Source organism: Macaca mulatta, chromosome 19 (genome assembly GCF_049350105.2).
Source record: "Macaca mulatta isolate MMU2019108-1 chromosome 19, T2T-MMU8v2.0, whole genome shotgun sequence".
Lineage (NCBI taxonomy): Eukaryota > Metazoa > Chordata > Mammalia > Primates > Cercopithecidae > Macaca > Macaca mulatta.
The window spans coordinates 54,151,064-54,223,152 of record NC_133424.1 but is presented as its reverse complement, the minus strand read 5'-3'; the positions used below and the strand labels follow the sequence as shown (position 1 = coordinate 54,223,152).

At 41.0% G+C, this 72,089-nt stretch overlaps 1 pseudogene; it reads left to right on the top strand.

Moving 5' to 3' along the window:
* Positions 1-37,301: 37,301 nt before the first annotated feature.
* On the top strand, positions 37,302-46,182 carry LOC718899 (pregnancy-specific beta-1-glycoprotein 7-like; annotated as a pseudogene).
* Positions 46,183-72,089: the final 25,907 nt, after the last annotated feature.

Below are 72,089 nucleotides of genomic sequence, written 5' to 3'. Positions count from 1 at the left end.
ATGGAGAATGATTTTGACAAGTTGAGAGAAGAAGGCTTCAGACAATCAAATTTCTCCTAGCTAATGGAAGAAGTGCGAATCCAGCGCCAAGAAACTAAAAACCTTGAAAAAATCTTTGACAAATGACTAACTAGAATAACCAAAGTAGACAAGCCCTTAAATGACCTGATAGAGATGAAAACCATGACACAAGAACTACGTGACAAATGCACAAGTTTCAGTCACCGACTCGATCAACTGGAAGAAAGGGTATCAGTGATTGAAGATCAAATAAATGAAATGAAGCAAGAGAAGTTTAGAGAAAAAAGAGTAAAAAGAAATCAACAAAGCCTCCAAGAAATATGGGACTATGTGAAAAGACAAAATCTATGTATGATTGGTGTATGTGAAAGTGACGGGGAGAATGGAACCAAGATGGAAAACACTCTGCAGGATATTATCCATGAGAACATCCCCAACCTAGCAAGGCAGGCCAACATTCAAATTCAGGAAATACAGAGAATGCCAAAAAGATACTCCTCGAGAAGAGCAACTCCAAGACACATAATTGTCAGATTAACAAAAGTTGAAATATAGGAAAAAATATTAAGGGCAGACAGAGAAAAAGGATGGGTTACTCACAAAGGGAAGCCCATCAGACTAAGAGCGGATCTCTCAGCAGAAACACTACAAGTCAGAAGAGAGTATGGGCCAATATTCAACATTCTTAAAGAAAAGAATTTTCATCCCAGAATTTCATATCCAGCCAAACTAAGCTTCATAAGTGAAGGAGAAATAAAACCCTTTACAGACAAGCAAATGCTGAGAGATTTTGTTACCACCAGGCCTGCCCTACAAGAGCTCCTGAAGGTAGCACTAAACATCGAAAGGAACAACCGGTACCAGCCACTGCAAAAACATGCCGAAATGTAAAGATCATCGATGCTAGAAAGAAACTGCATCAACTAACGAGCAAAATAACTAGCAAGATCATAATGACAGGATCAAGATCACAAATTACAATATGAACCTTAAGGTAAGTGGACTAAATGGTCCAATTAAAAGAAACAGACTGGGAAATTGGATAAAGAGTCAAGACTCATCAGCACGCTATATTCAGGAGACCCATCTCACGTGCAAAGACACACATAGGCTCGAAATAAAGGGATGGAGGAAGATGTACCAAGCAAATGGAAAACAAAAAAGGCAGGGGTTGCAGTCCTAGTCTCTGATAAAACAGACTTTAAACCACCAAAGATCAAAAGAGACAAAGAAGGCCATTACATAATGGTAAAGGGATCAATTAAAGAAGAAGAGCTAGCTATCCTAAATATATATGCACCCAATACAGGAGAACCCAGATTCATAAAGCAAGCCCTTGGAGACTTACAAAGAGACGTAGACTTCCACACAATAATAATGGGAGACTTTAACACTCCACTGTCAACATTAGACAGATCAACGAGACAGAAAGTTAACAAGGATATCCAGGAATGAATTCAGCTCTGCACCAAGCGGACCTAATAGACATCTACAGAACTCTCCACCCCAAATCAACAGAATATACAGTCTTCACAGCACCACATCACTCTCATTCCAAAATTGACCACAGAATTGGAAGTAAAGCACTCCTCAGCAAATACAAAAGAACAGAAATTATAACAAACTGTCTCTCAGACCACAGTGCAATCAAACTAGAACTCAGGATTAAGAAACTCAATGAAAACGCACAACTACATGGAAACTGAACAACCTGCTCCTGAATGACTACTGGGTACATAACGAAATGAAGGCAGAAATAAAGATGTTCCTAGAAACCAATGAGAACAAAGTCACTACATACCAGAATCTCTGGGACACATTTAAAGCAGTGTATAAAGAGAAATGTATAGCACTAAATGCCCACAAGAGAAAGCAGGAAACATAGAAAATTGACACCCTAACATCACATCACAATTAAAAGAACTAGAGATACAAGAGCAAACACATTCAAAAGCTAGCAGAAGGCAATAAATAACAAAGATCAGAGCAGACCTGAAGGAGATAGAGACACAAAAACCCTCCAAAAAAATCTATGAATCCAGGAGCTGGTTTTTTGAATAGATCAACAAAATTGATAGACTGCTAGCAAGACTAATAAAGAAGAAAAGAGAGAAGAATCAAATAGAACCAATAAAAATTGATAAAAGGCATATAAACACCGACCCCACAGAAATACAAACTACCATCAGAGAATACTATAAACACCTCTATGCAAATAAACCAGAAAACCTAGAAGAAATGGATAATTACCTGGACACTTACACTCTCACAAGACTAAACCAGGAAGAAGTTGAATCCCTGAATAGACTAATAACAGGCTCTGAAATTGAGGCAAAAATTCATAGCTTACCAACCAAAAAAAAGTCCAGGACAAGATGGATTCACAGCCGAATTCTACCGGAGGTACAAGGAGGAGCTGGTACCATTCCTTCTGAAACTATTCCAATCAATAGAAAAAGAGGGAATCCTCCCTAACTCATTTTATGAGGTCAACATCATCCTTATACCAAAGCCTGGCAGAGACATAACAAAAACAGAGAATTTTAGACCAATACCACTGATGAACATCGATGGAAAAATCCTCAACAACATACTGGCAAACAAAATCCAGCAGCACATAAAAAAGCTTATTCACCATGATCAAGTGGGCTTCATCCCTGGGATGCAAGCTGGTTCAACATACGCAAATTAATAAATGTAATCCAGCATATAAACAGAACTAAAGACAAACACCACATGATTATCTCAATAGATACAGAAAAAGCCTTTGACAAAATTCAACAGCCCTTCATGCTAAAAACTCTCAATAAATTCGGGATTGATGGAATGTATCTCAAAATAATAGGAGCTATTTATGACAAACCCACAGATAATATCATACTGAATGGGCAAAAACTAGAAGCATTCCCATTGAAAACTGGAACAAGACAGGGATGCCCTCTCTCACCACTCCTATTCAACATAGTGTTGGAAGATCAGGCCAGGGCAATCAGTCAAGAGAAAGAAATAAAGGGTATTCAATTAGGAGAAGAAGAAGTCAAATTGTCCCTGTTTGCAGATGACATCATTGTATATTTAGAAAACTCCATCATCTCAGCACAAAATCTACTTAAGCTGATAAGCAACTTCAGCAGAGTACAAAATTAATATGCCAAAATCACAAGCATTTCTGTACACCAATAACAGACAAACAGAGAGCCAAAACATGAATGAACTCCCATTCAGAATTGCTTCAAAGAGAATAAAATACCTAGGAATCGAACTTACAAGGGATGTGAAGGATCCCTTCAAGGAGAACTACAAACCACTGCTCAATGAAATAAAAGAGGACACAAACAAACGGAAGAAAATTTCATGCTCACGAATAGGAAGAATCAATAATATGAAAATGGCCATACTGCCCAAGGTAATTTATAGATTCAATGCCATCCCTATTAAGCTACCAATGACTTTCTTCACAGAATTGGAAAAAAATACTTTAAAGTTCATAGGGAACCAAAAAAGAGCCCAGGATGCCAAGACTATCTTTAGCCAAAAGAAGAAAACTGGAGGCATCACGCTACCTTACTTCAAACTATACTACAAGGCTACTGTAACCAAAACAGCATGGTACTGGTACCAAAACAGAGATATAGATCAATTGAACAGAACAAAGCCCTCAGAAATAATACCACACATCTATAACCATCTGATCTTTGACAAACCTAACAAAAACAAAAAATGGGGAAAGGATTCCCTATTTAACAAATGGTGCTGGGAAAACTGGCTAGCCATAAGTAGAAAGCTGAAACTGGATCCCTTCCTTAGAGCTTATACAAAAATTAATGCAAGATGGATTAAAGACTTAAATGTTAGACATAAAACCATAAAAACCCTAGAAGAAAACCTAGGCAATACCATTCAGGACATAGGCATGGGCAAGGATTTCATGTCTAAAACACCAAAAGCAAAGGGAACAAAAGCCAAAATGGACAAATGGGATCTAATTAAACTAGAGCTTATGCACAGCTAAAGAAACTTCCATCAGAGTCAACAGGCAACCTACAGAATGGGAGAACATTTTTGCAAACCACTCATCTGACAAAGGTCTAATATCCAGAAAAGAACTCAAACAGATTCACAAGAAAAAAAAACCCCATCAAAAAGTGGGCAAGGATATGAACAGACACTTCTCAAAAGAAGACATTTATACAGCCAACAGACATATGAAAAAATGTTCATCATCACTAGCCATCAGAGAAATGCAAATCAAAACCATAATGAGATACAATCTCACGCCAGTTAGAATGGCGATCATAAAAAAGTCAGGAAACAACAGGTGCTGGAGAGGATGTGGAGAAATAGGAACACTTTCACACTGTTGGTGGGACTGTAAACTAGTTCAACCATTGTGGAAGACAGCGTGGCGATTCCTCAAGAATCTAGAACTAGAAATACCATTTGACCCAGCCATCCCATTACTGGGTATATACCAAAAGGATTCTAAATCATGCTGCTAGAAAGACACATGCACACGTATATTTATTGCGGCACTATTCACAATAGCAAAGACTTGAAATCAACCCAAATGTCTATCATTGACAGACTGGATTAAGAAAATGTGGCAAATATACACCATGGAATACTATGCAGTCATAAAAAAGGATGAGTGCATGTCCTTTGTAGGGACATGGATGCAACTGGAAACCATCATTCTCAGCAAACTATCACAAGAAAAGAAAAACAAAAACAGCATGTTCTCACTCATAGGTGGGAATTGAACAATGAGAACACTTGGACACAGGAAGGGGAACAACACACAAAGGTTGTTATGCGGTGGTGGAAGGGGGGAGGGATAGCATGACGAGACACACTTAATGTAAATGATGAGTTAATGGGTGCAGCACACCAATATGGCACATGTATACAAATGTAACAAATCTTCACATTGTGCACATCTGCCCTAGAACATAAAGTATAAAAAAAATTTTTTTAAAGACAAAGAAAATAAAAAAAAAAAGAAAAGGAAAGAATTGATAGAAGCCCAAAATTACAGTTATTGAGACTAAAGCTAATGCTTTAAGTTTTGTTCATATTCTCACCTAAGTGAGAGTACAGACACTCCAAAATAGAGCCATACATGACAAATGTTATATACTATCACTGAAATTTTAAGGAAGCAGATAGCTCTCGAAACAGATCATATTTTTCTGTAAGAAGTCGATTCCAGTCTACCTGAGTTAGCATAATAACTATGCAACAGGCACATCCTAAGTGCTTTTCATGTAGCTACAGTCATGACAAAAATCCTAAGTGTCACCATCACCATTTTTACAGATTAAGAAAAAAAGAACTGTGGCGGAGAAGTATGTGCCCACTGTCACCTAACTCCATAACTTAACCTCATCCTCCACTTCATCTGGTAAGAGGACATGCTAAGATTTACAAGGTCTCCTGAATGACATCCACCTTCAAAAATAATTTTTGTCCCATTTACTTTCAGGATTTGACAGCCAGCATTTTGTTTTCTGTCTCATCCTTCACTTATGCACCTGTTCCCTAACACTACACTCACAACTGCACAGTCCTGCATAAAAGCTAGCTTTTAGAAACCTCAATCTTTTTGGAAAAAAGAAAGGCCAGATTCCAAGTCTCACAAAAAGTCTTTTTCTATTCTATTGTCAACTGTTTGCATGGCCATTCTCTGGACATAACCAAGTACACTAGAAACAGAAAGTGTAATGAGAAGAAAGTAGGAGGGTGAGTTTCTAGAAAGACACACAGGGAAAAGATTCCAAATCCAGAAAAATTCATAAAATGCATCCAGGGAGTGTGACTTTGAGCAATGACAGCCCCACCTGCCACGTTCCACGGCTCTTGGCCTCTTAATTCCTTCTCAACCTGCCCTTCCTGGTCTTGCTTTCTTAGACCAACACAAACAACCTGGGAGCTGGGGTCAAATCAGAGCACATAGCACTGAGTGGTAGGGTTGGGAAAGGCAAAAAAGGAAAAAGAGTGTTTGATTCATGAAGATATGACTCACCGAGGTACACATCACCTAGGCAGGCAATAGATTACTGAAGGGCTTTGCAGGACTCATGGTTGTTTTCCAGAATGAAAGACTGAGGCAAGAGTCTTGACAAATTGAGTTTTATTGAGCCAGAGCTTGAGGGTGCAACCTGGGAAAATATGAGTTGCAAAAAACCTCTGTGGCTTGTGTTCTCTCTGAAGAGGTTTCTGGAGGCTTAGTATTTATACATTTAATTAAAGGAGGGAAGGCAGGTAGGAGGAGACGGAGTGGGCAGAAAAACAATAGATCTAATCTTGTTTTTCTTCTGTACCTCAGAAAATAAATATTATCAGAATGAAAGTAAAAGTACTTTAGTTTTAGGAGCTAGATTTTGATTGCTCACCTAAAGTTATAATCGACATGTCTTTCTTTTAAAAACAAATATACATCTTGAAAGGTTTTGAAGACAAACAAAAACAACTTGTTCAGGCAGTCATCCGGAGATGCCAGAGATCTTTGGCTTTTCTGTTTACCCCGTTCTTTTTCTCTTCTTTCTTTCTTTTTTTTTTTTTTTTTTTAAGAGACATAATCTTGCTCTGTCACGTAGACTAGAGTGTATTCACTTAAGCCTTGAACTCCTGGGCTGAAGCTGTCCTCCCACCTTAGCCTTCCCAGTGTCTGAGACTACAGGCATGCACTGCTGCACCTGGCTAATTTGATTTATTTTGTTTAGTAAGGACATGGTCTCCCTTTTTTCTTTAGGCTGGTCTTAAACTCCTGGTTTCAAGTGATCCTCCTGCCTTGGACTCTCAAAGGGCTGGGATTGCAGGCCTGTGCCAGCACACCTGGCCCCACAATTCTTCAAAGGCTCTCAGAGAAAGCATTGTAGAAGACCCCTGTGGCTGTATGTTTCATCTGATCCTACCTGACTAGGAAGGCTCATTCTTAAGAAGTCACATCCCACGGAAAAGGGCATGAAGACAAATCAGAAAAGGGCAAAGGGAAATCACAGCAACAAAGGGATAGTATAATCCTGGAACCTTAATAAGTCACACAAATGCTGCTTCAATGAGAGGAATTTGTTTGGCAAACATCGCTCTAACATTTTCAGTTGTATGTTGGTTCACCTGTAATGTCTGCAGCAGTCTACAGACTAGGTTTTCTAGAGTTTCTGAAGCATCTTCCAATTGCCATGGCAATCTGACACAATTCTCTGAATTGCAGTCTGAATCCAGTGTTCACGTGTATGTTTTGTGTTGTCTACTCATCAGCAGGCATAAAGGTTGTTTATATATAAGTTGCTATGATTTCTCCAGAAGTTTACATAAGTTGTCTACTTTCAGCTTGCAACATTTAATCTGCCCATCTGACAAAAGGGTAATATCCAGAATCTACAAGAAACTTAAATTTACAAGAAAAAAACAAACAAACAACCCGACCAAAAAGTGGGCAAAGCACATGAACAGACACTTCTCAAGATAAGACATTTATGTGACCAACAAACATATGAAAAAAAGCTCATTATTACTGCTCATTAGGGACATGCAAATCAAAACCACAATGTGATACCATCTCACGCCAGTTAGAATGTTGGTCAGGAAACAACAGATGCTGGAGGAAGCTCAGGAAACAACAGATGCTGGAGACAATGTGGGGAAATAGGAATGCTTTTACACTGTTGGTGGGAGTGTAAATTAGTTCAACCTCTGCGGAAGGCAGTGTGGCGATTCCTCAAGGATCTAGAATAAGAAATAACATTTGACCCAGTAATCCCATTACTGGGTATATATCCAAAGGATTATAGATCATTCTACTATAAACACACATGCACACATATGTTTATTGTGGCACTATTCACAATAGCAAAGACTTGGAACCAACCCAAATGCCTATCAATGACAGACTATATAAAGATAATGTGGTACATCTACACCATGGAATTCGATGCAGCCATAATAAACGATGAGTTCATGTCCTTTTCAGGGACATGGATGAAGCTGGAAATCACCATTCTCAGCAAATTAACACAGGAATAGAAAACCAAACACTGCATGTTCTCATTCATAAGTGGGAGTTGGACAATGAGAACACATGGACAGAGGGAAGGGAACATCATACACTGGGGCCTGTTGGGGTGTGGGGGGCTAGGGGAGGGATAGCATTAAGAGAAATATCTAATGTAGATGATGGGTTAATGGGTGCAACAAAACAGCATGGCACGTGTATACCTATGTAACAAACCTGCAGGTTCTGCACATGTATCCCAGAACTTAAAAGTGTAATTTTAAAAAAATGATACAAAATTGAAAAGCACAGCTTAAATTTATAATATGCCAAAATGGAAGAAAAATGGAAGAAAATTCTGAAACCATTAGTTTTGAAAATTCTGGCCAGGAAAAAATGTATGATTCAGTCCAAATTGTAGGTAAATAACAAAATTTTTTTTAAAATGAACACATCTAAAATTTAATAACTGTTGTTCTGCTGTTTTCCTCTGAAAAATAATTTTCCCCCTCCTGTTCCCCATTTTATGAAATAGAAATCATTTGGGACAAATGAATTTCCAAAATAAGTTTTAGTCTTACACCTGGATTGTTTATATAAAGTGCAGCAAGAATATAGATTCAAGGCCTCTATGAATACATATGTTTTATATATATGAATATATATATATATTCTACCATGTAGAATGGTGCTAAAATATATTAATGGCCACAAATCTGTACAAGTCTGCAGCAGCCTCAATTCTTTATTTTCAAAAGAAAGAATTCAACTAAGTGTCATAAGACAGAAGAAGAGACTGAGGCAAGTTTTACACCAAGATTGAAAGTTTATTTAACGGTGTTAGAGCAGAAATTAAAGAAAGTAAAGTACACTGAAAACAGGGCCAAACAGGTGATGAGATTTCACGTGTGTGGTTTGACCTTTGAATTAGGGTTTTGAATGTTGGCATAATTCTGGGGTCTACATCTCTTCTCCCCTGATTCTTCCCTTAAAGTGGGCTGTCTGCATATGAAGTGGCCCACTAGCACTTATGAAGGGACCCTGTGTAGTGTGTTTCCTGGAGTACAGTTGGAAAACAGAGACCAAAATAAAAGTTATATATGTAAATAAAATTGGTCTAGTTATAAAATCCTGTTATAAATTTCTATCATTTTTGTGATACCTTGGCATCTATTTTTAATCTTCCCTGAACACACCCAAATTCCTTTTCTCTCTCTCTCTCTTTCTCTCTGCTTTGAGATATTAATTTACTACCTACTTTCTCTAAAACTCAGCCAGGGCTTCCTCAGATAAATGCTAACTTTTTCTATTTACAAAAGCACCATTTAAATCCAACTGTTTTATTTAATAGTGAGTTTTATGGTTTCCATGCAGAAAGTTTTAAAATCAAATATCTAAAGTATTTCTGTCTCCCTCTATCTTTATGTGCACATGTATATGTTCTATGTGGTATCACATATATGTATAAGTCAGCACCTATGTTTATATATTGTTTATACATGGTATCAAATTAATATAAAAATAAATGAGTACTCATCAATTAAGAAAATAATCTCAAATGCTTTTCAACACATGTGATATTAGTAATCTTCAATAATAGAAGAATGCCTCAAATGAGCATGCATACCTATCTGCAGCCTCCTTAAAAAAATTATCAGCCAAGAATTTTATATTCAGCAAAACTAAAGCTCATAAATAAAGGAATGAAACAGTCATTTTCAGACAAACAAATGCTGAGAGAATTTGCCACTACCAAGCCAGCACTACAATAACTGCTAAAAGGAGCTCCAAACATTGAAACAAATCCTGGAAACACATCAACACAGAACCTCTTTAAGCATGAATCTCACAGGACCTAAAAAACAAAAATACAATCAATAAATGAATGAAACCAAGGTATTCAGGCAGCAAATATCAGGATGAATGGAACAGGACCTCAGTTTCAATATTAACATTGAATGTAAGTGGTCTAAAAGCAGCACTTAAAAGATACAGAATTGCAGAATTGATAATAATGCACCAAGCAAGTATCTGCTGCCCTCAAGAGAATCCAATAACCATAAAGGGTTGTATAAACTTAAGGTAAAAGCATAGGAAAAGATACCCCATGCAAATGGCCACAAAAGTGAGCAGGAGTAACTATTCTTTTATCAGAAAAAACTAACTTTAAAGCAACAGCAGTTAAAAAAGACAAAGAGGGACATTATATAACAATAAAAGGACTTGTCCAACAGAAAAATATCACAATCCTAAATACATATGCACCTAACACTGGAGCTCCCAAAATTATATAACTATTACTACTAGACCTAAGAATTGAGATGGACAGTAACACAATAATAGTGAGGGACTTCAGTACTCCACTGACAGCACTAGACAGGTCATCAAGACAGAAAGTCAAGACAGATACAATGGATTTAAACTATGCCCTAGAGCAAATCGACTTAAGAAATATTTACAGAATGTTCAACCCGATAACCCAGAATGTACATTCTATTCATCAGCACATGGAATTTTCTTCAAGATAGACCATATGATAGGCCACAAAACAAGTCTCAATAAATTTAAGAAAATTGAAATACTGTGAAGTACTCTCTCAGACAGCAGTAGAATAAAACTGGAAATCAACTCCAAAAGGAACCTTAAAAACCATGAAAACACACAGAAATTAAATAACTTGCTCCTGAATGATCATTGGGTCAAATAAGAAATCAAGATGGAAATTTAAAAATTCTTTGAAATGAACAATAATGATGCATCCTATCAAAACATCTGGAATTATGCAAAGAGTGTGCTAAAAGTTCATAGCCTTAAATGCCTACATCAAAATGACTGAAAGAGCACCAATAGAAAATCTAAGGTTACATTTCTAGAAATTCAAGAAACAAGAACACACCAAACCCAAACCCAATAGAAGAACGAAATTAACCAAGATCAGAGCAGAATCAAATGAAGTTGAAACAAAATAATACCAAATATAAATTAAATGTAAATCTGGCATTTTGGAAAAATAAATAAAATTGATAGACCATAGGCAAGAACAACCAAGAAAAGAAGAGAGAAGGGCCAAATAATCTCATTTAGAAATGAAATGGGAGCTATTACCACCAACGCCACAGAAATACAAAAGATCATTCACAGGTGCTACAAACACATTTATGTGCATAAACTAGAAAACCTAGAGGGAATGAATAAATTCCTGGAAATATAAAACCCTCCTAGATTAAATTAGAAAGAATTAGAAACCCTGAACATGCCAACAAAAAGCAGCAAGATTGAAAAGATAATTTAAAAATTAACAACAAAACAAAACAAATTCCAGGACTATTCCACATGCTAGAGAAAGATGGAATTCTCCCTAAATCATTCTATGAAGCCAGTATCACCCTAATACCAAACCCAGAAAAGGATATAACAAAGAAAACTACAGATCAATATCCCTGATGCACAGAGATGCAGAAATTCTTAACAAAATACTAGCTAACTGAATCCAACAGCACATCAAAAACATAATCCACCATGATCAAGTACATTTCATAATAGGGAAGCAGGAATCGTTCCACATACACAAGTCAATAAATATAGTACACCGCATAAACAGAATTTAAAACTCACATGATCCTCTCAATAGACACTGAAAAGGTATTTGACAACATCCAGCATCGTTTTATGATTAAAACTCTCAGCAAAATTGGCACACAAACCCACAGCCAACATAATACTGAATGAGAAAAAGTTGAAAGCATTCACTCTCAGCAGGGGAACAACACAAGGAGATGCTCCTCTCACCACTTTCATTCAACAGAGTACTGAAAGTCCTAGCCAAATCAATCAAACAAGGGAAATAAATAAAGGGCATCCAAATTGGTAGAGAGGAAGTAAAACTGTCGCTGCTTGCTGATAATATAATCCTACACCTAGAAGACCCTAAAGACCCCTCCAAGTGACCAAGCAGAGAATCAAATCAAGAATTGAACAACTTTTATGACAGCAGTTATGAAGAAATAATAACTAGGAATATATCTAAACAAGGAGGTGAAAGACCTCAAGAAAAACTACAAAACACTGCTGAAAGAAATCGTAGATGACGCAAAATATGAAAATGCACCCCTTGCTCATGGATGAATAGAATCATTGTTGTGAAAATGGACACACTGACAAAAGCAATCTACAAATTCAATGCAATACCCATTAAAATGCCACCATCATCCTTCACAGAACTAGAGAAAACAATTCAAAAATTTGTGTGGAACCAAACAAGACCCAACATACCCAAAGCAAGACTCAGAAAAAGAACAAATCTGGTGGTGTCACATCACCTGACTTCAAACAATACTCTAAGTCCATAGTCACCAAAACAGCATGGTGCTGGTATAAAAATAGGCACATAGACCAATGGAACAGAATACAGATCCCAGAATTAAACCTAAATACTTACAGCCAACTTATGTTTGACAAAGCAAACAAAAACATAAATTGGGTAAAGGACACCTTATTCAACAAATGGTGCTGAAGTAATTGGCAAGTCGAATGGAGGAGAATAAAACTGGATCTTCATTTCTCACCTTATACAAAAATCAACTCAAGACGAATCAAGGACTTAAATCTAAGACCTGAAACTATAAAAATTCTAGAAGATGACATTGGAAAAATCCTTCTGGACTTTCGCTTACGCGAAAAGTTCATGACCAAGAGCCCAAAAGCAAATGCAACAAAAGCAAAAATAAGTAGGTGAGACTAATTAAACTGAAGAGCTTCTGAACAACGAAGCAACAGTCAGCAGACTAAACATATAACCCAGAGAGTGAAAGAAAATCTTCACAATCTATACATCTGAAAGATAACCAATATCCAGAAACTACAAGGAACTCAAAACAAATTGACAAACAACAATCCCATTAAAAAGTGAGCTAAGTACATGAATAAACAATTCTCCAAACAAGATAAACAAATGGCTAACAAACATATGAAAAAATGCTCAATTTCACTAATGATCAGGGAAATGCAAATCAAAACTACAATGTGATACCATCTTACTCCTGCAAGAATGTTCATAATCAAAAAATGAAAAAATAATAGTTGTTGGCCAGGCACGATGGCTTACACCTGTAATCCCAACACTTTGGGAGGCCGAAGTGGGTGGACCACTTAAGGTCAGGGGTTTGACACCAGCGTGTACAACATGGTGAAACTCTGTCTGTACTACAAATACAAAAAAATTACCTAGGTGAGGTGGCATATGCCTGTAATCCCAGCAAATCCAGAGTCTGAGGCAGAATGGCTGGAACCTGGGAGGCAGAAGTTACAGTGAGCCAAGATTATGCCACTGCACTCCAACTTGGGTGAAAGAGTAAGACTCCATGATCTCAAAAATAAATAAATAAAAATAATGGATGTTGATGTGGAAGCGGTGAAAAGGGAACACATCTACCCTGTTGGTAGGAATGCAAACTATAAATGAGTGGATAAAGAAATTGTGGTATATATATATATATGATTGAATACTACTCAGCCATAAAAGGAAGGAATTAATGGCATTCGCAGCAACCTGGAAGAAACTGGAGACTATTATTCTAAGTGAAGTAACTCAGGAATGAAAACCAAACACTGGATGTTCTCACTCATAAGTGGGAGCTAAGCTATGAGGATGCAAAGGCATAACAATGATACAATAGACTTAGGGAAAAGGGTGGCAAAGGGGTGAGGGACAAAAGACTACAAATTGAGTTCAGTGTATACGGCTGGGGTGATGGGTGCACCAAAATCTCACAAATCACCACTGGAGAACTTATGTAATTAAATACCAAATCCCCAAAAACCTATGGAAATAAAAGATTTAAAAATAAAATAAAATGGTAAAAATTTGAAAACATAGTTGTTATAAATTCTTCTAAAATGTTAAAAAAAAAAAGAAGTCCTGATCATCATATACCAGAAAACTCTATTATGTTGCCTCTTAATGCGTATCTTTGAGCCCACTTGCTCGACTTCTCAGAAGTTATCAGAAAGCTGCTGATCACTTGTTTCAGGTGTTTTCTATCTATTGTGAGACTATATCTCCCTGGCACTACCTGCAACCAGTTATTTCTTTAGAGAGATATTAACAACCACCTGACTTGACCATCACCTGGTGATCACTTGACATTTCTACTGTGGGGAGGTGCAAGGAGCACTCCTGCCTGGCTTACATCTGACCAGCTACCTACTGTCAGATTGTCCTTTTTTTTTTTTTTTTTTTTTTTTTTTTAGACAGAGTCTCGCTCTATCACCCAGGCTGGAGTGCAGTAGCGCGATCTCAGCTCCCTGCAACATCCGCCTCCCAAGTTCACACCATTCTCCTGCTTCAGCCTCCAGAATAGCTGGGACTACAGGTGCCCGCCACCACGCCTGGCTAATTTTTTGTATATTTATTAGAGACGGGGTTTCACCGCGTTAGCCAGGATGGTCTGGATCTCCTGACCTCGTGATCCTCACGCCTCCGCCTCCCAAAGTGCTGGGATTACAGGCATGAGCCACTGCGCCCGGCCTCAGATTTCTTATTGTCAGATTTTAGGTAGGACAAACAGCTGATGTTTCTGGCCTTTGAGTTTTGTTTTTGTTTTTGTTTTTTAACCAAAAGTATTCTCCCAAATGAAACGAATAAGTCTTAACCAAGATTATGGCTTAGCCAAGCATATATGAGACATCTCCAAAGAGGTGAAGGAGCAACTCAAAAACTCAAAAATCACACAAATATCAAAACAAATAAGGTTGGATCCCTCATCCGAAATTAAATCCAGGATGCAGCAGTAAAAGCATAAAATTTTTAACTATTCGATGACAAGGTAAAGTGGCTTTTATTCTTATTTTCTCAGAGGATCTAAGGGAAGCAGTTTGAGTTTACAAAAAAAGTTTAACTTTGTTTTACATCAGATTGTTGCTCTGTAATTTAGTCAAAAGAAATTTTAAGGCTACCCATAAAACTATTAGGTGTCTTTCCTTTACATTCAATCCTCTGATCAACCGTTTGGAATAACAGAGCTCTAAAATATTTTTTAAATTACAAGTCCCAATTTAAAGAATCCATCTTCTGGCCATGGACTATTAGAATTTCCAGTGGTGTATTGATTCTAAGTGACTCAATCCAACAGCCTCTTCAGTGAAAAACCAATCCCAATGATCTTTTCCCCCATCCCAACAAAATAAGTTATGTACTCTCAGGAATAGGCTTAGGAAAGCAAAAGACTCGTGTTGCCACAGCCCTATCCAGGCAACAAGACTTGGGATGCCAAAAGTCCATGATGGATGGGATTTCTAATGACAAGCCCTCCTGGGAGCTTAACACATTTAGAAAACAAAAGAAAAAATAAAAAACCTCAGGCACTCAGCCATGTTAAGGCTGGTCAACTAATGTGACTCAAAAATGATTCCTCCCCCTGATGGTGGAGACCAAGAGTGAGTGCTCTGACTTGGTCACAAATCAAGCCCTCAAGGATATACGACAAGGTGAGATAACATTTTATCCAGTACCTCTCTTTATGAACAACACTGAAGGAAAGAGGTAAAGGAAAAGACTATTTCAGGGAGGAAATGGATTAAGCAATCAAAATATTCATACCCCAACATCACTTAAAAGTACACCAGAATTACTACACCAAGACTAGTCCAACACATATCTTCTCCCATTAATCAAAATTTGGTGGAGGAAAGTGATTTTTACCATCCAATTGGAAAGAATGCACAGAGAGAAGCCAGGAAACTTGAGACTAATACATTTTTACCCTTTAGCTGGCTGATTATTGTTCTGCATTTCTGCATGTCCAAAACGATGTTATGGCAGTAAAACAGATTTTAATGGTAATACAGCTCATGGGAGAAAGAAAGGAAGTTCAGTTAGCAAAGTTGGTCTTGTGTCAGTGAAACCTTGCAGGTAGCAGCCCTTAGAGAAAATCAATGCTAAATTTTTTTATCTTTAAGGTGTGAGGTTCAGTCCATTTCTCCCAGATCCAGATAAGGGAAGACATGCCTGCATTAATAATGATTCTCTATGATGTTGATGTTTTTCCACAAAAGGCAACTGTGCAGGGCCACTTCTATTTGCTGGCCTTCTGAGAGACACATCAAAATTTGTCAAAGAAATATATCGTGGGTTAAAAATATTTTTATTTTCTTCAACTAACAGGTGTTTCTAGAGGTGGAATTGGATGTTCTGCAGTTACAGAACTTTAGCCAATTTCAAGGCCTGCATCAACATAATTTAGAGCTCCTGTTAGATTTGGATTTGACCAAGTGAAAGGGTTTTGGACATTAGACAGGGTGAAGAGTTGGTCAAATCCAAAAGAAGAATGATAAAAACCAAAACCACAAATACTGATTGTACTATTTACATACTGTTAAACACTGTAAGCATAAGGAGAGGTTAGAATGAAGTAGTAAAAAGCCTTATCCTGCAGCTAGCAAATTCTAAAACAAAACCCCAAACCAGCTCCTCAGTTGAGCAGGGAGCTAGCTGTAATCTGATCTCCATTGTCACAGGAGCAGGAAACTCATGTTCCTTTTAGGAAGTGAGCAAGGCTCCATGAGGAGAGGAGTTCCATGAAAAAACAAAACTCAGATCTCAAACAAAAAAAATCTAAGACAGCAGGGACCTCAAGAGAAAGTAGGATCCAATTCCCTGAAAGTCACACAATTGGTCAGAACTAAAGCTCTATAGTTGGTACTGAGCATGAACAATAGAAGAAGCACTGCAGGTCAAAGGTTCTAAACTCCATTAACAGGACCCCTTCATGGTTGGCAAAATGTAAACTAAATTGAGTGCCCAATTCAAGTTTCTGAATCAATTGAGGTTTATTGGACCAGAGCTTGAGGGCATACCCTGGAAAAAAACAAATTGTAGAAACACTCTGTGGCTTCTTATATCTTTGAGGAGGTTTTCAGGAGGCCTGGCATTTTGCATGTTCTTAAAGCAGGGAAGACAGGTTGGAAGAGACAAGGAGGGGGAAGAATATTTGTTCTCATCTTGTCTTTATTCTGTACATAGAAAGAAAAAGCATCATCAGTGTAAAATCTAAGAGACTTCAGTTTTAGGAGCTAAACTTAGATTGCACACCTAAAGTTACAATTGCAGGGACTTTGTTTTATGAGACAATATACATCTTAAGATGAAGATGAAAATGAAGAGGAAAAAACCTGCTATGCGCTGGGAACCTTTATGTTTGCACTTCATTTAATGTTCACAATGACCCTTTAATCAGTTACTATTATCCCTCTATCCCAAAACATCAATGAACTTGTCCCTTATCTCAGAGCCCATTAAAGGTGGAATCAGGACGCAGACTCACATATTTCTGAATCTAAAACTCATGCTTCCAGCAAAAGAAACAATCAACAGAGTGAATAGACAAGCTAAAAAATGAGAGAAAATATTTAGAAACTATGTATTTCACAAAGGTCTGATATCCAGCATCTATACGAAACTTAAATAAATTTACAAGAAAAAAAAACAAAAAGTGGGCAAAGGATATGGAGAGACACTTTTTAAAATAAGTTATACATGTGGCCAAGAGCACATAAAAAAGCTCAGCATCACTGATCATTAGAGAAATACAAATCAAAACCACAACAAGACACCATCTCACACCAATCAGAATGGCTAGTATCAAAAAATAAAAGAGCTCATGCTGGCAAAGCTGCAGAGAAAAGGGAATGCTTACGCACTGTTGGTGGCAGTGTCAATTCGTTCAACCATTGTGGAAAGCAGTGTGACAATTCCTCAAAGGGCTAAAAACAGAACTACCATTTGACCCAGCAATCTCATTACTGCTTATATACCCAGAGGAATATAAACCATTCTACCATAAAGACACATGCACACAAATTTTCATTGCAGCACTATTTGCTATAGAAAAGACATGGAATCAACCTAAATGCCAATCAATGGAACCTGGATTTTTTTAATGTGGTACATATACACCATGGAATACTATGCATCCATAAAAAAAAGAATGAGATTTTGTCTACTGCAGGAACATAAATGAAGCTAGAGGATAACATCCTTAGCAAACTAATGCAGGAACCAGAAAATGAAATATTGCATGAATAAGTGGGCAATAAATAATGAGAACACATGGACACGATGGGAGCAACACACACCAGGGCCTACTTGTGGAGGGTGGAAGGCAAAACAACAGAAGAAAAAAATAATTATTCAGTGTTAGGCTTAGTACCTAATTGATGATATAATCTGTACATCAAACCCCCGTGACATGGGTTTACCTATATAACAGACCTACGTGTGTACCCCTGAAACTAAAATAAGCATTTTTTAAAGCCACGATGAATTTCAAACATCAACAGTTTAATCTCTAATCCTTCTCCAATCAAGATTTTAAGATTTGTTTTGAAAAGAAAACTTTTAATGAGCAGAATGAATTAGTTTCTTTTTTCTAAAAGAGTAATAAACTAAAACTTGTATTTCATTCTACACAATTGTACCTACCAGAATCCAAAGAAAGGAAAGTTGGCTGCCTCTAACAGAAATAACCATACAGACATCAATGAAGAGACAGGGTCTGAAATGGGCCTTAGGACAAAAAACAATTAAGGAGCTTGATTGTCTGAGTCTGACCGGCAGACCCTGACCCAGTGACAGAAAAACAAATATACTCAGACACAAATATCCAGTGAAAGAGCAGACTGGGTTGCCAAGCCACTCACCAACACCAAGAAAGTTCAGGAAAATAGTTAGCAGCAGTGACCCCAATCAGCCAGCTAAGTTTGCATTTATTTAGTACAGATTAAATGACAAAGGTCTTGAGTAAACACCACCAGAGGGTAATTGATATTACCGACCTCCCAAGTAGAGAGCTATCCTGCATCTGCAGATAATCAAAGGTTGTTCTTAAGATCACCTGAGTAAACTCTTATACAATCCTATGTAGCTACACCTTTGAAGAGAATTCACCTGCTTTCAGCCAAATCTTTTACTAAAGCTATGCAAACTCCCCACCTTCCAAGGTTTGTGACTATTTGCTATAACTATCTTTATAATTTTTCCTCTAAAATCTTTCCCACCACCCTGACTGAACTCCCACATCTCCCCTTTTTCTGTTTCTTGTATCAGGCTTTGTTGATTGAAGAGCACAGGTGTGTGCAGCAATAGGTTTGTCAGTTGAGATGGTCATTGCTCTTATTCCGGCTATGCATCCTAGAATTAGCAAATCACATGAGAAAAACATAATTAGCAACATTCTTTTCTAATCAAGGGGTGACCTCTAGTGTTACTTGACACCTCAGTTCACGTATGCCATTACTGAGAAACCCCCCTGGGGGTATGCTAATCCTTTCTACCAAGCAATCCCATCCTTTGAGGCTGGGAAGGGAGTATCTGCCCAGGTGACAGGGCGAAAGAAAGGCAGATCTAAGATATGAGCCCAATAGAGTGTAGCAGGTACAGGTTGCAGACAAAGCGAGAGTATAAAAACGATCAATACCCTACATGAGTTGCAATGTACAACAGAGAGCATAGCCAGGAACAAATTATCTGGAGTAAATGGTATCTGTATCCAGAACAGGATTCATTTAGCCTCCTGAGTTGTCTTCTTCAGCATTCCCCAAGTAATGTCCGGGGCTTGTGTCTTCTCTCTTTGTCTTACTTTTTGTTTCTGTTTCTTATCTGTCTCTTCTAGTCTTTCTCTTAATCATTCTTTCCCTTTTAGAGGCAAAACTGCTTCGAATTGTTTTTTACTTAAAGGAATCCTGATGATACAAGGATCATAACCTAGCAACTGATTGCATCGTCTGTGTCCCAAATACATGACTTTACTTATTAACTGGATATAGGGAGATAGTGTTTTAGTCCTGGTATGTGAGCAAAAATCCATTTCTAGAAAGCACAGTCCCAGGGGCATCAGTCCTCTTAACTTTGTAGGGGAGTGTTTATTGGGAAAAACAGACAACTGAACAGAATAGAGCAGAGCCATGCGATCTAGTTGCCTGTGAGAGATGGCTTGTTCTATTTCATCAATCTCCCTTTTTGCTGCAGGTGTTAAATATCTGGGAGAATCTAGGGCTGTATTGCCCTTTAAGATAGAAAACAGGTTTTGCAACTGATAAGTCGTTATGCCCAAGACAGGGCAAAGTTAGTTTACATCGCCCAGAAATTTCTGATAATCATTTGAGGTATGTAAGTTGCTAGTATTTAATTTAACCTTTCGAGGTCTTACTGAAGGGGAAGTTAGTATATATACCCCAGATATTTCCAATGAGAGGACATTTGTACTTTTTCAGGTGCTATGATTAAATCTCTTAACTGTTTTTTGATTGTTTGTTTGTTTTGTTTTTGTTTTTGAGATGGAGTCTTGCTCTCTCACCAGGCTGGAGTGCAGTGGTGTGATCTCGGCTCACTGCAACCTCCTCCTCCTGAGTTCAAGTGATTCCCCTGCCTCAGCCTCCTGAGTAGCTGGTACTACAGGTACATGCCACCATGCCTGGCTAATTTTTGTATTTTAGTAGACACAGGGTTTCACCATGTTGGCCAGGATGGTCTCCATCTCCTGACCTCATGATCCACCCGCCTCCGCCTCCCAAAGTGTTAGAATTACAGGTGTGAGGCACCGCGCCTGGCCAACTGTGTATTCTTTATGATAGAGGCATATAAACTTAAAAGTGCTGGCTCTCTTGGGGCTGCCAGTAACATATCACCCATAAAATGAATAATCTTGCAATTAGAAAATTCTTTTCTACTGCGGAGCAAAGCCTGATCTACCTGCTACTAATACATGGTAGGACTATTCAGTATTCCCTGAGGGAGCACTTTCCAATGAAATCAGCAAGTTGGCCTTTCATTATTCATGGCTGATAATGTAAACACAAATTTTTCTGTGTTCTGTTCTGTGAAAGGAATAGTATAAAAACAGTCTTTTAAGTCAATCACAATTATAGGCCAATCTTGAGGAATCGCCACGGGGAAGGGGTCCCATAGGCTGTAGATTAGCATTAATAGCATGGAAGTCATGGAAAAGTTTCCATTTGACAGTTTTGGGAATGAAGAAATGGGTAAATTCCAAGGGCTGTTAGCTGGTTCTATATGGCCAGCTTTAATTGTTCCTCAACGCATTCATGGGCTTTTTGTAATTTCTCTCCCTTCAGAGGTCACTGTTCTACCCAATTAAGATTTTGGGAGAGCCACATCAGGGGTAGTGGAGGAAAAATAGTGGCCATAATTATAATTTAATTTAAATTTAAATTTAACTTAAATTTTAACAGAGAATTATAATTTGGGATGTTCCTTGTATACAAGGAACACATGAAATTTTACAGTGGGCCGCCCCTGTAGCCTGAGGGCAATGACTCAAGTCCTGGGCAGCAGCCCCCTGGGCTTGCATAGGCGGCATTTTTTGTCTGCACTCTTCCCACCGCTGGGCTGAGGCTGCGTGCCTGGATGAACCCTGTCAGCTTGGCCACTGCCGGCTTTTTTCCCGCTGAGCCTTTCCTAACGCCCACCGCCCGCTTGGCTGCACAGCTTCGGCTTCTAATACCTTTTCTTATCTCTTTATAAACATATACCTGATTGCCTTACTGATTTTGCATCACTGGGCAGGCTAAAAGCTCCCCTTCTAATGCCGCTTGCTTAAGACAGGGTCCCATAGCTGTAGTGTATGCCTTGTCTTTTCTCTTGTTTATTGGAGGAGGGGGCTTAGGCAAAAACTCCCTTTCCTCTTTGTTATTTTGACCCGGTGATAGTGGGGCTGGGGGACTCAGGGGTGGTAAAGTAAGTGACGGTTCTTTCTCCTTTCCCTTTTTAGTATCTTCTGTGTATAATGGGACCAGAGTCACCCTCACTAAAGCCCATAGCATTAAAGATTATACTGGGACCCGTTGCTCTTGCGCATAAGGTCAGGAGATAGAGATCATCCTGGCTAATAAGGTGAAACCACGTCTCTACTAAAAATACAAAAAAATCAGCGAAGCGTGGAGGCAGGCGCCCGTAGTCCCCGCTACTCAGGAGGCTGAGGCAGGAGAATGGCGTGAACTCAGGAGACGGAGCTTGCAGTGAGCCGAGATCGGCTGCACTCCAGCCTGGGTGACAGAGCGAGACTGTCTCAAAAAAAGAAAGAAAGAAAGAAAACAACAACAACAACAACAAAAAGATTTATTCCCACTTTTTCCCAAAGCTCTATGTCTAGCTTACCTTCTTCCAGGAACTGTGGGTTAAGTGATACAATTTGCATTAGGTCCCTTAATTGAGCCTGCAAAACCGAGGATCCAGTGGCTTTAAGGGGCTGTTTGAATACTTTTAAATACTGTTTCTGTTGTGCTGATAACTGTTGTCCTGTGATAAAACCCTACCCTGAACAATTCCCTGGAATTTGAAGATCCCAAGCGGGTACCGATGACCTACTGACTTACTGACTTATCCACTTACTGGCTTACCAACCACACAGTCTTCACCTTAGTTTTTGAGGGTTCTGTCGCAATTATTTGCAGCTATACCTCAGACCTGGGCACCAACATGCCAGGTCCTCACATGGGGCACCAACTCTCTGGGTCCGACCGGCAGACCCTGATGCAGCAATGGATCAACAAATACACTCAGACACAAATATCCAGTGAAACAGCAGGCTAGGTGGCCCTGTCACTCACTGATACCAAGAAGGGTCCTGTAAAGAGTTAACAGCAGAGGTCCTGATCAGCCAGTGAAGTTCCCATTATTTAGTACGGATTAAAAGACAAAGGCCTTGAGTAAACACCACTAGAAGGTAATTGACATTGCGGACCTCCCTGAGAGTAGTTTCCCCAGCATAAAATTAAATGTTGGATTTAGGATGGCCTGAGTAAACAAGCTATTTAGATAATCTCCTCTACATTGCTGTATATCTATGCCTTAAGCTTTTACGATAATTCAGCTGCCTTCAGCCAAACCTTTTACTGAAGCTATGCAACTCCCCAGACTTTCAAGAAGGTTTGTGACTATTTCCTATAACTATCTTTATAATTTTTCTTCTAAAATATTTCCCACCACCTTGACTGAAGTCCCACAGTTGAGAAGACAGGGAAGGGCATCATATAAGAAAAAATTAGAACAAGTTTGGCCATAAGAAAGTAAAATGTTGGTCAGGTCTTTCAACACAGATGAAAAAAAAGGGAGATTAGGGCCATGCTATGAGGACACTGAATGGCAGACTACGTAATGGAAACTTCATCCTACAGATAAGAGAGGTCACTGGAAAGCTTCGAGAAGGTCACAAACATGACAAACAGCATTTCCAGGAAGATTACTCTGACCAGTATCAAGCAAGATAAGTTGGGAAATGACCTTCAACTTTGGCAACTTAATAGAAATATCTAAAAGATCTCTATTTCTTTTCCTTGCTCTTTATGTTTAATTTTGAAATAATGTCAGACTCTCAAAAATGTTCCAAAATTAGGCAAAGTCCTCAATTCCCCAAATATTAACATTATATATATGTACCTAATAATCAAAATCTATAAATGATTGTTAACACTGTAAAATGAATGCCTGTAGAGACCTTACCCAAACCCCCTCTATCTTCTGACTAATGTCCTTTATCTGGACCAGGATCCCATCTAGTATTACATATTGCTCTTCATTGTACTGTTCTCTCAGTCTCCTTTAATCTGGGAAAGTTAGGATTTACCTTTAAGACCTTCACATTTTTGAAGAGTATACGTCATTTATTTTGTAGAATGACCTTCAGTTTGGACTTTTCTATTATTTTCTCATGATTAAACTCAGGTTATACACTTTGTACAAGAATACCACAGGGATGATACTGCACCTTCTCCATGCATTATATTAGAATGCCCTAAGATTTCATTAACTCTGATTACTGGGGATGTCAATTTTGATCACTGGGCTAAAGTTCCTCCACTGCAAAATAACCCTTTTCCTTGAAAGCATTTTTAAACAACCAATCCCTGGACCACATCACACATCAGCCAAATCAGATAAGCTTGAGAGATGGTACAGGCATTGTTAGGCTTTAAATGCCCTGCAAGTGACTCTAATCAGTATCTGGAATTGGAAACCTATGGCTTAGACAGTGAAGATTAGAATCCTGAAAATCAGCTAGGAGACCATTCCTAAGGCTTCTCTTTAAAAAAAAAAAAAAAAAATCTAATTCTAAACAAAAGCAAATACATCTAGATTTTGGCATGGACATATGGCAGAGAAATAGAAGAAAAATAGAAATCATCTGACGGGGAAAGAGATGAGTGAGTAGACGGCAGTCCAATTAAAAAAAAAAAAAAAAAGGCAGGTGTGATGACACTTGCTTGTAATTCCACCATTTAGGGAGTGAAAGTGGGCAGATCACTTGCGCCCAAAAGTTTCAGACCAGCCTGGGATTTCACCAGCCTGGGTGAAACTCCATCTCTACAGAAACAAACACAAAAAATTAACTAGGCATGATGGCACGTGCCTGTGATTCCAGCTACTCAGGAGACTGAGGCAGGATCTCACAAGGTTGAGGCTGCAGTCAATTATGATTTCGCCACTGCACTTCAGCCTGGGTATGAGAGTGAGAGACTCTGTTTTTAAATTAAACCCAAAAAACCAGTAAAAATAATGTTCTAAGGTCAGATCTAGTACAAAAACTGCATCTAATTCTGTGATGTTTACATGCTATAATTAAAATAGAACATGGAGGTGTTTCCATATGAATAGCTGAAAGTTTCTATACTTTTTAATGCAGCTGCATCATATTCTATTGTGTAGCTATAAGGTAACCTGTTTAATTGGCATTATGCTGGTAAAAGTCTAGGTTTTTCCCATTATTTTGCTGTTAAACAAACAATACAGTGAATAACCCTAATTAGGTGTCATTTTTCCTGACTGGGACTGTGATAAATTTTACCCAGTAAAGTGTGGGAGGCAAAAATATATATTTTTTAAATTTTGACATGCATTAAGAAATTTTACTCTACAAGATTTCTACAAATTTTTATGTTCCCAGAAATGTAGGGGAGGGTAATATCACCCCAGTTGCTCTCACACAAAGGTCCTGAGTGACAAGACCTTTAGGGACACAAGCAAATGGTCATATCCCTGGTGCCCACACAGGGCAGGTGCATCTGGATCCTGGGAAGCTCCAGGGAAGCCCTCTACAGGACACCCTGCTAAGGATCAGAAAGGGGCCAAGGAAGTCAAGAGATTACAGCAGGTCTTAAACTAAGGGCAAGTTCAAGTGGGGGGCATTAAGGTTCAAGGAGCAAGCTGAGGTGAGTAAGTGGTAGAGAATGATGGAAGGAGAAGATAAAAAGCCATTGTGGCTATCTATGAATGGTAGCATAGGGATTTTTGTATAGTTTCAAAATTTTATACTGTTGGATCATTTTTAAAATAGGAATAAATCCCAAACTGGACCAAATAACTGGACACTGCTGGAGTCTCACTTTTAGCCAGGAGAGCTGACAACATCCTGATCCCCCTGGCCTGGATACTATTTGACTCAGGGGCCTAAACGCTCTCTAATTATGGAGAAAGAAGATGTTTTGAACATCCTCATCATTCACCCACTCACCTCACACACCTGTCATCCTCTCAAACCTCTTGCCCACTCCTGGATTTCATTCTTAATTTACTGAGCACTATTTCTGTCCCTCATCCATTCCAAAATGTGGTGGGTCCAGGTGGTGGCTTCTGTCCATGATTTTGTAAAAAAATAAAAATAAAATAAAAAAGACTTTCAAAATTAATTTCCCTGACACCTTCTTAAACTGACCTCCACCTGCAGCCCCATGATCATTATCAGAAGCATTTGGACACTTTTTCTGGTAGTCAGATGCTTTCCATCTCTCATTAGGAAATGTGACTCTCTCCACCCTGTATAAAGATTTCCCAGTAGAAACGAACACAGAGATACTGCCTGTGTGTTCCCAAAGGAAATGGTTTCTATAAGAATATGTGAAAGTTGCAATTATAGAAAAGACCACTTAAAACATACATTGTGTAGATGATTCTCACCATTCCTTTAAGAGATACATTGTAAAACATGAAATTAATAATTATTCTAGACCCCAGAGCAAGATGGCCAAATAGGAGCAGCTCCAGCCTCCAGCTCCCAGCGTGAATGACACAGAGGACGGGTGATTTCTGCATTTTCAACTGAGGTACCGGGTTCATCTCACTGGGGAGTGCTGGGCAATCAGTGCTAGTCAGCCGGTGCAGCCTGACCAGGGAGAGCTGAAGAAGGGAAGCACAGGAGGGAAGGGAATCCCTTTTCCTAGCCAAGGGAAATTGAGACACACAACACCTGGAAAATCGGGTAACTCCCACCCTAATACTGAGCTTTACCAAGGGTCTCAGCAAATGGCACACCAGATTATATCCCACACCTGGACGGGAGGGTCCCACACCCACAAAGCCTCCCTCATTGCTAGAAAGCAGTCTGAGATCTAACTGCAAGGCAGCAGCTAGGCTGGGGGAGGGGCGCCCACATTTCTGAGGCTTAAGTAGGTAAACAAAGCCTCTGGGAAGCTGGAACTGGGTGGAGCCCACCGCAGTTCAAGGGGGCCTGCCTGTCTCTGTAGACTCCATCTCTGGGGACAGGGCATAGTAAACAAAACACAGCAGAAAGCTCGGTAGAAGTAAATGACCCTGTCTGACAGCTTTGAAGAGAGCCGTGGATCTCCCAGCACAGAGGTTGAGATCTGAGAATGGACAGACTGCCTACCCAAGTGGGTTCCTGACCCCTGAGCAGCCTAACTGGGAAACATCCCCCACTAGGTGCAGACCGACACCTCACACCTCACACAGTGGGGTACAGCCCTGAGATGAAGCTTGCAGAGCAAGAATTAGACAGCAAGACTCGCTGTTCAGCAATATTCTATCTTCTGCAGCCTCCGCTGCTGATACCCAGGCAAACAGGGTCTGGAGTGGAACTCAAGCAATCTCCAACAGACCTACAGCTGAGGGTCCTGACTGTTAGAAGAAAAAGTAACAAACATAAAGGACACCACACCAAAACCCCATCAGTTCATCACCGTCGTCAAAGACCTAAGGCAGATAAAACCACAAAGATGGGAAAAGAACAGTGCAGAAAAGCTGGAAATTCAAAAAATCAGAGTGTATCTCCCCCTCCAAAGGAACGCAGCTCATTGCCAGAAACGGATCAAAGCTGGATGGAGAATGACTTTGACGAGTTGAGAAGAAGGCTTCAGTCTATCAAACTTCTCAGAGCTAAAGGAGGAACTACGTAACTAGCACAAAGAAACTAAAAACCTTGAAAAAAGAATGGAAGAATGGATAACTAGAATAATCAATGCAGAGAAGACCATAAATGAACTGACAGAGATAAAAACCATGACACGAGAAATACATGACAAATGCACGAGCTTCAGTAACCAACTCGATCAACTGGAAGAAAGAGTATCAATGATTGAAGATCAAATGAATGAAACGAAGCAAGAAGAGAAGTCTAGAGAAAAAAGAGGAAAAAGAAATAAACAAAACCTCCAAGAAATGTGGGATTTTGTGAAAAGACCAAATCTACGTCTGATTGATATGCCTAAAAGTGAGGCGGAAAATGGAACCAAGTTGGAAAACACTCTGCAGGATATCATCCAAAGGAACTTCACCAACCTAGTAAGGCAGGCCAACATTCAAATTCAGGAAATACAGAGAACACCACAAAGATACTCCTCGAGAAGAGCAACTCTAAGAAACATAATTGTCAGATTCACCAAAGTTGAAATGAAGGAAAAAATATTAAGGGCTGCCAGAGAGAAAGGTCGGGTTACCCACAAAGAGAAGACCATCAGATTAACAGCGGATCCCTCAGCAGACACTCTCCAAGCCAGAAGAGAGTGGGGGCCAATATTCAACACTCTTAAAGAAAAGAATTTTCAACCCAGAATTTCATATCCAGCCAAACTAAGTTTCATAAGTGAAGGAGAAATAAAATCCTTTACAGACAAGCTAATGCTTAGAGATTTTGTCACCACCAGGCCTGCCCTACAAGAGACCCTGAAGGAAGCACTAAGCATGGAAAGGAACAACCAGTACCAGCCATTGTAAAAACATGCCAAAATGTAAAGACCATCGATGCTATGAAAAAAACTGCATCAACTAACAAGCAAAATAATCAGCTAATATCACCATGACAGGATGAAGTTCACACATAACAATATTAACCTTAAATGTAAATGGAATAAATGGACCAATTAAAAGACACAGACTGGCAAATTGGATAAAGAGTCAAGACCCATCAGTTTGCTGTATTCAGGAGACCCATCTCACGTCCAGAAACACACATAGGCTCAAAATAAATGGATGGAGGAAGATCTACCAAGACAATGGAGAACAAAAGAAAGCAGGGGATGCAATCCTACTCTCTGATAAAACAGACTTTAAAACATCAAAGATCAAAAGAGACAAAGAAGGCCATTACATAATGGTAAAGGGATCAATTAAACAAGAAGAGCTAACTATCCTAAATATATATGCACCCAATACAGGAGAACCCAGATTCATAAAACAAGTCCTTAGAGACTTACAAAGAGACTTAGACTCCCATACAATAATAATGGGAGACTTCAACAACCCACTGTCAAAATTAGACAGATCAGCGAAACAGAAAGTTAACAAGGATATCCAGGAATTGAACTCAACTCTGCACCAAGCGGACCTAATAGACATCTACAGAACTCTCCATGCCAAATCAACAGAATGTACATTATTCTCAGCACCACATCACACTTATTCCAAAATTGACCACATAGTTGGAAGTAAAGCACTCCTCAGCAAATGTAAAAGAAGAGAAATTATAACAAACTGTCTCTCAGACCACAGTGCAATCAAACTAGAACTCAGGACTAAGAAACTCAATCAAAACCGCTCAACTACATGGAAACTGAACAACCTGCTCCTGAATGACTACTGGGTACATAACGAAATGAAGGCAGAAATAAAGATGTTCTTTGAAACCAATGAGAACAAAGATACAACATACCAGAATCTCTGGGACACATTTAAAGCAGTGTGTAGGACACATTTAAAGCAGTGTATAGCACTAAATGCCCACAAGAGAAAGCAGGAAAGATCTAAAATTGACACTCTAACATCACAATTAAAACAACTAGAGAAGCAAGAGCAAACACATTCCAAAGCTAGCAGAAGGCAAGAAACAACTAAGATCAGAGCAGAACTGAAGGATAGAGAGACACAAAAAAACCCTTCAAAAAATCAATGAATCCAGGACCTGGTTTTTTGAAAAGATCAACAAAATTGATAGACCACTAACAAGACTAATAAAGAAGAGAGAAGAATCAAATAGATGCAATAAAAAATGATAAAGGGGATATCACCACCAAACCCACAGAAATACAAACTACAATCAGGGAATACTATAAACACCTCTATGCAAAGAAACTAGAAAACATAGAAGAAATGGATAATATCCTGGACACTTACACTTTCCCAAGACTAAACGAGGAAGAAGCTGAATCCCTGAATAGGCCAATAGCAGGCTCTGAAATTGAGGCAATAATTAATAGTCTACCAACCAAAAAAACTCCAGGACCAGATAGATTCACAGCCGAATGCTACCAGAGGTACAAAGAGGAGCTGGTACCATTCCTTCTGAAACTAATCCAATCAATAGAAAAAGAGGAAATCCTCCCTAACTCATCTTATGAAGCCAACGTCATCCTAATACCAAAACATGGCAGAGACACAACAAAAAAAAAGAGAATTTTAGACCAATATCCCTGATGAACATTGATGCAAAAATCCTCAATAAATTACTGGTAAACCAAATCCAGCAGCACATCAAAAAGCTTATCCACCATGATCAAGTGGGCTTCATCCCTGGGCTGCAAGGCTGTTTCAACAGACACAAATCAGTAAACGTAATCCAGCATATAAAGAGAACCAAAGACAAAAACCACATGATTATCTCAATAGATGCAGAAAAGGCCTTTGACAAAATTCAACAGCCCTTCATGCTAAAAACTCGCAATGAACTCGGTATTGATGGAACGTATCTCAAAATAATAAGAGCTATTTATGACAAACCCACAGCCAATATCATACTGAATGGGCAAAAACTGGAAGCATTCCCTTTGAAAACTAGCACAAGACAGGGATGTCGTCTCTCACAACTCCTATTCGACATAGTATTGGAAGTTCTCGCTAGGGCAATCAGGGAACACAAAGAAATAAAGGGTATTCAGTTAGGAAAACAAGAAGTCAAAATGTCCCTGTTTGCAGTTGACATGATTGTATCTTTAGAAAACCCCATTGTCTCAGCCCAAAATCTCCTTAAGCTGATAAGCAACTTCAGCAAAGTATCAAGATACAAAATTAATGTGCAAAAGTCACAGGCATTTTTATACATCAGTAGCACACAAACAGAGAGTCAAATCATGAATGAACGTCCATTCACAATTGCTTCAAAGAGAATAAAATACCTAGGAATCAAACTTACAAGGGATGTAAAGGACCTCTTCAAGGAGAACTACAAACCACTACTCAGTGAAATAAAAGAGGACACAAACAAATGGAAGAACATACCATGCTCATGGATAGGAAGAATCAATATCGTGAAAATGGCCATTCTGCCCAAGGTAATTTATAGATTCAATGCCATCCCCATCAAGCAACCAATGACTTTCTTCACAGAATTGGGGAAAAAAACTGCTTAAAAGTTAATATGGAACCAAAAAAGAACCTGCATTGCCAAGACAATCCTAAGTCAAAAGAACAAAGCTGGAGGCATCACATGACCTGACTTCAAACTATACTACAAGGCTACAGTAACCAAAACAGCATGGTTCAGGTACCAAACAGAGATATAGACCAATGGAACAGAACAGAGCCCTCAGAAATAATACCACACATCTACACCATCTGATCTTTGACAAACCTGACAAAACAAGAAATGGTGAAAGGATTCCCTATTTAATAAATGGTGCTGGGAAAATTGGCTAGCCATAATTAGAAAGCTGAAACTGGATCCTTTCCTTACTCCTTATATGAAAATTAATTCAAGATGGATTAGAGACTTAAATGTTAGACCTAATACCATAAAAACCCTAGAAGAAAACCTAGGTAATACCATTCAGGACATAGGCATGGGCAAGGACTTCATGCCTAAAACACCAAAAGCAACAGTAACAAAAGCCAAAATAGACAAACGGGATCTAACTACATTAAAGAGCTTCTGCACAGCAAAAGAAACTACCATCAGAGTGAACAGCCAACCAACAGAATGGGAGAAGATTTTTGCAATCTATTCATCTGACAAAGGGCTAATATCCAGAACTTACAAAGAACTCAGACAAATTTATAAGAAAAAAAACAAACAACCCCATCGAAAAGTAGGCAAAAGATATAAACAGACATTTCTCAAAAGAAGACATTCATACAGCCAACAGACACATGAAAAAATGCTCGTCCTCACTGGCCATCACAGAAATGCAAATCAAAACCACAGTAAGATACCATCACACACCAGTTAGAATGGCAATCATTAAAAAGTCAGAAAACAACAGGTGCTGGAGAGGATGTGGAGAAATAGGAACACTTTTACACTGTTGGTGGGATTGTAAACTAGTTCAACCATTGTGGGAAACAGTATGGCTATTCCTCAAGGATCTAGAACTAGAAATACCATATGACCCAGTCATCGCATTACTGGGTATATAACCAAAGGATTATAAATCATGCTGCTATAAAGACACATGCACACGTATGTTTATTGCAGCACTATTCACAAGAGCAAAGACTTGGAATCAACCCAAATGTCCATCAGTGACAGAATGGATTAAGAAAATATGGCACAAATACACCATGGAATACTATGCAGCCATAAAAAAGGATGAGTTCATGTCTTTTGTAGAGCAGCTGGAAACCATAATTCTCAGCAAACTTTCACAAGAACAGAAAACCAAACACCACATGTTCTCACTCATAGGTAGGAACTGAACAATGAGATCACTTGGACATGGGAAGGGGAACATCACACACCCGGGCGTATTATGGGGAGTGGGGAGGGGGAAGGGATGTCATTGGCAGTTATGACTGATATAAATGATGAGTTGTTGGGTACTGATGAGTTGATGGGTGCAGCACAGCAACATGACACATGTATACATATGTAAACAACCTGCACGTTGTGCACATGTACCCTAGAACTTAAAGTATAATAAAAACTAAAAATAAAATAATTATTCTAGAAGAATAAAGCATGCACACTGTTTTTTTAAATTAATTTTAACAAGATGGTTTCTCCCATGTGCCAAGGCTAGGCCTCTAAGCAAAATTCTCCATCTTCAGTGGCAATGCCTGAGAGGATGACATGGACTTGGGCCTGATATGCAGCCATTCCTGTCTACCCTGTTCCTGCTGCAGGACAGTACCAGCCCAGGGCCCAAATCTCCTGCTGAAGAGCTGAGAAAGAAAATGGAATATCCAAAGCCTCTTACCATTTTCCAGTTCACAGCAATGGTTACCAGTGCAGTCCATTTGCCTCTGAGGACACCCACCTGCTGTTCTTTGGCTTCTAAGATTCAGACCTCCCTGGCTTCTCTGGGTCCCAGCTGCTTTCACTCTGCTGAGCCCTGCTCTTTCCCATGGGAGTCACTCCCCTGCCAGGCATGTCCTCCAGCTCCAGCTGATAGGTCAGCCAACCCAGAACCAAGAGAATGAACAAAGATTTCAATATCTAGTATGTCCAGCAGAGATGCAACCTGTACAAAAAAAAAAAGAAGTAGAGATGCACACAGCTCCCCTGACAATATTGTGTACCAAAGCAATGTCTTCTGTGCCCCTCATGAAGGAGCTCACTGTCCCTCACCACATAGGCAAGTGCTTTCAGGGTCTCTCAATTCCTCAACGGGAGGCAACACACATTTTAACAGAGTACCTCAGCAACGGAAGTGGTGATAATTTACCTACTTTGAGAAAGTTCCTGAAAACATCCCTACGCTGCAAAATTTCCCTCCGAAGAAGACAGAAAAGACTTTCCAATTGGAAAACAATGGCCTCCTTGCTTTTCAAAAAAGTACCCTTTAAATAGCCAAAACAATTTTGCCAAAATAAATTGCACAACTTGAACTTTCTTATTTGAAATCTCACAAGACATTACAACTACTAAAACAGAAGCTGCTGGAATAAGAACAAAAATAGGGACCAAAGGGATAGAATTGAGAGTCCAGAAATAAACCCTCACCCTTATAGTTCATTGCTCTTGCATAAGGGTGTCAAGATAACTTAATGGAGGAACAATCATCCTCTCCAATAACGGTGCAGAAAGAACTAGATAACCACATGTAAAACAATAAACTTAGAGAACTATACTTACAACCATATCAAGCAATTATCTAAAAATGGATCAGTGAGTTAATTATAAGATCTATAACCATAAAAACATCTTCGAAAAAGACATAGGGGTAAAACTTAATGACCTCAAATGTGCAATGGATTCTCAGGTATGACACAAATGCCTGAAAAACAAAAAGGAAAAATAGATAAATTGAGCTAAAGACACAAGCCTTTTGTGCATCAAAGGATATTATCAAGAAAATAAAAAGACCAAACACAGAATGAGACATAATAGTTGCAAATCACTCAGACAATGGTTTCATGCCCAGAATATATAAAGAACGGCTACAACTCAAAAACACAAAGACAAACCACCCAATTTATATAAATGGGCAAAGGACTCAAATAGACATTTCTTCAAAGAAGATATGCAAATCATCAAGAGGGACATGAAAAGAAACTCAATATCATTACTCATTAGGAAAAATACAAATTCAATGCCACAATGAGATCCCACACTACACCTACAAATATGGCTACCATTCTTTTAAAATGTTAAATAACAAGTGAAAGCCTTATGCAGAATTTGGAATCCTCATGCACTGCTGGTGAGATTATAAAAATGTACAGCCACTGGGAGAAACAGTTGTGCTGTTCCTCAAGAAGCTAATCATAGAATTCTCATGTGAAACAGCATCCATTCCTGGATATGTACCCAAAGAATTGAATCCAGGGACTCAAACAGGTACTTACATGGGAATGTTGATTGCAGCATTACTCACAAAAGATAAAATATGAAAACAATCCAAGTGTTCATTAACACATGAATAAACAGATGTGGTCACACATACAACCAAATGTTAATCTGCCATAAAGAGGAATGAAGCTCTGACATCCACTGGAACACGCATGGACTTTGGAAATATTATACAAAGTGAAACATATCAGAAACAAAATAACATATATATATAATTCCATTTCTATGAAACATCAAGAATAGGCAAATTCATAGAGACAGAGTAGAGGTGATCAAGGTCTAGGGTGGAAAATACAGGGAGTTATTATTGTTCAAAAGATACAAAGTTTCAGTTTACAATGATAACAATTTTTCTAGGAAAAACAGTGGTGATGGCAACTGAACACTGTGTATGTGGCTAATTCCACTTGACTGCACATTTTAAAGTGATTAAAATTGCACATTATTTACAGAACTGTGAAAAATCAATTTCTATTAGTTAATTCACCCAGGCTAAGGTGTTTGTTATGGCAGCTGAAGCCCATGAATACATCATCTGACCCAGTGTTTTCAATGAATCGTATCACATTTTCAATCAAGTTAACTGGAAGCTCCTGTCCCCAGCAGAACCAGAGGTCCCAAAACAAGAGCTCCAGCAGAGGCTCAACCAGCACAGGTCCCATAGGGCAGCCTCGATGTCAGGCCCTGGATGGCATGTGAGGCTATAGTGATACAACCACAACGTGAAAGTGTAAGTGATTTTACTACTTACAGACACTGGGGAGCACTCGGCACACCTGGAGACCACAGATGTCAAACACTGGGACCAGGAGAGCAAACACTGGGACCAGGAGATCATGCTGTGACTGACAAGTGGTCACTTTAAATGTGAGGGCAAATGTCAGAATTATCCGTTTAAAGAAAGCAGCTGGAGAGAGGGGAGCCCAGCACACCAAGCAGGAGAGATGCCTCTAAGATTTTATCTCTGGACACAAACTGGAGCCACTTGAAACAGATAGAGTATTGAAAACTGCCATGGTGACCAAGACCTGACTCTGATGTGAGGCAAAAAAACTTACACCTTAAAAAATGAATGTCAAGGTAACATGACACTATGAGCACTCATGACATCCAGGGACACCAGTAGGGTGTGGTACTGTGCCCTGGAGTCAGAATCCTGGTTTCTGGTCCCTGGGAATGAGAAAATGAAAATGACTTGTCCCTGCTCCCCTGGTATTGATCCTCCCGCCCTGCTGCTCCCTCTTCTGCTCCCAAGCCCAGTGCAGTGCTCAGCCCCAGACATCACTGTCCCCAGGGTATACACAGTGCCGCCTAGAAACACAAACTCACAGAAGTTGACAAAAATCTGCGTTTGGGACATCCGATTGTGAAAGAGGGAGAACAGCGAACGTAGAACCGCAGAGACCGGCACTCACGGGGCTGGAATGTGATGGAGCTGCAACATAACATATGGGTGACCTCATGTGAAATGTGCAGATCCTTGAGGAATAAAACACGCCGCCTGGCCTGGGACTAGGGCCACCCACACTTCCCTTGCTGTCCACCAGAGGGCGGTGGAGTCCCTCCCAGCCTGGATCCCAGGGGATGCAGACCTCCCTTAGCAAAACCCAAAGCAAAACCCAAAGGCACCCTCACCAGGGTCACCTCGGCCCAAGTCCTCAGGGCCCTCCATGATCCCCACACGGACTCTGTCAGCTCCTCCCTGACCTGGAGGCCTCCAACCTGACACCACTCCCTCTGCAGGCAGCTCCTGACCCACACACCTGCTCCTTCCCTGGGATCAGCTAAAAAGACATCTCCCAGGGCAGCCATGTTGCACGCGACGCCATACTGGGCGCTCTCCCCTCGTAACCTCCCTCCATCCTAATCAACTTTTTCTGTCACTGCTCACTAAATGCCCACCCCTACTCCATCTGTCCTGTTTTCTGGGGCATCCCAGGCCACGCCTAGCACTGACACAGAACAGCGGCTGCCTGAGGGTCTACAGCCTCCCCGGGAATCAGTCAGGCACCCTGTGACCTGTCTGCCCGCTGTACCCTGTGGGGCTCAGAGCGCCTGGATGGTCACACACAGGCACCATCCAGGACGTGGTCACCTACACCCGGCTATCCCTTGGGAAGACAGACCTCTCCTGTGTCCTTGCCGGGAGAAGGGGGGTATTATTGCTATTTGCTCCCAGAACACAACTCACCCCCACCCGCCCTCTCAGAGGTGGGCAACGTCCCTCCAGACAGGCTCTCTGGCGACTGCCTGCTCCTCCTCTACAGAGAGCAGCTCGGCCAGGTCAAAACCCTCAGTACAGACCCCTGGGTATGTCAGCACATGGAGGGCTGAGCCCATCACGACCACGGAGTAAGTCGGGATGAATCTCTCCAGTTCTGAAGCCCTGCTCTGTCCCAGGCTCCCCTTCTTGCATCTCAACGAGCCATGTTCCACGGGATTCCTGGGTAACTCCCCACTTCCTCCTGCGCCACCATGGGGAAGGTGTGGTAATCACAGGACAATCAGCTGGACAGAGAAGAGAGGACACCAAGGATGGTCAGGAACAAAGGAGAAACCCTGAGTCCCAGCTCAACCACCAGACCCCAGGGAGCAATAGAGTGACAGAGAACCGTCCCTTTGACCATGGGACTCACAGCCCCCACTGAGCAACCACCACAGGCCTCTCCTCCCAAGAGACATGAGAGATTCACCCTGCACAGCTCCAGGAAGCATAGTTTCCTCTGGGACACCCAGGTCCAGAATGTCTATCCTTGGAAGCTACAGCCAAGCTAGACACAATTAAAGAAAGGAAGGGTTCCTGTCACCAGGCGACACACAACTCACCCACAGCACAATGGGGTGTCCCTGTGACAGGGACCTGGTGCAGCTCCAGCAAGAGGGCAAAGGGTGCAAATGCGCATCCAGACCCAGACCCATGGGGACAGCAGGAGGCTGAGGCCCAGAACTGTGCTCCAACATACATGGTATGTGTGTGTCTGTGTGTGTCTCTTTTGTGTGTGCGTTTGTGTTTCTGCACACAGTGTGTGTTGAGGTTTGGTGACAGAATCACTGCTGAAACAGACAGAGGCCTCCACAATTCCCAGGGACCTGACACACAGACAAAAGGAAAAAGAGAAGGAGGGACAAGGAGGCAGGACTGAGAGGGGAGGGGACAGAGAGGTGCCCTGGGCACAGACCCTGCCCATGAGCCTGAGAAGTGCTCCTGCCCTGGAAAGAGGCTCAGCACAGAAGGAGGAAGGACAGCACAGCTGACAGCCGTGCCCAGAAAGTTTCTGGATCCCAGGCTCATCTCCACAGAGAAGACGCAGGCAGCACAGGCCATGGGGCCCCTCTCAGCCCCTCGCTGCACACTGCACATCACCTGGAAGGAGCTCCTGCTCACAGGTGAGGAGAGAACTTCCTGGGAGAGGACAGGAGGAGGAAGCAGAATCATTGGATGGGGTTTCCTGGAGACGATGGGGTTCTAAGAAATAAAAGAAGGCAGCTCTTTGGGAGGCTGAGGTGGGCGGATCATGAGTTCAGGAGTTCAATACCAGTCTGGTCAACACAGTGAAGCTCCGTCTCTACTAAAAATACAAAAAAGTTAACCAGGTGTGGTGATGTGCTCCTGTAATCCTAGCTGCTCGGGAGGCTGAGGCACGAGGTTTGCATGACCCTGGGAGGCAGAGGTGGTAGTGAGCTGAGATGGTGCCACTGCATGTCACCCTCGGAGAGAGTACGAGATTCCGTCTCAAAAAAGAAAGAAAGAAAGAAAAAACAAAAAGCAGGAAAGAAGGCTCTGTTGGAGCCTGGATAGGGGAAAATACACCAGAGAGGGACAGGGACTAAAACAGGAAAATCACATTGAACCGGAATTGGTAAGAGGTAGGAAAATCTCAAGTGCTCTATTTTCCGGGTTAATCAGCACGGGACACCACATTTTGTAAAATGATAATAACTATTATCAGATAACACTTCAAATGAAAATATAAGCAGGGCATTAAACACTGTCCTCAGCAAAAAACCTCAACAATTGGGGAAAGAATAAAAGAAAAAACCCAGGCATGGAGGGCCCTGGGAACTCTCACATCTACAAAAGTCTGCAGCCTGTCCCAGGCACTGGGGTGCAACCAAGATCATAAAAGTCCCTGTCCTCATGGAGCTCACACTGTCATGGGGAGGAAGACAGACATGCAAAGAGATCTAGAATGTGAGGTCAGGTGTTGACAAGTGCTCTGGAGGGAGCAGAGCAGGGAAAGGTCAGAAAGGGAAGACCCAGGGTCTCTGAAGGAGGTGTCAGGAAAGAAGCCTAAGGATGCCCTGATGTGAGCAGGACCTGAGGGTGTTGTGGAGGGAGCCATGAAGATCCCTGGGGAAGAGGATTCCAAACAAAAGAATGCCAAGGTCAGAAGGGTTGAAGGAATGGGGGTCATGTTGCTGACTTTCACCCAGTAGGATAGTAGGACACACACACACACACACACACACACACACAAACACACACACACACAAACACACACACAGACACAAAGGGGTGTGTGTGTGTCCTACTGTCCTACTGGAGTGTGTGTGTATCTTCAAGGCTGATGATTGAAGAGATCTTCTCAGGACCCAGGGCTCAATGCTTTCGCCCCCATACATAGGTCTCAATATTGACTGATGCTCTCTCCACCTCCTAGCATCACTTTTAATCTTCTGGAACCCGCCCACCACTGCTCAAGTCACGATTGAAGCCCAGCCAGCCAAAGTTTCCGAGGGGAAGGATGTTCTTCTACTTGTCCACAATTTGCCCCAGAATGTTACTGGCTACATCTGGTACAAAGGGCAAAAAACGGACCACCACCTTTACATTACATCATATGTAATAGACGCTGAAACAATTATACTTGGGCCTGCATACAGTGGACGAGAAACAGTATATTCCAATGCATCCCTGCTGATCCAGAATGCCACCTGGAAGGACACAGGATCCTACACCATAGAAATCATAAAGCGAGGTGATAGGACTGAAGGAGTAACTGGACATTATACCTTATACCGTGAGTGATTCCATACGATCCCTCGGTGTGGGGGTGCGGGGTGACTTCTACTTTGCACACACAGGAAGGTCAGGCCTAGACTGTGGCTGTGTCCCACTCTGCATTATGTCCCATGTTGGGGTTTTGGCATTTAGTGCAGGACACACACAGAGGAGACAAACATCAGCAGATCAGAATTCCTTTCCTGCCTCCAGACCCTGCAGACACTTGCTGCACAGGAAGGACAGTCTGATGGGGGGGGGGGTGCTCAGCAGGAGGAGATCAGTCTCAGCCAAGCACCTCATGCCCTTTTCATAAACTTCACCCTGAGAAAGACCCTGGAGAACTGAGCAGGGCTTTGCCTAAGAGGACCCCTGAGATACTCTCAGAGAAGCTCAGTCCTAGAAGCCTCAATCCCAGAACCTGTCCCTAAATCCTTACTCAAGATTAAGCTGAGGAGCCTGTGCCAGGGCTGGGTTGTGGCAGGGCTTACTGGGACAAAGGATTTACCAGCTGTCTGAGGACTGTGTCTCCTGGAGCTGCTCACCAGCCAGGGCTCAGCCCTCAGAGCCTCATCTGGGCAAGGACAGAGCTTTCTTCACCTGAGACTCAGAGTGGAGAGGACAGAAAGACAAGCTTTGTAGGCCATCAGCCAACTGCCTTGTGAGGCTTAGGACACTCCATAGAAAACATAATGTCCCCAGAAGCAGAAACAGAAGAGAGAAAATGTACCTGGCAGCAGCTTGTCCACAGGGATCTGACCTAAAGGTGCTCCCTCATAGAAATGAATAATAATAAATGCTGTTTGTGTGAACACCTCCACTGTGCCAAGCATTAGGTCAGGTCACTGTGAAGAATTTACAATTTATTCACAGATAGCACAAAAAGTCACAGTCCATTTGCCATTTAGCTTATTTGACTGAGAGAAAACTGAGGCACAGGAAGGCACAGTCACTGAACCAGAGTCACACAAACACAAAAGGCAGATCAGGGTCACATGAGGTCTGTCTGCAGCCACAGGCTCATCCTCTCCTCCACCAGAAGTGAGGGCTTATTGGGTTTCAAGGACCCTATAGTCACTTAGTGGCTCAAATCCTCTCTTCTTAGGCATCCAAACCTCAGAGGAGTGAGAGCAAATGGTCAGCTGATTAGTCTGTTCTCCAGAACTAAATCACCTGCCTCAATTGTCAGAGTCAGTGCAAAAAATGTCCAGGCCTCCCCCTCAGATCTTCAGCCCTATCACTGAACCTGAAATCCTGTGTTTCCCAAAGTGTCCATGTCACTGGCATGACAAGATAAAGGAGAGGAGCTTGTATTCTTTCCCACTTATGCCCTGCACCAGCTCAAGTCCAGTGAGAGACACACACTCAGGTGCTCTCACATAACAAATGAAGGAATTGAATGAAGAAATGAGTGATTCATAACCTCTTTAGAGACTGGATCTCAGATGTAGAATCCTAAGAGGTTCTAGCCACACCTGTCCCTTCTCTTTCAGAGGCTGACGCCCATGTTTCATCCCCCCACTAACTCTTGCCATTAAAGACACCCCACCTCATGTAACATTGAAGTTCCTTGGGCACTGGAGGGTTTTCAGGGCTCCCTGGTCCTGGACTGTGGAAATGGGGACACCTAGTCCCTGGGGTCTCTGAAGTCACTGTAGCCCCCACTGTTCACTGCCATGCTGTCTCTACCTCTCTCTGCTTCTCTGTGTCCCTCATCTTCCTCCCACTTCATTCTAACTGGCAAGCCCTGTCCTGCACAGCTTCTTCCTCCACCCCTAGCCCTTCCCCAGACACTCCCTCTAACTACGCTGACTGTTCTATTCCCTTCCTGCTAACACTGTGGAATGGCCCACCTCCCAGGAAATGGGAAATGCATAGAAATAAGCTGGAGTTGCCACTCCTGCCAGGCTTCATCTTGAGCTAATGTCCCCAGGTCACTAAGAGAATAAGCTTCCACTGTATCCCCATCCAGAGCTCTTTCCCTTTGTGAGGTTGTTCTGTGGACAAGACCGTGGGACAGGGATAGACAACTCCTCCATCCACTCTTATAATTCCCAGACAAGTTTTTCTGGCCTCCTGCACAAACAAAACCCATTGATCCAGAAGATGATTTGCAGTAAATGAAGATTTTAATGACTCCAAGTCTGCCAAACAGGAGGACAGAGGTTTATTATTACTCAAATCAGCCTCCCTAGTGGATCAGGGGTTAGAGATTTTCAAGGATAGTTTCAGGGACACAGGAGTAAAAAATGGGTACTGCTGATTGTTTGGGGATGGAATCATGCGGGCGGAGGGAAATGATCTGTTTGCGCTTGAATCCATCTCTAGGTGGGGACCACATGACTGGCAGAGCCTTTAGTCATGGGTATGGATGAGATCAGTGGGTTGCCAGAATGCAAAGAATGAGAAACATCTCAAAAGACCAACCTCAGGTTCTACAATAGTGATGTTATCTAGAGCAGCAATTAGTTACAAATGTTGCAAACTCTGACCAAATAACATTTGAGAAGTAAGGGATTATAGAAACTGTGCCTACATTTTAGCAGAATTCAGTTCCCTCCTGTAATCTTACTGTCATGGTCTTCACCAGTTTTACAAAGGCAATCCCTGGGCAAAAGAAGGGTATTAGTGTTATGGAGGAACTATTATCATTCTTGCTTCAAAGTTAAACCATAAACTAAATTCCTCCCATGGTTAGCCTAGCCTACGTCCAAGAATGAGTGCACAAAGGGTTTAAGGACAATGGGAACTTCCATCATCTATATCTAAGATATCCTTGGAAAGGGAAGCTGCAGAGAAAACATACCTTGGGGGGCAAAGTAAGACTGAAACTAAGACAATTCCAGTACTGCATGCTCCAGGTGAGAAACACAAGGTGAGCCAGGCAGGCAGTTGGAGAGGGAGGGACTCACAGAGGCACCAGGGGCTGTGACTGCTGGTCCCATGTCTTTCCATGACCCAATGCTGCTGCTCAATTCACACTTGAGAAAGTCTGTGTTTCTCCCACATAAAGCAGGCAGCCTCACAATCCCTGAGCCCTCAGATTGCCATCCGTCTTGTAACACACACACCTGCCATGGGCTTTTAAGGACCTGTGTGGGCTGAGAGTTGGGAAAGGCCATCCCTGTATATCTTTGGAGGCATCAAAGGTGCAACACAGGGCAATCTTCTCTCTGTTATCTGCACAGTGGAGACTCCCAAGCCATCCATCTCCAGCAGCAACTTAAACCCCTGGGAGGCCGTGGAGACTGTGATCTTATCCTGTGATCCTGATACTCAGGATGTAAGCTACCGGTGGTGGATAAATGGTCAGAGCCTCCGTAACAGTCACACGTTGCAGCTGTCCAAAAACAACAGGACCCTCACTCTATTTGTTGTCACAAGGGATACTGCAGGACCCTATGAATGTGAAATGAAGAATCCAGTGAGTGCCAGCCGCAGTGACCCAGTCACCCTGAATCTCATCTGTGAGTATCTTCTGTTCCTCTGTGAGCCAGGCTGCCATCCCAAATACACATGGCCAGAGGCCAGGCCTCCCAGTCCCTCTCAGGTCCAATACAGACACTTTTACTCCTGGACATCAAAGCTGGCCCTGAGTACTAAGAGTAGGCTTAGGCTTGATCAACAACAAGAAAAGGCTGCTCCTGTCATGGGAGAATCACGGTCCACAGCTTATGATGGGAGAAACAGGTGAATGTCTCAGGCTCCTGATCAGTGAACACAGCAGGGATTTGGCTGGGACTTCAGTATTGTGACTTAGCTCACAGGGTCACTGTGGCCCTTCCACAGACCCGGATTTTCCCTTCCCTCTGACAACATCTCCTGTGATTTCTTCTCTTTGCTCCAGATGGCCTGGACGCCCCCACCATTTCTTCTTCATACACCTATAACCACACAGGGGAACTCCCCAAGCTCTCCTGCCTCACAGACTCTCACCCACTGGCAGAGCATTCTTGGCTGATTGATGGGAAGTCCCAGCAATCAGCACAAGTGTTCTTTATCCCGCAAACCACTAAAACATATAGAAGGGTCTATATCTGTTTCATGCATAACTCAGCCACTGGTGGAACAAATTTCATAATCAAGAGGATCATAGTCCCTGGTAAGTGGATCCCTGGAGCATTGGCAATATGTTTTCCAGTGAAGTCTATCTGGCTATCAGGGAAGAGCCACATGCCCTCTGCAAAGGGCGAGGGAAAATCAAAATCCCAGGACCGGGAATATGTTTTTGCTCCAAAACCACCAGCTTTTGCGTGTACTCTTCACTCATTTTAGATCATTCTTTAGACTATACACTAACAATGAACAATGTGAAAGAAAATTCAGAAAAGAACTTTCATTCACATTAACATCAAAAGGAATAAAATATTTTGGAATAAGTTTAACCAAAAAGGTCTAAGGGTTATACCCTGAAAACTACAAAACATTACTGAAAGAAATTAAAGACGACATCAATAAATGGAAAGACATTTCATTCTCGCGAATTGGAAGAATCAATATTGTTAGTAAGACAATACTACCCAAATTGAGCTCCAGATTCAACACATCCGCTACCAGAATCCCAGTAACATTTTTTGCAGAATTACAAAAATCTGTCCAAAATCTGACCTGACAGGCTCTTATTAATGATGGCCACAAGAGAGACACTGAGAAAAAGATGCAACCATGAAAAGGTGGAAACTTTTGATGACATAGAAAATAGAAATCAGCCTCTCTCACATCCCAAAGCCCTCAAAAATATATGAGTGCAGCATGGCCAATATGGAATTGCCCAAAAACTAATCACCAAGCTAGAAACGTGGTGAGAGAGAAAAAAAAAAGGCAAGAATTTGTTTGGCTTATCACCTCCCACTTTGGCATACTAATCTGATGCTGAAAAGAAATGTTCACTGGAGCATTTCAGATTTTCAATCCTTCAGATTTGGGATGCTAAAGCAGTAACTATATGACAAATATTTCAGAATCAAGAAATGTCAGAAATCCAAAACACTTTTTGTCCTCAGTCTTATGCATAAGAAATACTCAATTTGTGAGAATTGTAGGCATCAAGCTGTACAGCAGATCTCTAGAACCTCCCCGTCTTGCATAACTCAAATTGCACACCCATGAACAACTTCTGATTCTCCCCAATCCCAGTTCCTGGCAACAAGCAGTCACTTCTCAGATTCACTCTGAAATCCACTTACATGAGGTCCCTAGAGTAGTAAAATAAATGGAATCGGAGAGTAGAGGGTCCAATGAAGGAAAATATTTGCAAAACTTCTCCCCAAATTTGTCTCATATCCATCAAACACACATGATCCATGAGTACCAGATTTCCAGCAGTTCATTCCCACCCTTTCCACCAGTCAGTTCTGCATTTGCAAATATCCACATGTGTTTCTGGAAAGATCCACATAGTCCTCACCTGTCCTCTGCAGAAGGAGAGGAAACTTAAAGAACCCAAAACAGGGAACATGGTTCTGCTCCCAAGCCACCAGGTCTTGCCTGTCCCCTTCACTCTTTCTAGATCATTCCTTGCACTCTGCTCTATCTTTGGAGGTCACTGGCTCAAGTAAGTCAGCATGAAACACCTGCAGAAAACTGCCCCACCTTGTGCCTCCACTGCCTGATGACTGAACTGACCTCCAGGCTTGACTCTGGTCTCCCCTGTCTTATTTCTGCTGAAACATCCAGTCCCAGGCCAGGATGCTCAGTATCTTCAGGATTTCAGGACAATGGGAAGTCCCATTATTACTCATCTCCAGAATATCCTTGGAAATGGAAACTTCAGAGAAATCACATCTAGGGGGGCAAAGTAGGACGGAATTTGGAAGGGGCCCAGCAGTTGTACATTCCAGGTAAGGAATCCAAGGTGAGCCAGCTGGTCAGTTGATTAGAGACGGACTGGAAGGGGTATCTGGGCCTGTGACTCCCACTGATGTGTCTGTCCATGACCCAACACTGCTGCTCAATTCACACTTGAGAAAGTCTGTGCTTCCCTAAGACAGAGCAGGCGGCCTCACAGTCTTTGAGCCCTTAGATCATCATGCATCTGTCTTGTGACACATGCACCAGCTGTTGACTTTCAAGGATTCAGGAGGGCTGAGAGGTGGGGGATGCCAACTCTGATTGAAGGATGCCTGTGGAGGAATCAAAGGTGCCACACCAGACAATCTTCTCTCTGTTGTCCACACAGCAGAGCTGCCCAAGCCCTACATCACCAGCAAAAACTTCAACCCCATGCAGAATAAGAATTCTGTAGCCTTAACTTGTGAACCTAAGACTCAGGGCTACACCTACATGTGGTGGGTAAATGGTCAGAGCCTCCCGGTCAGTCCCAGGCTAAAGCAACCCGGTGAAAACAGGATCCTCATTGTACCCAATGTCACAAGAAATGGCACAGGAACCTATGAATGTGAAATATGGGACCAAGTTGGTAGCATCTGCAGTGATCAGTCACCCTGGATGTCCTCTGTATCTTTGTTTCCTCTCTGGGCCAGGCCACCAGCTTAAATCCAAACGACCAGAGACCAGACATCTCAGTCTATCTAAGGTCCAAGTACAGGCAATTTTATTTCTGGACACCCGAGGGGGACATGACTCCCTGCCCTGGGAAAACCTGGGTAGGCACAGCCTTAACCAAGAATATAAGGGGAGGGGATGCTCTTGTCGTGGGAGACTTGGGGTCTACAGCCTGTGATGGGAGAAACAGGTGAATACCTCAGGACTTGGCTCAGTGAACACAGAAGGGGTTTGGCTGGGACTTGAGGGTGTGTCTTGGCTCAGGGGGACACTGTGTCAATTTAAGAGATCAGGAGCATCCCCTTCCCTTGGACGACATCACCTGTGGCTTTATTCCCTTTATTCCAGATGGTCCAGACGTCCCCAGGATTTTCCCTTCATTGATCGACTACCGTTCAGGACAAAACCTCTACTTGTCATGCTTCGCGGACTCTAATCCACCGGCAGAGTATACTTGGACGATAAATGGGAAGTTTCTGCAATCAGGACCAAGGATCTATATCCCCAAAATTACTACAAAGCATAGCGGGCTCTATCGTTGCTCTGCTCGTAACTCAGCCACTGGCAGCGAACGTTCTACATTAGAGACTATCAGAGTCTCAGGTAAGTGGATCCCTGCATCATTGGCAATAGAGTTTTAGGTGGAGTCTATCTGGCTTTCAGAGAAGAGTCAGAAAAACACTTTTATTCCCAGTCTGTGTTCCATGGGCAGAAGCAAATCCTAAATTCTCCTCTTGAACCCTCCCAATTTGTCTCTACAGACTCTCTTCTCCTTGTTTTCCTGTTTTCTAATGGCTGACTTTGTATCCAGTCTAAGAAGGGTAGGGAGGGGGCTTTTTCAGCCCTGAGCCCTGTGTTGGAAGAGGCTTCACAGAGGGACAAGAAGGAGAGTCTTCAAGGTCAGGTTGCTTCTCGCTGTCACCAACACATACCTTTCTGCCGCGTCTTTGTTTCTTTCACCTACTCCATGAGCTACAAGGAACATCTGAGGCTTTGAAACATTTTTCCCCCAAATTTTTCACATTTTTCCCCCAAATGAGAGGAGGAAGCCCCTTGGATGAGAGGAGCAGCCCAGACTGCTCCCTGCTCTGCTCCGGGCTTCTCCAGTGACTGGCCCTGCCTGACTCCACCTAGGGTGGGACCAGCATGTATGGAGAAAGAGCCCTGGTGACCTGTCCTGAATTCGGATAAATCGAACTGCCAGTTGAAGATAAGCCAAGGCTGCAGGGAAATAAGAAGAGAGGGAGCCTTGGGGCAGACCCTTGAGCTGTGTCCTGGCTCTGAAGTCACAGGCTGTATGAGGCTGTGCGCACAGCACGTGGGACACAGCACAGAGGACAGTAAGTGATGCACACTTGGAGAAATAGGGAGATTCACCTCTGGGCCTCTGCATGGCAGGAAAGGGGCAATGCCAAAAAAAGTGTATTTATAGAGTGTAAGACTACCAGGACACTTTATATATCTATTATAAGACTTATCATTAACTATTTTTAAGTATGCAACTTAGTGTTGTGTAACCATCACACTATCCATTTCCAGAACTTTTTCCTTTTACCATATTAAACCTCTGTACCCAGTAAACAGTAACTCTCACTCCTTCTCCCCCTAACTCTTAACATCCACCATGCTAGTGTCTGTCTCTACATAACTGGCTATTCTATCTTTCATAAATGGAATTATATAATAATTATCCTTTTGCATCTGGCTTATTTCAGTTAGCATAATGTCTTCAAGGTTCATCCATTTTGCATGGTGTATTGGAATTTTATTCCTTTTTAAGGTTAAATAACATTTTTCGATGTATAGATATACCGCATTTGCCTACCCACTTATCTTTCAATGGACTTTTCCGTTGTTTCCATTTTTGGCTATTGTGAGTAATGCTTCTCTGAATAACAGTGTGCAACTATTTGTTCAAATTTCTTTCAATTCTATAGGGAGTATGTCCAGAAGTGGAATTGCTGGATCAAATGGTAATTTATTGTTTAATTTCTTGAGAAACAGCCACACCACTTTTTACAGTGGCTATAACGTTTCCCATTCCCATCAGCAATGTACTAGAGCTCCAATTTTTCCACCTATTTGAAAAGACTTGTTGTTTTGTGTTGCGGTGATTGTTGTTGTTTATCAAAGCCATCCTTAAGTGTGTGAGGTGGTGTAACACTGTGGTTTTGATTTGCATGTCTCTAAGTATTCCTGAGGCTGAGGAACTTTGCATGGGCTTATTGGATATTTGTATATCTTCCTTGGAGAAAACTCTATTTTAATCCTTTGTTAATTTTTTTTTTTTTTTTTTTTTTTTTTTGAGACAGAGTCTCACTCTGTCGTCCAGGCTGGAGTGCAGTGGTCGGATCTCAGCTCACTGCAAGCTCTGCCTCTCGGGTTTACGCCATTCTCCTGTCTCAGCCTCTGGAGTAGCTGGGACTACAGACGCCCACCACCTCGCCCAGCTAGTTTTTTGTATTTTTAGTAGAGACGGGGTTTCACTGTGTTAGCCAGGATGGTCTCGATCTCCTGACCTCGTGATCCGCCCATCTCGGCCTCCCAAAGTGCTGGAATTCCAGGCTTGTGCCACCGCGCCCGGCCCTTTCTTCATTTTTTCATTGGGTTTTTGGATGTTTGCTGTTGTTGACTTGTAGTTTCACATGTATTCTGGAAATTAATTTCTTTTCACACTTATAATTTGCAAATATTTTTCTCATTTCATGGGTTGCATTTTTACTTTCTTGATAATGTTCTTCGATATATAAAAGGTTTTGATTTTTATGAAGTCCAATTTATCCATTTTATTTGTTGCCTATGCTTTTGTTGTTACAACCAAGAAATCATTGTGAAATCCAATATCATTGAGGTTTTCTCCTATGTTTTCTTCTAAGAATTGTACAGTTTTTGTTCTTATATTTAGATCTTTGATTCATTGTGGGTTAGGTATATGGTGTTAGGTAAAGGTTCCACTCATTCTTGCCCTTGGATATCCAGCTTTCCCAACATCGTTTGGTGAGAACGCTGTCCTTTCCCCATTGAACGATCTTGGCACACTCGATGAAAATAATTTGGCCATATATGCAAGTATTTCTTTCTGGGCTCTCTGTTCTATTGCATTAATTTCTATGTCTTTCATTATGCCAGTACCACACTGTATTGGTTACTGAGGCTTTGTAGTAAATGTTGAAATCAGGAAGTGTGAGTCCCTCCAGCTTCAATCTTTCTCTTCAAAGTTGTTTCTCTATTTAGAGTCATGAGATTCAACACAAATTTTAGGACAGATTTCTCTTTTACTGCAAAAATGTCACTGAGATTCTGATAGGAATTGTATTGAATCTGCAGCTCACTCTGGGTAGCATTGTCCTCCTGACAATATTGAGTCTTCTAATTCATGAAAACAAAATGTCTTTCAATTTATTGATGACATCATTAAGCAATATTTGATGGATTTCAGGTATAATCATTTCACCTCTTTGGTTAAACTTATTCCTAAATATTTTATTCTTTTTGATATTAATGCAAATTAAATTTTTTTCTTAATTTCCCTTCAGATTGTTCATTGTTAGTGTATTGAAATACGACTGATGTTTGAATGTTGATTTTGTATTGTGCAACATTACTGAATTCATTTATTAATTCTAATAGGTTTGTTCCATCTTTAGGATTTTCTACATATAACTTCAAGTTATCTGCGAACAGAAATAATTTTACTCCTTTCTTCCAATTTGAATGTCTTTTCTTAAATTCTTGCCTAATTTTTCTGACTAGACCTTTCAATACTACATTGAATAGACATGTCAAAAGCAGCATCCTTGTCTTGTTCCTGCTCATACAGGGAAATCTTTCAGTCTTTCTCCGTTGCATATGATGCTAGCATTGCGTTTTTCACATATTGCCTTTATGTTGAGGTGGTTTCCTTCCATTATTAGTTAGAATATTTTTATTATGAAAAAATATGGAATTTCATTAAATGCTTTTATTGATTCAATCTTATTACTGATTTTACTTCTATTCATATATTTGTGTTTTTCTAGGAATCTGTCTATTTCATCTACGTTATCCAGTTTATTGGCATACAATTATTTATAGTACTTTCATAATCATTATTTTATTAGAATTGATAGTAATCGCTTCGTTTTCTTTTTTGTTGTTCTTGTTGTTGTTGTTTTTGGAAGAGAGAGAGACAGGATCTCACTCTGTAGGCCAGCCCAGGCTGAAATACAGTGGTGTGATTATGGCTTACTGCAGCCTCAACCTCCTAGGCTCAAGCAATTCTCCTTCTTCAGCCTCCCAAGATACTAGGACTATAGATACATGCCACCATGCCCAGCTAATTGGTTTTTAATTTTCTTTGTAGAGAGAGGGTCTCCCCGGGTTACCTATGCCGGTCCAAACACCTGGCCTCAATAAATCCTCCCACTGTGACCTCCCAAAGTGCTAGGATTAAAATATGACCCACCATGCTCAGACTCCATTTTCATTTCTGATTTTAGTAATTTTAATCTTCTCTCTTTTTTTCTTAGTCAGTCTAGTTAATGGTCATCAATTTTGTTGATTTTATTTTGAAGAATCAACTTTTGGTTTCAATAATTTCCTCTATCTTTTTCCATTCTCCATTTTATTTTTATCCACTCTAATCCTTATTGTTTCCTTCATTCACTGTGCTTGGGTTTAGTTTGTTCTTCTTTCATATCCTAACGTATGAGAGAGCTTGCATCATACCATTCTTTTAAGGTTTCATGCAGTCAATGAAACAAGATGCCACATAGAGATGAACCAATGTCAGCGGCTATATTACTACCATCTTCATTAGCCGTCAGGTCAAATAGTCCTAGAATTGAACCGCAGATCCACCTATTACTAGCCATATGACAACAGGAAAGATTTTATTTTATTTTTTTTTAATTTATTTATTATTATTATACTTTAAGTTGTAGGGTACATGTGCATAACGTGCAGGTTTGTTACATATGTATACTTGTGCCATGTTGGTGTGCTGCACCCATCAACTCGTCATTTACATCAGGTATAACTCCCAATGCAATCCCTCCCCCCTCCCCCCTCCCCATGATAGGCCCCGGTGTGTGATGTTCCCCTTCCTGAGTCCAAGTGATCTCATTGTTCAGTTCCCACCTATGAGTGAGAACATGCGGTGTTTGGTTTTCTGTTCTTGTGATAGTTTGCTAAGAATGATGGTTTCCAGCTGCATCCATGTCCCTACAAAGGACACAAACTCATCCTTTTTGATGGCTGCATAGTATTCCATGGTGTATATGTACCACATTTTCTTAATCCAATCTGTCACTGATGGACATTTGGGTTGATTCCAAGTCTTTGCTATTGTGAATAGTGCTGCAATAAACATACGTGTGCATGTGTCTTTATAGCAGCATAATTTATAATCCTTTGGGTATATACCCAGTAATGGGATGGCTGGGTCGTATGGTACATCTAGTTCTAGATCCTTGAGAAATCGCCATACTGTTTTCCATAATGGTTGAACTAGTTTACAATCCCACCAACAGTGTAAAAGTGTTCCTATTTCTCCACATCCTCTCCAGCACCTGTTGTTTCCTGAATTTTTGTGTTCTTTTTTTCTTTTTTTGAGGCGGAGTCTCCCTCTGTGGCCCAGGCTGGAGTGCAGTGGCCGGATCTCAGCTCACTGCAAGCTCCGCCTCCCAGGTTTACACCATTCTCCTACCTCAGCCTCCCGAGTAGCTGGGACTACAGGCGCCCGCCACCTCACCCGGCTAGATTTTTGTATTTTTTAGTAGAGACGGGGTTTCACCGTGTTAGCCAGGATGGTCTCGATCTCCTGACCTTGTGATCCGCCCATCTCGGCCTCCCAAAGTGCCGGGATTACAGGCTTGAGCCACCGCGCCCGGCCGTTTCCTGACTTTTTAATGATCGCCATTCTAACTGGTGTGAGATGGTATCTCATTATGGTTTTGATTTGCATTTCTCTGATGGCCAGTGATGATGAGCATTTTTTCATGTGTCTGTTGGCTGTATGAATGTCTTCTTTTGAGAAATGTCTGTTCATATCCTTTGCCCACTTTTTGATGGGGTTGTTTGTTTTTTTCTTGTAAATTTGTTTGAGTTCTTTGTAGGTTCTGGATATTCGCCCTTTGTCAGATGAGTAGATTGCAAAAATTTTCTCCCATTCTATAGGTTGCCTGTTCACTCTGATGGTAGTTTCTTTTGCTGTGCAGAAGCTCTTTAGTTTAATGAGATCCCATTTGTCAATTTTGGCTTTTGCTGCTGTTGCTTTTGGTGTTTTAGACATGAAGTCTTTGCCCATGCCTATGTCCTGAATGGTACTACCTAGGTTTTCCTCTAGGATTTTTATGGTATTAGGTCTAACATTTAAGTCTCTAATCCATCTTGAATTAATTTTCGTATAAGGAGTAAGGAAAGGATCCAGTTTCAGCTTTCTACTTATGGCTAGCCAATTTTCCCAGCACCATTTATTAAATAGGGAATCCTTTCCCCATTTCTTGTTTCTCTCAGGTTTGTCAAAGATCAGATGGCTGTAGATGTGTGGTATTATTTCTGGGGACTCTGTTCTGTTCCATTGGTCTATATCTCTGTTTTGGTACAAGTACCATGCTGTTTCGGTTACTGTAGCCTTGTAGTATAGTTTGAAGTCAGGTAGTGTAATGCCTCCAGCTTTGTTCTTTTGACATAGGATTGTCTTGGAGATGCCGGCTCTTTTTTGGTTCCATATGAACTTTAAAGCAGTTTTTTCCAATTATGTGAAGAAATTCATTGGTAGCTTGATGGGGATGGCATTGAATCTATAAATTACCTTGGGCAGTATGGCCATTTTCACGATATTGATTCTTCCTATCCATGAGCATGGTATGTTCTTCCATTTGTTTGTGTCCTCTTTTATTTCACTGAGCAGTGGTTTGTAGTTCTCCTTGAAGAGGTCCTTTACATCCCTTGTAAGTTGGATTCCTAGGTATTTTATTCTCTTTGAAGCAATTGTGAATGGAAGTTCATTCCTGATTTGGCTCTCTGTTTGTCTGTTACTGGTGTATAAGAATGCTTGTGATTTTTGCACATTAATTTTGTATCCTGAGACTTTGCTGAAGTTGCTTATCAGCTTAAGGAGATTTTGGGCTGAGACAATGGGGTTTTCTAAATATACAATCATGTCATCTGCAAACAGGGACAATTTGACTTCTTCTTTTCCTAACTGAATACCCTTGATTTCTTTCTCTTGCCTGATTGCCCTAGCCAGAACTTCCAACACTATGTTGAATAGGAGTGGTGAGAGAGGGCATCCCTGTCTTGTGCCAGTTTTCAAAGGGAATTTTTCCAGGTTTTGCCCATTCAGTATGATATTGGCTGTGGGTTTGTCATAAATAGCTCTTATTATTTTGAGATACGTTCCATCGACACCGAATTTATTGAGCGTTTTTAGCATGAAGGGCTGTTGAATTTTGTCAAAAGCTTTTTCTGCATGTATTGAGATAATCATGTGGTTCTTGTCTTTGGTTCTGTTTATATGCTGGATTGTTTATTGATTTGCGAATGTTGAACCAGCCTTGCATCCCAGGGATGAAGCCCACCTGATCATGGTGGATAAGCTTTTTGATGTGCTGCTGGGTTCGGTTTGCCAGTATTTTATTGAGGATTTTTGCATCGATGTTCATCAGGGATATTGGTCTAAAATTCTCTTTCTTTGTTGTGTCTCTGCCAGGCTTTGGGATCAGGATGATGTTGGCCTCATAAAATGAGTTAGGGAGGATTCCCTCTTTTTCTATTGATTGGAATAGTTTCAGAAGGAATGGTACCAACTCCTCCTTGTACCTCTGGTAGAATTCAGCTGTGAATCCATCTGGTCCTGGACTTTTTTTGGTTGGTAGGGTATTAATTATTGCCTCAATTTCAGAGCCTGCTATTGGTCTATTCAGGGATTCAACTTCTTCCTGGTTTAGTCTTGGAAGAATGTAAGTGTCCAGGAAATTATCCATTTCTTCTAGATTTTCCAGTTTATTTGCATAGAGGTGTTTATAGTATTCTCTGATGGTAGTTTGTATTTCTGTGGGGTGGTGGTGATATCCCCTTTATCATTTTCAATTGCGCCGATTTGATTCTTCTCTCTTTTCTACTTTATTAGTCTTGCTAGCGGTCTGTCAATTTTGTTGATCTTGTCAAAAAACCAACTCCTGGATTCATTGATTTTTTGGAGGGTTTTTTGTGTCTCTATCTCCTTCAGTTCTGCTCTGATCTTAGTTATTTCTTGCCTTCTGCTAGCTTTCGAATGTGTTTGCTCTTGCTTCTCTAGTTCTTTTAATTGTGATGTTAGAGTGTCAATTTTAGATCTTTCCAGCTTTCTCTTGTGGGCATTTGGTGCTGTAAATTTCCCTCTACACACTGCTTTAAATGTGTCCCAGAGATTCTGGTATGTTGTATCTTTGTTCTCATTGGTTTCAAAGAACATCTTTATTTCTGCCTTCATTTCGTTATGTACCCAGTAGTCATTCAGGAGCAGGTTATTCAGTTTCCATGTAGTTGAGAGGTTTTGACTGAGTTTCTTAGTCCTGAGTTCTAGTTTGATTGCACTGTGGTCTGAGAGACAGTTTGTTATAATTTCTGTTCTTGTACATTTGCTGAGGAGTGCTTTACTTCCAAGTACGTGGTCGATTTTGGAGTAAGTACAATGTGGTGCTGAGAAGAATGTATATTCTGTTGATTTGGGGTGGAGAGTTCTATAGATGTCTATTAGGTCTGCTTGCTGCAGAGATGAGTTCAATTCCTGGATATCCTTGTCAACTTTCTGTCTCGTTGATCTGTCTAATGTTGACAGTGGAGTGTTGAAGTCTCCCATTATTAATGTATGGGAGTCTAAGTCTCTTTGTAAGTCTCTAAGGACTTGCTTTATGAATCTGGGAGCTCCTGTATTGGGTGTATATATATTTCGGATAGTTAGCTCTTCCTGTTGAATTGATCCCTTTACCATTATGTAATGGCCTTCTTTGTCTCTTTTGATCTTTGATGGTTTAAAGTCTGTTTTATCAGAGACTAGAATTGCAACCCCCGCTTTTTTTTGTTCTCCATTTGCTTGGTAAATCTTCCTCCATCCCTTTATTTTGAGCCTATGTATGTCTCTGCATGTGAGATGGGTCTCCTGAATACAGCAGACTGATGGGTCTTGACTCTTTATCCTTTTGCCAGTCTGTGTCTTTTAATTGGAGCATTTAGTCCATTTACATTTAAGGTTAAGATTGTTATGTGTGAACTTGATCCTGCCATTATGATATTAACTGGTTATTTTGCTCGTTAGTTGATGCAGTTTCTTCCTAGCCTCGATGGTCTTTACATTTTGGCATGTTTTTGCAATGGCTGGTACCGGTTGTTCCTTTCCATGTTTAGTGCTTCCTTCAGGGTCTCTTGTAAGGCAGGCCTAGTGGTGACAAAATCTCTCAGCATTTGCTTATCTGTAAAGGATTTTATTTCTCCTTCACTTATGAAACTTAGTTTGGCTGGATATGAAATTCTGGGTTTAAAATTCTTTTCTTTAAGAATGTTGAATATTGGCCCCCACTCTCTTCTGGCTTGGAGAGTTTCTGCCGAGAGATCTGCTGTTAGTCTGATGGGCTTCCCTTTGTGGGTAACCCGACCTTTCTCTCTGGCTGCCCTTAAGATTTTTTCCTTCATTTCAACTTTGGTGAATCTGGCAATTATGTGTCTTGGAGTTGCTCTTCTCGAGGAGTATCTTTGTGGCATTCTCTGTATTTCCTGGATTTGAATGTTGGCCTGCCCTACTAGGTTGGGGAAGTTCTCCTGGATGATATCCTGAAGAGTGTTTTCCAACTTGATTCCATTTTCCCCCTCACTTTCAGGCACCCCAATCAGACGTAGATTTGGTCTTTTTACATAATCCCATACTTCTTGCAGGCTTTGTTCATTTCTTTTTCTTCTTTTTTCTTTTGGTTTCTCTTCTCGCTTCATTTCATTCATTTGATCCTCAGTCGCTGATACTCTTTCTTCCAGTTGATCGAGTCGGTTACTGAAGCTTGTGCATTTGTCACGTATTTCTCGTGTCATGGTTTTCATCTCTTTCATTTCGTTTAGGACCTTCTCTGCATTAATTACCCTAGCCATTAATTCTTCCACTTTTTTTTCAAGATTTTTAGTTTCTTTGCACTGGGTACGTAATTCCTCCTTTAGCTCTGAGAAATTTGATGGACTGAAGCCTTCTTCTCTCATCTCGTCAAAGTCATTCTCCGTCCAGCTTTGATCCGTTGCTGGCGATGAGCTGCGCTCCTTTGCCGGGGGAGATGTGCTCTTATTTTTTGAATTTCCAGCTTTTCTGCCCTGCTTTTTCCCCATCTTTGTGGTTTTATCTGCCTCTGGTCTTTCATGATGGTGATGTACTGATGGGGTTTTGGTGTAGGTGTCCTTCCTGTTTGATAGTTTTCCTTCTAACAGTCAGGACCCTCAGCTGTAGGTCTGTTGGAGATTGCTTGAGGTCCACTGCAGACCCTGTTTGCCTGGGTATCAGCAGCAGAGGCTGCAGAAGATAGAATATTTCTGAACAGCGAGTGTCCCTGTCTGATTCTTGCTTTGGAAGCCTCCTCTCAGGGGTGTACTCCACCCTGTGAAGTGTGGGGTGTCAGACTGCCCCTAGTGGGGGATGTCTCCCAGTTAGGCTACTCAGGGGTCAGGGACCCACTTGAGCAGGGAGTCTGTCCCTTCTCAGATCTCAATCTCCATGTTGGGAGATCCACTGCTATCTTCAAAGCTGTCAGACAGAGTCGTTTGCGTCTGCAGAGGTTTCTGCTGTGTTTGTTATTGTTTACTGTGCCCTGTCCCCAGAGGTGGAGTCTACAGAGACAGGCAGGTTTCCTTGAGCTGCTGTGAGCTCCACCCAGTTCGAGCTTCCCAGCAGCTTTGTTTACCTACTTAAGCCTCAGCAATGGCGGGCGCCCCTCCCCCAGCCTCGCTGCTGTCTTGCCGGTAGATCACAGACTGCTGTGCTAGCAATGAGGGAGGCTCCATGGGTGTGGGACCCTCCCGGCCAGGTGTGGGATATGATCTCCTGGTGTGCCTGTTTGCTTAAAGCGCAGTATTGGGGTGGGAGTTACCCGATTTTCCAGGTGTTGTGTGTCTCAGTTCCCCTGGCTAGGAAAAGGGATTCCCTTCCCCCTTGTGCTTCCCAGGTGCGTCAGCTCTCGCTGGTCGGGCTGCAGCACCTGACCAGCACCGATCGTCCGGCACTCCCCAGTGAGATGAACCCAGTACCTCAGTTGAAAATGCAGAAATCACCGGTCTTCTGTGTCGCTCGCGCTGGGAGTTGGAGACTGGAGCTGTTCCTATTCGGCCATCTTGCTCCGCCCCCACACAGGAAAGATTTTAAACAACCCTAAGCTTCTATCTTTTCTGACTTCTGGTCTGTCTTCTGTCTTTTCATTGGCAAAATGGAAATAATGTCTACCCATCAGGGTTATTGTGTGAATTAAATGAAGTACAGGTAAAGTATGTAGGACAGGGCCTGGCATATAGGACGTGCCCCTCAATAGTACCTATTTCTATGTATATATAGAAAAAGAGGTACCACTTAACACACTAGGACATGGTTACTGACTACTTGTGGGAGACCAAATAAAAAATCTAAGTGCAAAGACTCAAGCCTGGTATGTTACTTTTTACCAACTGAGATGTATCCATTATGAGATTAGACATATAAGATAATTTATCAGGGAAGACACTTGTGAGGGAATGTGGGGAGGGCATGAAAATAGTATGGGACAACCCACAGACCACTATGCAAAGCTGATTTCTGTGAAAAAGAAAGAGAAAGAAGTTTTAAGTATCAATACAGTTCTAACAGAGTTTTTGCAAGGCTGATGGGGAGTCCTCCAACCAGTCACCCATTAGAGTTAAAGAGAGCCTGAAAGAAATAGGCCTGCTTTCATGCCCTTGCTGGGAGCCTCTGGGAAGGAAGCTTTCTGTGCAAAGGAGGTGGTGAATTTGAAATGCACTCACCTGGGCCTTCTGTCAATCAGGTCCCTGCCATGGACACCTGGCATGGTCTCATTCATGGATGCCACCACAGAGACACTGAGAAAAAGATGCAGCCATGAAAAGGTGGAAAGGTGGAAAGTTCTAATGACATAGAAAATAGCAATCAGCCTTTTGCACATCTGAAAGCTTTCTGAAATATCTGAGTGCAGTAGAGAATTGACAGAGGACTGATCACCAACCTAGAAACATGGTGAGAGGGGAAAAAACCTGCAAGAATGTAATCATCTCCCATCAACTTTCCAACAGAAATAATTTATTCCTTGAAGAAACACTTAGAGATTATCTCATGTTACATGCTTGTTCCTGAGGCTCCCACCTGTAAAATAACATCACCTACATTCCTTTTTTTCTTTTCCTTCCATGACAGCTCCTTCAGTAAGAGGGCGTCCATCCTGACTTTAATCCAATATAGCAGCCGTGATGTCATTTCTGTACTTCAGGAAGACTGGCAGGTATGATGGTCTTTTCTCTTGTCCCATTTCCTGCAGGACTGACTGCCATGCTTGGGAGAGGGAAAAGACTTATTTGCCTGTATCTGGGACTGGATCTCCTCCTTCCTCCACCAAACTCCTGCTTCTTGGTACTAATTCCTGCAGTTCCCTTTCTACCTGGCCTTTATGCTCCCTGTATCCCACTGTCTTTTAGACATAATTATCTTCAGCCTCTGTTCATTTGTTTCTCAGATTCAAATGAGAAACACAATTTCACATTGTGAAACTTTCTTCATTATTTGTTAGCATCTCTCAATAGTGTAATTCTCTCCATTCCCATAAAATTCAACCACTTCTCAAAGTGTTGCTTGACTTCTTGTCTCCAGACTTTGAAACGTTCCTTGCATATGACTGCCTCATTACCTTTCTAAAATCTAGTTAATTCACTTAATCAAGAATCTCCAGGGGTCTACACTAGCCTATTTGGTAACTTCACATTTCTTCTATTTACTAATCCTTCTCATTTCCTTTACCTCTACTTCCTAGTATAATTCCTCCATCCTAATTGGAACTGTCTTTCTACACATCCCTGCCCCTTCACCCATATAGACATAAAATTCTTAGTTCCAATGCTATGTCTAAAAACAGGGTGAACTCCCCTCCACCATCTGCACTACAGACTTAACCACACCCTTCATCACAAACAATCTCTGACCTCATGGAGAAAAAAGACTTTAGGATTAGCCTGTGAACCTGAGACTCAGAACAAAACCTATGTGTGATTGAGACCTTTTCCTGATGACCAATTCACGTCTTCCAAAAAGATACAGAAATGAAGAAGGCAAGGTCCCTACCCCAGGGGACATAAAGCCTAAGACAGGAAATGAGACCTGATAATAATCATGATACCAAAATAGAAAAAAACTGAAGGCCACAAGAAATCAGAGAAATCTGATGGGAAATATAGCTACACATTGGAATCACTGGAAAACATTTTTAAAGTGGATGCTCAAGCCCCACCCATGGGTTCCAGTTTAAAGGTCTGGAGAAGGACCCAGGCCCTCTTAATTTTTAAGTCTTCCCTGACACTACAAACATGTAACGAGGATGAAGAACTCTTGTTATAATAGGTAGAACTTAAAACTAAATCAATTATGTTTAGGTAGAAGTACTTGAATTACTTAAGGACCTTTTTCAACATACATAAGACTATACTTTTTTGGCCCTAATTATTAATGGGCTACACCAAGAACTCAGTAATCCAGTTGGGAAACAGAAGCTGAATGGAAAAGCCACCTTATTTGATATGTTAAAATATATATAAAGCATTTTCAAATGAGTGATAAGTGATGCTAAACCTTCTCTAAATAATATTTATGAGAATGTTAATAATATCAGTATTCTATGCTGGGCGCGGAGGTTATGCCTCTAATCCCAGCACTTTGGGAGGCTCAGGCGGGCATATCATGAGGTCAGGCGATCGAGACCATCCTGGCTAACACGGTGAAAACCCATCTCTACTAAAAATATGAAAACAAAATTAGCCAGGCATGGTGGCAGGCGCCTATATACTCTGGAGGCTGAGGCATGAGAATGGCGTGAACCTTGGAGGGGGAGCTTACAGTGAGCAGAGATCCTGCCACTGCACGTCAGCCAGGGAGACAGAACGAGACACCAGCTCAAAAAATGAAAATAAAAAACAAAAAAAAATTTTTTAAATGAGTATTCTAAAAATTATGTGAAATTTCTGGAAATCGAATATGTTACCAGTCATAGCGTCATATGCCACAGAAGTAACGAGATTTCTCTGTGAGCTGTGTCTTTACCATAATAAACCTAATAAAAATCTCATTAGATTTTTAACCATAGTCATTTTAAATCTTTGTCATTCCCAGACAGTTGCTTTGATTATTCCTCGAAGTATTTATAATCAGCTACAGTCCAAAATTGCAGTTTCTTTGAGGAGATATATGGAAAAGACTCTGACAAAGACTCTTGAATACAAGTTTCTGATAACTTCAAGATCATACCACTGGACTCTCTGAGGACTTTCAAAATTTTAATAAACAGGCTGATACTTTCATGAAATTCAAAACAAAGAAGAAAAAAATAAACTCAGATTTATTGGACTAAATAATCAAAAGGATAATGTTTTCATAATTTTTTATTTGAAAATGTGCTGATTCTTTGAATGTTTTATTCTCCAGATTTATGGACTTTCTCTTTTAAGCTATTTATACTTTACAGCAATTTGGTTAAGTATACTTCCATAAATAAAAATTGAAACATTTGCTTTTGCTCCCAATCTGAGTGCCCCAGAATTGAAAAACTATTCATGAATATTCATGTGCTTATGGTAATAAAGTTATTTGCACAAGTTCAGTAAGAATTGTCTCTCTTATAACAGGATACATTTGAAAACATTGGTTATATTACCAAGGCTTTGACTGGGATGTTCTATTTGAGAATATACATAGAATAAACCCAAAGGGAATGCAGGCAAAGTCTGAAGTTGGCCTTGGTTTGGCTTCCTAGTCTCAAGAAGTTTTTGACTCACGAAGGCTCAAAATAAAGGGATGCAGAAAGATCTACCAAGCAAATGGAGAACAAAAAAAAGCAGGGGTTGCAATCCTACTCTCTGATAAAACAGACTTTAAACCAGCAAAGGTCAAAAGAGACAAAGAAGGCCATTACATAATGGTAAAGGGATCAAGTCAACAGGAAGAGCTAAATATCCTAAATATATATGCACCCAATACAGGAGAACCCAGATTCATAAGGCATGTCCTTAGAGACTTACAAAGAGACTTAGACTCCCATACATTAATAATGGGAGACTTCAACACCCCACCATCAACATTAGACAGATCAACGAGACAGAAAGTTAACAAGGGTATCCAGGAATTGAACTCAACTCTGCACCAAGTGGATCTAATAGACATCTACAGAACTCTCTACCCCAAATCAACAGAATATACATTCTTCTCAGCACCACATAACACTGATTCCAAAATTGACCACATAGTTGGAAGTAAAGCACTCCTCAGCAAATGTAAAAGAAGAGAAATTATAACAAACTTTATCTCAGACCACAGTGCAATTAAACTAGAACTCAGGACTAAGAAACTCAATCAAAACCGCTCAACTACATGGAAACTGAACAACCTGCTCCTGAATAACTACTGGGTACATAACAAAATGAAGGCAGAAATAAAGATGTTCTTTGAAACCAATGAGAACAAAGATACAACATACCAGAATCTCTGGGACACATTTAAAGCAGTGTGTAGAGGGAAATTTATAGCACTAAATACCCACAACAGAAAGCTGGAAAGACCTAAAATTGACACCCTAACATCACAATTAAAAGAACTAGAGAAGCAAGAGCAAACACATTCAAAAGCTAGCATAACGCAATAAATAACTAAGATCAGAGCAGAACTGGAGGAGACAGAGACACAAAAATTCCTCCAAAAAATCCATGAAACCAGGAGTTGGTTTTTTGAAAAGATCAACAAAATTGATAGACTGCTAGCAAGACTAATAAAGAAGAAAAGAGAGAAGGAAATAGACGCAAGAAAAAATGATAAAGGGGATATCACCACTGACCCCACAGAAAAACAAACAATGTCAGAGAACACTATAAGCACCTCTACGCATATAAACTAGAAAACCTAGAAGAAATGAATAATTTCCTGGACACTTACACTTTCCCAACACTAAACCAGGAAGAAGTTGAATCCCTGAACAGACCAATAGTAGGCTCTAAAATTGAGGCAATATTTAACAGCCTACCAACCAGAAAAAGTCCAGGACCAGACAGATTTATAGCCGAATTCTACCAGAGGTACAAGGAGGAGATGGTACCATTCCTTCTGTAACTATTTCAATCAATAGAAAAAGAGGGAATCCTCCTTAACTCATTTTATGAGGCCAATATCATCCTGACACCAAAACCTGGCAGAGACACAACAAAAAAAGAGAATTTTAGACCAATATCCCTGATGAAATTTGATGCAAAAATCCTCAACAAAATGCTGGCAAACCGAATCCAGCAGCACATCAAAAAGCTTATCCACCAGGACCAAGTGTGCTTCATCCCAAGGATGCAAGGCTGGTTCAACATATGCAAATCAATAAACGTAATCCAGCATATAAACAGAACCAAAGACAAAAACCACATGATTATCTCAATAGATGCAGAAAAGGTCTTTGACAAAATTCAACAGCCCTTCATGCTAAAAACTCCCAATAAATTCGCTTTTGATGGAACGTATCTCAAAATAATAAGAGCTATTTATGACAAACCCACAGTCAATATCATACAGAATGGGCAAATACCGGAAGCATTCCCTTTGAAAACTGGCACAAGACAGGGATGCCCTCTCTCACCACTCCTATTCAAGATAGTGTTGGAAGTTTTGGCTAGGGAAATCAGGCAAGAGAAAGCAATAAAGGGTATTCAGTTAGGAAAAGAAGTCAAATTGTCCCTGTTTGCAAATGACATGATTGTACATTTAGAAAATCCCATCATCTCAGCCCAAAATCTCCTTAAGCTATAAACAAGTTCAGCAAAGTCTCAGGATACAAAATTAATGTGCAAAAATCACAAGCATTCTCATACACCAGTAACAAACAGAGAGCCAAATCATAAACGAACTTCCATTCACAATTGCTTCAAAGAGAATAAAATATTAAGGAATCGAACTTACAAGGGATGTGAAGGACCTCTTCAAGGAGAACTACAAACCACTGCTCAGAGAAATAAAAGAGGGTACAAACAAATGGAAGAACATACCATGCTCATGGATAGGAAGAATCAATATCATGAAAATGGCCATACTGACAAAGGTAATTTATAGATTCAATGCCATCCCCACCAAGCTACCAATGACTTTCATCACAGAATTGGGAAAAAACTGCTTTAAAGTTCATGTGGAACCAAAAAAGAACCCACATTGCCAAGGCAATCCTAAGTCAAAAGAACAAAGCTGGAGGCATGACGCTACCTGACTTCAAACTATACTACAAGGCTACAGTAACCAAAACAGCATGGTCCAGGTACCAAAACAGAGATATAGACCAATGGAACAGAACAGAGTCTTCAGAAATAATACCACACGTGTACAGCCATCTGATCTTTGACAAACCTGACAAAACAAGAAATGGTGAAAGGATTCCTTATTTAATAAATGGTGCTGGGAAAAATTGGCTAGCCATAAGTAGAAAGCAGAAACTGGATCCTTTCCTTACTCCTTATATAAAAACTAATTCAAGATGGATTAGAGACTTAAATGTTAGACCTAATACCATAAAAACCCTAGAAGAAAACTTAGGTAATATCATTCAGGACATAGGCATGGGCAAGGACTTCATGTCAAAAAAACAAAAGCAATGGCAACAAAAGCCAAAATTGACAAATGGGATCTAATTGAACTAAAGAGTTTCTACACAGCAAAAGAAACTACCATCAGAGTCAACAGGCAACCTACAGAATGGGAGAACATTTTTGCAATCTATTCATCTGACAAAGGGCTAATATCCAGAACCTACAAAGAACTCAAACAAATTTACAAGTAAAAAACAAACAACCTCATCAAAAAGTGGGCAAAGGATATGAACAGACACTTTTCAAAAGAAGACATTCATACAGCCAACAGACACATGAAAAAATGCTCGTCATCACTGGCCATGAGAGAAAGGCAAATCAAAACCACAATGAGATACCATCTCACTCCAGTTAGAATGGCAATCATTAAAAAGTCAGGAAACAACAGGTGCTGGAGAGGATGTGGAGAAATAGGAACACTTTCACACTGTTGGTGGGATTGTAAACTAGTTCAACCATTGTGGAAGACAGTATGGCGATTCCTCAAGGATCCAGAACTAGAAATACCATATGATCCAGCCATCCCTTTACTGGGTATATACCCAAGGATAGTAAATCATGATGCTATAAAGACACATGCACATCTATATTTATTGCAGCACTATTCACAATAGCAAAGACCTGGAATCAACCCAAATGTCAATCAATGACAGACTGGATTAAGAAGATGTGGCACATATACACCATGGAATACTATGCAGCCATAAAAAAGGATGAGTTCGTGTCCTTTGTAGGGACATGGATGCAGCTGGAAACCATCATTCTCAGCAAACTATCGCAAGAACAGATAACCAAACACCACATGTTCTCACTCATAGGTGGGAACTGAACAATGAGATCACTTGGATTCAGGAAGGGGAACATCACACACCGGGGCCTATCACGGGGAGGGCGGAGAGGGGAGGGATTGCATTGGGAGTTATACCTGATGTAAATGACGAGTTGATGGGTGCTGACGAGTTGATGGCTGCAGCACAGCAACATGGCACAAGTATACATATGTAACAAACCTGCACGTTATGCACATGTACCCTAGAACTTAAAGTATAATAATAATAAAAAAAAAAAAGATGGAGTTCCTCCATTGTTGCCCATGCTGGAGGGCAATGGCACAATCTTGGCTCATCACAACCTCCGCCTCGTGGGTTCAAGTGATTATCCTGCTTCAACTTCCCTAGTAGCTGGGATTATAGGCATGCACCATGACACCAGGATAATGGTGTATTTTTAGTAGAGATAGGATATCCACATGTTGGTCAGGATGGTCTCGAACTCCAGATCTCAGGTGATCCACACGCCTTGGCTTCCTAAAGTGCTGGGATTACAGGCGTGAGCCACCACAACTGGCCCACACATTTTTACATAACAAGAGATCCTTTAGTGCACCGAAAGGCTGATGTTAGCTGCATCTTTATGACAACTTTTTCCTCAAATGTATGGAGTTTTTCTTTCAGACTTCTACTTATATACTTGCCTATTCTTCTCACTCCCTGTTTTAATTTAACATAAACATGCAACGCTAGAAAATAGAATTGCTCTCTACCAGCTAAACAGGGGGGAGCCTGTGCAGTTTCTGACACTTCTTGTTGCACATGGATAAATATATCGGATATTATAGATACTCAGTTGTAAAAATCAACAAATGTGCTGCCTGGTTAAAATGACTAGACTCTTCTGGTTTCTTCTTTGATCTATTCTATTGTAGTTGGTTTGCATCTTGCCTAAGGTGTATATTCCAAACTCTCGATATTTTCATCCTGATAGTCATACTGGTAGTTTCCCTCATGTGGTGCAATCTACAAACATTTTTATTTGTGTGCAAATATTTGTGCGCAGCCATCCTTCCAATATCAAATTGTTTCTCTTGGGCTGCAATTCAAAAACTCAAAGAAATGTAGGATATATGGGCCAGGTGCATTGGCTCACATCTCTAATCCCAGCACTATGGGAGACCAAGGTGGACTGATCACAAGGTCAAGAGTTCAAGACCAGCCTGGTCACTATGGTGAAACCTTGTCTCTACTAAAAATACAAAAATTATCTGGGGGTGAGGGTGCACACCTGTAGTCCTGTAGGGAGAACCCCTGAAACCATTGCTATGGAATAAAAGATGAAATGTTCCTGATTATTGTAAATACAAAATGGCTTGCAGGATTGTGTAAAGACAATGCCAGGTTGGGCTGCCACAATGAGCCAACAGTGCGTGATGTGCTTCCCCCTGCCGAGAGCCTATTAATGGACGTGTAGTCAGGGAGGTTTCACATCACCAAGATTCCTATCCCAGAAAAGCAGATGTTCATAGCTCTGGGAATGGAATGCAACCCTTGTGGAGAGCCTATAAATGGACACATGAGGAGCGCCTGTTCATATGGATAAGATAGGGTTATAAATGCCCTTATTTTGCCACAGCTCTTCTAGGTCTCTGTAGGGTTTAGGCATACTCCCTTCTGATAATTTTTTGGTTTAACCAGTTGTCTAGCTTCACGCCCTGTTTCTATTGATTGTTAGCAACCAGCTTTTCCTGCAACTGTTACTGGTGATTAATATCATGCTAATCATACGATGTGGACAGACTGTGTTTCTGTATTAAGGCTCTGTTAGAAATTACTGATGCACACACTATGATGTAAATTCTTATCTCTGTATATTGTACTTGTGCATACCGATGTTATGTTAAAGAATTACTTCATCCCCATGTGACCATCTCACCTCATAATCAAATGACCCTAAATTCCTCACTAACCTACCCCCACCCTCACTAAACTTAATAACTAATGCTGGTATATCCAGTGCATTGGTGGCATCGCAGAACCAGAAGGCAATGACAACCCTGGACCCAGTTTTCACTATCATGTGTGTGTCTTTCACTTCTTGACCTGCCAATCTGCCTGGGAACAAAGAAAGAGGCCTGTTTCATTGTGGGCTGCTGGCCAGATCCCGCAATATAATCCCAGCTACTTTGGATGTTGAGGTGGGAGAATCACTTGAACCCAGAAGATGGAGTCTGCAGTGAGCCTAGGTTGTGCCACTCCAATCCAGCCTGGACCACTGAGGGAGACTCCATTTTAAAAAAAGAAAAAGGGGGTGGTGGTGCCAAATGGCCGAATAGGAACAGCACCAGCCTCCAGCTCCCAGCGTGAACAACACAGAATATGGATGATTTCTGCATTTCCAACAGAGGTACTGGGTTCATCTCACTGTGGCATCTTGGACAGTGGGTGCAGGACAGTGGGTGCATCCCAACGCATGAGAGCAGAAGGGTGAGGCATTGCCTCACAAGGGAAGTGCGAGGGGAAGGGAATTCCCTTTCCTAGCCAAGGGAAACCGTGACACACAACACCTGGAAAATCAGGTCACTTCCACCCTAGCATTGTGCATTACCAAGGGTCTTAGCAAACGGCACACCAGGAGATCATATCCTGCACCTGACTCGGAGGGTCCCATGCCCATGGAGGCTCCCTCATTGCTAGCACAGCAGTCTGAGATCTAACTGTAAGGCAGCAGCGAGGCTGAAGGAGGGGCGCCCACCATTGCTGAGATTAAGTAGGTAAACAAACCGGCCAGGAAGCTTGAACTGGGTGGAGCCCACCACAGCTCAAGGAGGCCTGCCTGCCTCTGTAGACTCCACCTCTGGAGACAGGGCATAGCCAAACAAAAGGCAGCAGAAACCTCTGCCGATGTAAATGTCCCTGTCTGACAGCTTTGAAGAGAGTAATGGTTCTCAAAGCATGGAGTTTGGGATCTGAGAAAGGACAGACTGCCTGACACAATCCTGTCAGGACAGACAGTCCCTGACCCCTGAGTAGCCTATCTGGGAGACATCCCCACTAGGGGAAGACTGACACCCCACACTTCACACAGCTGGGTACACCTCTGAGATGAAGCTTCCAGAGGAATGATCAGACAGCAACATTGGCTGTTCAGCAATACTCACTCTTCTGCAGCTTCCGCTGCTGATACCCAGGCAAAAAGGGTCTGGAGTGGACCTCAAGCAAACTCCAACAGACCTGCAGCTGAGGGTCCTGACTGTTAGAAGGAAAACTAACAAAGAGATAGGACATCCACACCAAAACCCCATCTGTACCTCACCATCATCAAAGACCAACAGTAGATAAAACCACAAAGATGGGGAAAAGGCAGTGCAGAAATGCTGAAAATTCTAAAAATCAGAGCTCCTCTCCCCCTCCAAAGGAACGCAGCTCATTGCCAGCAAGGGAACAAAGCTGGAGAGAAAATGACTTTGAGGAGTTGAGAGAAGAAGGTTTCAGACAATCAAACTTCTCCGAGCTTGAGGAGAAAGTACGAACCCAGCACAAAGAAACTAAAAACTTTGAAAAAAGATTTGACAAATGACTAACTAGAATAACCAATGTAGAGAAGTCCTTAAAAGGTCTGATAGAAATGAAAACCATGAAACAAGAACTACGTGACAAATGCACAAGTTTCAGTAACCAACTCGATCAACTGGTATAAAGGGTATCAGTGATTGAAGGTCAAATGAATGAAATGAAGTGAGAAGAGAAGTTTAGAAAAAAAAGAGTAAAAAGAAATGAACAAAGCCTCCAGGAAATGTGGGACTATGTGAAAACACCAAATCCACATCTGATTCGTGTACAAGAAAGTGAATAGGAGAATGGAACAAGTTGGAAAACACTCTGCAGGATATTATCCAGGAGAACTTCTTCAACCTAGCAAGGCAAGCCAACATTCAATTCAGGAAATACAGAGAATGCCACAAAGATACTCCTCGAGAAGAGCAACTCCAAGACACATAATTGTCAGACTCACCAAAGTTGAAATGAAGGAAAAATTGTTAAGGGCAGCCAGAGAGAAAGGTCTGGTTACCCACAAAGGGAAGCCATCAGACTAACAGTGGATCTGTCGGCAGAAAATCTACAAGCCAGAAGACAGTGGGGGCCAATATTCAACATTCTTAAAGAAAAGAATTTTCATCCCAGAATTTCATATCCAGCCAAACTAAGCTTCATCAGTGAAGGAGAAAAAATCCTTTACAGACAAGTAAATGCTGAGAGATTTTGTCACCAACAGGTCTGCCCTACAAGAGCTCCTGAAGGAAACACTAAGCATAGGAAGGAACAACTGGTACTAGCCACTGCAAAAATATGCCAAATTTTAAAGACCATCAATGCTAGGAAGAAACTGCATCAACTAACAAGCAAAATAACCACCTAACATCATAATGAAAGGACCAAGTTCCCACATAACAATATTAACCTTATATGTGAATGGACTAAATGCTCCAATTAAAAGAAAGAGACTGACAAATTCGATAAAGAGTCAACACCCATCAGGATGCTGCATTCAGGAGACTCAGCTCACATGCAGAGACACACATAGGCTCAAAATAAAGGGATGAAGGAAGATGTACCAAGCAAATAGAAAACAAAAAAAAAAAAACGACAGAGGTTGCATTTGTAGTCTCTGTTAAAACAAATTTTAAACCAACAAAGATCAAAAGAGACAAAGAAGGCCATTACATAATGGTAAAGGGATCAATTCAACAAGAAGAACTAACTATCCTAAATATATATGCACCCAATACAGGAGCACTTAGATGCATAAAGTAAGCTCTTAGAGATTTACAGAGACTTAGGTTCCCACACAATAATAATGGGAGATTTTAACGCCCCACTGTCAGCATTAGACAGATCAACTAGACAGAAAGTTAACAAGGATATCCAGGAATTGAACTCAACTCCTCACCAAGCGGACCTAGTAGACATCGATAGAACTCTGCACCCCAAATCAACAGAATATACATTCTTCTCAGCACCACCTCGCACTTATTCCAAAATTGACCACATAGTTGGAAGTAAACCACTCCTCAGCAAATGTAAAAGAATAGAAATTATAACAAACTGTCTCTCAGACCACAGTTCAATCAAACTAGATCTCCAGATTAAGAAACTCACTCAAAACCACAAAACTACATGGAAACTGAATAACCTGCTCCTGAATGACTACTGGATACATAAAGAAATGAAGGCAGAAATAAAGATGTTCTTTGAAACCAATGAGAACAAAGACATGACATACCAGAATCTCTAGGACACATGAAAAGCAGTGTGTAAAGGGAAATTTATAGCACTAAATGTCCACAAGATAAAGTAGAAAAGATCCAAAACTGACACCCTAACATCACATCTCAATTAAAAGAACTAGAAAAACAAGAGCGAACACATTCAAAAGCTAGCAGCAGGCAAGAAATAACTAAGATCACAGCAGAACTGAAGGAGACACAGACACAAAAAAACCCTTCAAAAAATCAATGAATCCAGGGCCTGGTTTTATGAAAAGATAAACAAAATTGATAGACTGCTAGCAAGACTAATAAAGAAGAAAAGAGAGAAGAATCAAATAGACACAATAAAAAATGATAAAGGGGATATCACTATTCACCCCACAAAAATACAAACCACCACGGGAGAATACTATAAACACCTTTACGAAAATAAACTAGAAAACCTGGAATAAATGGAAAAATTCCGGGACACATACACTCTCTCCCAAGACTAAACCAGGAAGAAGTTGAATCCCTGAATAGACCAATAGTAGGCTCTGAAATTGAAGCAATAATTCATAGCCTACCAACAAAAACAAGTCCAGGATGAGATGGATTCACAGCTGAATTCTACCAGAGGTACAAGGAGGAGCTGGTAAAATTAGTTCTGAAACTATTCCAATCAACAGAAAAAGAGGGAATCCTCCCTAACTCATTTTATGAGGCCAACATCATCCTGATACCAAAGCCTGGCAGTGACGCAACAAAAAAAAAGAGAATTTTAGACCAATATCCCTGATGAACATTGATGCAAAAATCCTCAATAAAATACTGGCAAATCGAACCCAGGAGCACATCAAAAAACTTATCCACCATGGTCAAGTAGGCTTCATCCCTGGGATGCAAGCTGGTTGAACAGACACAAATCAATAAATTTAATCCAGCATATAAACAGAACCAAAGACAAAAACCACATGATTATCTCAATAGATGCAGAAAAGGCCTCTGACAAAATTCAACAGCCCTTCATGCTAAAAACTCTCAATAAACTCGGTATTGATGGAAAGTCTCTCAAAATAATAGGAGCTATTTATGACAAACCAACAGCCAATATCATACTGAATGGGCAGAAACTGGAAGCATTCCCATTGAAAACGGGAACACGACAAGGATGCCCTCTCTCACCACTCCTATTCAACATAGTGTTGGAAGATCTGGCCAGGGCAATCTGTCAAGAGAAAGAAATAAAGGGTATTCAATTAGGAGAAGAGGAAGTCAAATTGTCCCGGTTTGCAGATGACATGATTGTATATTTAGAAAACCCAATCGTCTCAGCCCAAAATCTACTAAAGCTGCTAAGCAACTTCAGCAGAGTAGAAAATCAATATGCCAAAATCACAAGCATTCTTATACACCAAAAACAGACAAACAGAGAGCCAAATCATGAATGAAATCCCATTCAGAATTGCTTCAAAGAGAATAAAATACCTAGGAATCCAACTTACAAAGGATGTGAAGGATCCCTTCAAGGAGAACTACAAACCACTGCTCAGTGAAATAAAAGAGGACACAAACAAATGGAAGAATATTTCATGCTCACGAATAGGAAAAATCAATAATATGAAAATGACCATACTGTCAAAGGTAATTTATAGATTCAATGCCATCCCTATTAAGCTACTAATGACTTTCTTCACAGAATTGGAAAAAAATACTTTAAAGTTCATACAGAACCAAAAAAGAGCCCGTGCTGCCAAGACTATCCTTAACCAAAAGAACAAAGCTGGAGGCATCACGCTACCTGACTTCAAACTATACTAAAAGGCTACAGTAACCATAACAGCATGGTACTGGTACCAAAACAGAGATATAGACCAATGGAACAGAACAGAGTCCTCAGAAATAATACCACACATCTACAACCATCTGATCTTTGACAAACCTGACAAAAACAAAAAATGGGGAAAGGATTCCCTATTTAATAAATGCCGCTGGGAAAACTAGCTAGCCATAAGTAGAAAGCTGAAACTGGATCCCTTCCTTACACTTTATACAAAAATTAATCCAAGATGGATTAAAGACGTAAATGTTAGACATAAAACCATAAAAACCTTAGAAGAAAACCTAGGGATTACCATTCAGGACATAGGCATGGGCAAGGACTACATGTCTAAAACACCAAAAACAATGGCAACAAAAGCCAAAATTGACAAATGGGATCTAATTAAACTAAAGAGCTTCCACACAGCAAAAGAAACTACCATCAGAGTCAACAAGCAACCTAAAGAATGGGAGAAAATTTTTGCAATCTACTCATCTGACAAAGGGCTAATATCCAGAACCTACAAAGAACTCAAACAAATTTACAAGAAAAAAACAACCCCATCAAAAAGTGGGCAAAGGATATGAACAGATACTTCTCAAAAGAAGACATTTATGCAGCCAATAGGCACACGAAAAAATGCTCATCATCACTAGCCATCAGAGAAATGCAAATCAAAACCACAATGAGATACCATCTCATACCAGTTAGTGTCCAGAGCTGCGTGGCCCGGCCATAGCGATTATAACTGACGACTGACGCCTGAGCTCTATACATTTCCACTTTATGCCTCCTCCCTAGATTTACTTTCTTCCCTGTTCTGCTGTCTCATTTGCCAGTACAAAATGGCGCTCTTTCTG